Raw genomic sequence first — 72089 nt, 5'->3', positions numbered from 1 at the left:
GTTAATGGACATGTGTTGGAGCATCACCCCGCCGACATGGAGGCAGACCTGTGGCAGTTTCTTACAAAGCAGGAACTCAAAAGTGATATTCTATTTCCTTACCATTTTGGGTGAGTGTTTCTGTCTTGAGCACATTCTCTTTTGTTTACTCCATGCATGGTATGTGGCCGGCTAATCGATGAGTTATGCATGACGTACTGTGCATGTATCGTGTCCGCAGGTTCCACTGGATTCTGCTAGTAATTAAAGTTAACACCTCAGAATGTCTCGTCCACGACTCTCTGAATATGGATCCAAAGCTTTGGGGCGGCATGAGAAGAATGCTGCAGAAGTAATTATTTTCATTCATTTGCGCTCTATATCGATCGGCTTATTTCGTTCATTTCCTAATATCAAGTAACTAATAACTCTCTTGTTCATTTAATTTTCTTTGCCTCGTAGGGTTTGGAGACGGTTCGTAGATACAAAGGTCGGTGAATTCAAAAAAGAGCTAGAATTCAAAAGGTCAAAGCCGAAGAATGCTGGGGATATTCAGCCAGCGGGGACCAATCTATGTGGATACTATGTCTGTGAGATGATCCGGAGATACACCTCTGAGCGGGTTCCGAGTGATACCAATGCTAAAAGGAATAACCTCCGGATGATGCTTAGTCCAGAAGCTCGCTTCCGACCACTTCAAGAGGAACTAGCTGGATGGTTCAGCAGGGAAGTCCTCCATCCTAAAGGAGAACACCATTACGAGGACGTAGAACTTTATATGCATTAAATTATGTATGGAAACTTGTTCAAAATTGTATATGGTCATCCGATGATATTGAATATATATTGTATATTCCTCTTGAATTCTTTTTGGTTCTAATTTCAAATTTGTTTGAAATTGTACATTCATATGCATGTATGTAGTACCGTAGAATATATGAAATTCCTTCAAAATTAAAATAAAGCACAAAAGAAATAAAACAATACAAATTAAACAGAAAACAGGTTTAGGGGGGGGCGCGCGGGCCTTTAGTCGCGGTTGGCCAGAAGAACCGCGACTAAAGGTCCTCCGCCCCGACGGCCGCCTGGCGCCCACGTGGACGGGCCTTTAGTCGCGGTTCTTAAGAAACCGCGACTAAAGGTGGGGGGCTTTAGTCGCGCTTAGTTGGTCGCGGTTGCGCAACCGCGACTAATGGCAGTTGCGAACCGCGACCAAAGGCCTTTTTTCCACCAGTGCCATCATCGACATGTCCCGCGGCCGCGACGAGGTCCGCCAAGCCATCCTCGACTCTGGCAAGGAGTACGGCTTCATCCAGGCTAGTTGCTCGCTCTCGATGGATCCATCTCATCAACAATAAAAAAATCCCACCTTTAAAAAAAAATTAAAATAAAATAACCAATCCACCTGCTTGAATTATCGGAATTGACCGACCAACTGGTAGTATTGCATTGCATGCAGGTGGTCAACCATGGCATCTCCGAGCCGATGCTGCATGAAATGTACGCGGTGTGCCATGAGTTCTTCGATATGCCTGCGGAGGACAAGGCGGAGTTCTTCTCTGAAGACAGAAGCGAACGCAACAAGCTCTTCTGCGGCTCCGCCTTCGAGACCCTAGGCGAGAAGTACTGGATTGACGTCCTCGAACTCCTCTACCCCTTGCCTTCGGGCGACACCAAGGACTGGCCCCACAAGCCACAGATGCTCCGGTAATAATAATTAAGCTGCAACCATTTAGGCCGACGAATCGAATGGCTTGCTTTCATGTCAACTGATCTTTGCGCCTTCGATTCTAATCTGCAGGGAGGTTGTTGGGAACTACACCTCGTTGGCAAGAGGCGTGGCCATGGAGATCCTGCGGCTGCTGTGCGAGGGACTGGGACTCTGGCCAGACTTCTTTGTCGGGGACATCAGCGGAGGCCGCGTGGTCGTCGATATCAACTACTACCCGCCTAGCCCGAACCCGAGCAGGACGTTGGGCCTGCCGCCACACTGTGACCGGGACCTTATGACCGTCCTCCTCCCCGGGGCCGTTCCTGGCCTCGAGATCGCCTACAAGGGCGGCTGGATCAAGGTCCAGCCCGTGCCAAACTCCTTGGTTATCAACTTCGGCCTACAGCTCGAGGTGACTTTTTTGCATCGTCGTTAAGTGTAATTACTAGTACTGAATATCCAGTAATAATATAATTCAGATTGCTCATTTCTTGGTTTTGCACTATATACACACTATATTCATGCATGCAGGTCGTGACCAACGGGTATCTGAAGGCTGTCGAGCACCGCGCGGCCACCAACTTTGCCGAGCCCCGGCTGTCAGTGGCCTCGTTCATTGTGCCGGCGGACGACTGCGTCGTCGGCCCTGCGGAGGAGTTCGTCAGCGAGGACAACCCGCCACGCTACCGCACCCTAACCGTCGGCGAGTTCAAGCGCAAGCACAACGTTGTCAATCTGGATTCCTCAATCAATCAGATCATTAACATCAATAACAACCAGAAGGGAATATGAAGCAGAACCAGGAGAAAGAGGATTTGCATCACTTCCTCGATCGTTCGAGAAAGGCCAAGTGATGCCAAGTTTTATTCTAATGTCTCTCAAGTCGCGACGGGTGTCAGTTACATCTAGCTGATACGAGATATTTAGTCGTGACATGTGATGAGATCGGACGTACCTGTCGTACGTGTTGGTGATACCAAGCAATACAAATGTGACCAATAAGTTGTATGTTTGAACTAAATAACGCAGAAAAGAGCACTATTCACCACATGGTCCAGCTCTAGTTAATCATGCTTAGTCACCAATTTACAATTACTTAGTTGTCGGATTACAAAAAGTTAGTGCTGGCTTTACAAGTACTTTGTTGTCGTATTAACCGTGCTAAATCACCAGATTATGAATACTTAATAGCCAAATATTTAAACATACTTAGTTACCAGATTATAAAAACAATAATTTCTTCGTAAACTAATGTAAGATCATTTGAAATACTATTTAAATAATCTAAACACTTTCATATTAGTTTACAGAGGAAGTGCTAGTTATCAGATTTGGATGTGCTTATTTGCCAGATATTTAGACTACTTAGTTGCCAAAAACAAATAGCATGCTTGCTTGCCGTATTATAGGTACTTGGTTTTCAATTTTGAAATAACTTAGTTGCCTGATTAGACATACTTATTTCTAAATTAAAAAATGTTTTTACTTGCAAGACACTTCTGTGCCAGGGTATTTAGTTGCCAAATTACAGGTACTCGGTTTTCAATTTTAAAACAACTTACTTGCCAGATTAGTTGTACTTATTTATAAACTAAGAATCTTTTACTTGGAAGATACTTTTGTGACAGGGCATTTAATTGCCAGATTATAGGTACTTGATTTACACTTTTAAAATAACTTAGTTACTAGACTAAATATACTTATTTTTAAACTAAAAATGCTTTTACTTGTCACATACTCTCTCTGTAAATTAATATAAGACATTTTAAAACACTACTACTCTTTTATGAGGGCATTTAGTTGCTACTCCCTCTGTAAATTAATATAAGACATTTTAAAACACTAATACTCTTTTGCGAGGGAATTTAGTTGCTACCCCCTATTTTCCTAAATATATAACGTTTTGACAGCTCAATTTAAGTTGGCAGAAAAGTCATATACTCCCTTCGTTCCTAAATATAAGCTTTTTTAAAGGTTTCACTATAAGACTATATAAAGATGTATATATGCATACTTTAGAGTACAAATTTACTCATTTTGCTTCGTATGTAGTCTCTAATAAAATCTATAAATACTTAGGAACGGAGGGAGTATTTAAAAACGGAGGGACTAGATCATAAATACAGTACTTGTTACCAAAATTTGTAAAAAAAAATAGTTTCAAACACTTGCTGTAGGTTTAAACCTTTATGCTTCCTGGATTTAAAACCATTTAGTAGGGTCATGTCTAGCACACTAGCGCACCACTCATAGCTCAGGTTGACTGTACTGCAGCAAAACTTACTATTTGACACACTGTAGCATCACGTCAGCAAGCAGTATGGCATTTGACACAATGTAGCATCACGTCAGCAACGCAATATTGGCATGTCAAGCAAATCGCAGCGCGTCGCCGCACGAAAAGGACAAGCTGCGCACACTTTAACTTAGATTTTTCCACTAAATAATAAGCACGGAATGATCTATACAGATTCTGGTCAATCATGTCGTACATACATTTTCTTTTTGGCATGAGCGTAACAATTATTATTATTATTATTTTTAGAAAAGGAGGATATACCCCCGGCCTCTGCATCTAGACGATGCATACAACCATTTTATTAATTATTCACAGAGACCATACAACGTAATACATCAGTTAGCCTGAAGCCACCATCTAGGCAACACATGTTGCTACTCCTATTCCTTGATGAAGGTGTGCTGAATATCCAGGCCAAATACCAAACAGATATCGCACCAAATCCTAACATATATAGTCTGATGCTCCAGCCCAACCACCACTGAGACTGGATCCCAAACTGGTCCGGCGCAGAGGCCGCCTCCACCATCTACCATCGTACCCTCTCCAGAGCTAGAACAAACGCATCATCCTTGCGAGGTCTGCCGTCGACGCCACCACGGTGCCAGACAGCGTCACCATCCTGCATGTATCCGCCTACACGTGCCTATCGACGAACCACCGCAGCACCATGCCGCCGGGCTACACCGCATGGCTCACGGTAGAACAAACACCGCTCCTCCTCTTGTCCCGTTCACCCAGCACGTACTCCAAAACGATGCCCTCAGGAGGGAATCCACATCGAAGATGTCATCATCGCCCGACCGGTAGATCCAGATCTAAGGTTTCCCTCGGAGCATCACGAGTGTGGTGCCACGACCTGCAACAACGATGCCATGGGCTGGTAACGACGTCCTAGACGCCGCCATCGTCCGCCATGACCGAGGTCGACGCGGTTTTCACCGGAAGTCACGACCCCTCGATCTCGTGGCTGGATGGAACCGAGGGAGTCACGTCATGTAGACGAAGACCGCGTAACAAAGTACAAGTAGGAAAGTTAATATCGTTACAGGCTTCAGGAACTTTTGGGCTACTCACTGTGCAACGTGTTGGATGTGTTTCTGTACACAACGTGTAACAAAACAGGACTTGTAAAGGCCGGAGAGATGAGGAACTTTATTTAGACATTCTTGCAGATTTGTTCAGGGTTGTTGTTGTGAAATATGATGAAGCGTCTCAACCCTCCAGAGGAGAGCCTGCAGGTTTATATTGATAGAACGAGAGAACCTCTCGGTATGATTTCAATGTTCGGATTGAGTAGAAACACAAGAAGATATAGAATCTCAAACTACTTTAAACTACAACAAACTCTATCTATATCTCTAGCTATCCTTGGAACACAAGCTAGGTTAAACAGAGAGAAGAGGAGGAGATCAACCATGACTGCTGTCACATTATGTTACGTTCAATATCCCCCCTTAATCACAACTGCGCCGCAAGTTTAGATTACATTTGAACTCTTCAAAGCCTCTAGCTGGCAATGCTTTTGTAAACCCATCTGCAAGTTGATCCTTGGAGGGGATAAATCTGATTTCTAACTGCTTGTTTGCAACTCGTTCTGTGACGAAGTGAAAATCTATTTCAATATGCTTAGTCCTGGCATGAAACACTGTGTTAGCAGACAAGTGTGTAGCACCTAGATTATCACACCAAAGACAAGGAGGCAAAGCTTGTTGAATTTCAAGTTCCTTCAAAATAGACCGCAACCAAATCACCTCAGTTGTTGCATTTGCTAATGCTTTATATTTTGACTTTGTACTTGACCTTGAGACAATTGCTTTTTTCTTAGCACACCATGAAATTAAGTTTGGCCATAAAAAATTGCAAACCCACCAGTGGATCTTCTATCATAAAGACAACCGACCCAATCCGCATCGGAAAAGGCACTAATACGAGTAGATGAAGATTTTCTGAAAGCTAAACCGAGACTGGTCGTATTCTTCACATACTTGAGAATGGGCTTTGCTGCTGTCCAATGTGCAGTGGTGGGTGCATGCAGAACTGACAAACCTTGTTTACTGCAAATGATATATCAGGCCGAGTCAGAGACAAATACTGAAGGGCACCAACAATACTCCTATAACTGGTATTATCTTCCTGATTCAGGAGTTCTCCTTGAGTTAGAGTCAATGACTCTGAGCTGGACAAAGGTGTAGGTGACGACTTCCAATCCTTCATGCCAACTCTATTTAACAAATCATTTGCATATTTTTCTTGGGAGACATGAATACCATCCTTGATATTCTTTAGCTCAATTCCTAAGAAGAAATGCAAGTCCCCTAGATCCTTTAGAGCAAATTCTGAACTTAAATCCTTAAGCAAACGAGCAATTGCATCCTTAAGCAAACGAGCAATATCATCAACATATATTAGAACAAATATGGATGTCTTGAACTTGTTATAAATAAACAAGGATGTGTCAGATTTTGATGGCACAAACCCAAGCTGCTGCATATTTGCACTGAGGCGAGAGTACCATGCTCTGGGAGCGTGTTTCAGTCCATACAAGGCTTTATCAAGCTTACAGACATGAAATGGTGAATTCTTATACTCAAACCCTCAAACCCAGGAGGTTGCTTCATATACACTTCCTGTTCCAGAACACCATGAAGAAACACATTCTGCACATCTAGCCGTCGAAGACTCCATCCCTTGGAAACAACAAAGGATAAAACTAGACGAATAAAAGTAGCTTTAACAACAGGGCTGAAAGTGTCCTCATAATCAATGCCATAGCATTGCTTAAACCCCTTAGCTACCAGTCTTGCCTTATAACGATCAATGGTGCCATTGTTGGGGAACGTCGTATGGGAAACAAAAAAATTCCTACGCGCACGAAGACCTATCATGGTGATGTCCATCTACGAGGGGGATTTCAGATCTACGTACCCTTGTAGATCGCACATCAGAAGCGTTAATAAACGCGGTTGATGTAGTGGAATGTCCTCACGTCCCTCGATCCGCCCCCCGAACCGTCCCACGAACCGTCCCGCGATCCGTCCCACGATCCGCTTCGATCTAGTGCTGAACGGACGGCACCTCCGCGTTCAGCACACGTACAGCTCGACGATGATCTCGGCCTTCTTGATCTAGCAAGAGAGACGGAGAGGTAGATGAGTTCTCTGGCAGCGTGACGGCGCTCTGGAGGTTGGTGGTGATCTAACCTCAGCAGGGCTCCGCCCGAGCTCCGCAGAAACGCGATCTAGAGGAAAAACCGTGGAGGTATGTGGTCGGGCTGCCATGGCAAAGTTGTCTCAAATCAGCCCTAATACCTCCGTATATATAGGTGGGAGGGGAGGGGCCTTGCCTTGAGTCTCAAGGAGCCCCAAGGGGGTCGGCCGAAGGGGGGAGGAGGATTCCTCCTCCAATCCTGGTCCAACTAGGATTGGAAGGTGGAGTCCTTCCCTTCCTTCCCACTTCCCCTTTTTTTATTTTCTCTTTGGTTTCTTTTTATCCTGCGGAGGGGCCCTCTTGGGCTTGCCCACCAGCCCACTAAGGGCTGGTGCGGCACCCCTAAGGCCTATGGGATTCCCCGGGGTGGGCTGCCCCCACAGTGAACATCCGGAACCCATTCGTCATTCCCGGTACATTCCCGGTTATTCCGAAAACCTTCCGGTAATCAAATGAGGTCATCCTATATATCAATATTCGTATCCAGACCATTTCGGAAACCCTCGTGACGTCCGTGATCTCATCCGAGACTCCGAACAACATTCGGTAACCAACCATATAACTCAAATACGCATAAAAGAACGTCGAACCTTAAGTGTGCAGACCCTGCGGGTTCGAGAACTATGTAGACATGACCCGAGGGACTCCTCGGTCAATATCCAATAGCGGGACCTGGATGCCCATATTGGATCCTACATATACTATGAAGATCTTATTGTTTGAACCTCAGTGCCAAGGATTCATATAATCCCGTATGTCATTCCCTTTGTCCTTCGGTATGTTACTTGCCCGAGATTCGATCGTCAGTATCCGCATACCTATTTCAATCTCGTTTACCGGCAAGTCTCTTTACTCGTTCAGTAATACAAGATCCCGTGACTTACACTAAGTCACATTGCTTGCAAGGCATGTATGTGATGTTGTATTACCGAGTGGGCCCCGAGATACCTCTCCGTCACACCGAGTGACAAATCCCAGTATCTATCCATACTAACTCAACGAACACCTTCGGAGATACCTGTAGAGCATATTTATAGTCACCCAGTTACGCTGTGACGTTTGATAGACACAAAGCATTCCTCCGGTGTCAGTGAGTTATATGATCTCATGGTCATAGGAACAAATACGTGACACGCAGAAAACAGTAGCAACAAAATGACACGATCAACATGCTACGTCTATTAGTTTGGGTCTAATCCATCACATGATTCTCCCAATGATGTGATCCAGTTATCAAGCAACAACACCTTGTACATAATCGGAAGACCCTGACTATCCTAGATCAACTGGCTAGCCAACTAGAGGCTTTGCTAGGGATAGTGTTTTGTCCATGTATCCACACATGTATCTAAGTCTTCATTCAATACAATTATAGAATGGATAATAAACGATTATCTTGATACAAGAATTATAATAATAACTTATTTATCATTGCCTCTAGGGCATAATTCCAACAGTCTCCCACTTGCACTAGAGTGAATAATCTATCCCTCACATCACCATGCGAATTACATTGTAATAAATGTAACACCCATACAGTTCTGGTGTTGATCACGCTTTGCCCATGGAAGAGGTTTAGTCAGGGGGTCTGCCACATTCAGATCCGTGTGCACTTTGCATATATTTACGTCCTCTCCTTCGACGTAGTCGCGCATGAGGTTGAAGCGTCATTTGATGTGTCTGATCTTCTTGTGAAACCGTGGTTCCTTTGCTAAGGAAATGGCACCCGTGTTGTCACAAAACAGGCTTATTGGATTTAGTGCGCTCGGCACAACTCCAAGATCCGTCATGAACTGCTTCATCCAGACACCCTCCTTAGCCGCCTCCGAGGCAGCCATGTACTCCGCTTCACATGTAGAATCAGCTACGACGCTTTGCTTGGAACTGCACGAGCTTACCGCACCCCATTAAAAATAAATACGTATCCGGTCTGTGACTTAGAGTCGTCCAGATCTGTGTCAAAGCTTGCATCGACCTAACCTTTTACGGCGAGCTCTTCGTCACGTCCATACACGAGAAACATCTCCTTAGTCCTTTTCAAGTACTTTAGGATATTCTTGACCGCCGTCCAATGATCCACTCCTGAATTACTCTGGAACCTGCCTGCCATACTTATGGCGAGGCTAACGTCCGGTCTAGTGCACAACATTGCATACATGATAGATCCTATGGCTGAAGCATAGGGGACGGTGCTCATATGCTCTCTATCTTTATCAGTTGCTGGTCACTGAGTCTTACTCAATCTCGTACCTTGTAAAACTGGCAAGAACCCCTTCTTGGACTGTTCCATTTTGAACCTCTTCAAAACTTTATCAAGGTATGTACTTTTGGAAAGTCCTATCAGGCGTTTCGATCTATCCCTATAGATCTTAATGCCTAGAATGTAAACAGCTTCTCCTAGGTCCTTCATAGAGAAACTTTTATTCAAGTAATCCTTTATGCTCTCCAAAAACTCCACGTTATTTCCAATCAGCAATATGTCATCCACATATAATATTAGAAACACCACAGAGCTCCCACTCACTTTCTTTTAAATACAAGATTCTCCAACCACTTGTATAAACCCAAATGCTTTGATCACCTCATCAAAGCGTTTATTCCAACTCCGAGATGCTTGCACCAGTCCATAAATGGATCGCTGGAGCTTGCACACTTTGTTAGCATTTTTAGGATCGACAAAACCTTCGGGTTGCATCATATACAACTCTTCCTTAAGAAAACCGTTAAGGAACTCCGTTTTGACATCCATGTGCCAGATTTCATAATCGAAAAATGCAGCTATTGCTAACATGATTCTAACGGACTTAAGCATCGCTACGGGTGAGAACGTCTCATTGTAGTCAACTCCTTGAACTTGTGAAAAACCCTTTGCCACAAGTCGAGCTTTATAAACGGTCACATTACCATCAGCGTCCGTCTTCTTCTTAAAGATCCATTTGTTCCGAATAGCCTTGCGGCCTTCAGGTAGTACTTCCAAAGTCCACATTTTGTTTTCATACATAGAACCTATCTCGGACTTCGTGGCCTCCAGCCATTTGTTGGAATCCGGGCCCACCATTGCTTCTTCATAATTCGCAGGCTCATTGTTGTCTAATAACATAATTGATAAGACGGGATTACCGTACCACTCTGGAGTAGTACGCGGTCTCGTCGACCTGCGAGGTTCGACGGGAACTTGATCTGGAGTTTCATGATCATCATCATTAACTTCCTCCTCAACCGACATCACAACTACAGGGGTTTCCCCTTGCCTTGCGCCACCATCCAGAGGGATGAGAGGTTCGATAACCTCATCAAGTTCTATCTTCCTCCCACTCAATTATCTCGAGAGAAACTCCTTCTCGAGAAAAGCTCCGTTTTTAGCAACAAACACTTTGCCCTCGGAATTGAGATATAAGGTGTACCCAACTGTCTCTTTTGGGTAACCTATGAAGACGCACTTTTCCGCTTTGGGTTCGAGCTTTTCAGGCTGAAGCATTTTGACATAAGCATCACATCCCCAAACTTTAATAAACGACAACTTTGGTCTTTTGACATACCACAGTTCGTATGGTGTCGTCTCAAAGGATTTTGATGGTGCCCTATTTAAAGTGAATGCAGTTGTTTCTAATGCATAACCCCAAAACGATAACGGCAAATTGGTTAGAGACATCATAGATCGCACCATCTCTAATAAAGTACAATTACGACGTTCGGGCACACCATTACGCTGTGGTGTTCCAGGCGGTGTCAACTGTGAAACAATTCCACATTGTCTTAAGTGAGCACCAAACTCGAAACTCACATAGTCACCCCCACGATCAGACCGTAGGAACTTGATCTTCTTGTTACGATGATTTTCAACTTCACTCTGAAATTGCTTGAACTTTTCAAATGTTTCAGACTTGTGTTTCATCAAGTAGACATAACCATATCTACTCAAATCGTTAGTGAAGGTGAGAAAATAACGATATCCGCCGTGCGCCTCCACACTCATCGGACCACACACATTGGTATGTATGATTTCCAACAAGTCACTTGCACGCTCCATTGTTTCGGGGAACGGAGTTTTAGTCATCTTGCCCATGAGGCATGGTTCGCACGTGTCAAGTGAATCAAAATCAGGTGATTCCAAAAGTTCATCGGCATGGAGTTTCTTCATGCGCTTTACACCAATATGACCTAAACGGCAGTGCCATAAAAACATGGCGCTATCATTGTTAACTCTAATTCTTTTGGTCTCAATGTTATGTATATGTGTATTATCACTATCAAGATTCAATATGAACAATCCTCTCACATTGGGTGCATGACCATAAAAGATATTACTCATAGAAATAGAACAACCATTATTCTCTGACTTAAACGAGTAACCGTCTCGCAATAAACAAGATCCAGATATAATGTTCATGCTTAACGCATGCACTAAATAACAATTATTTAAGTTCATAACTAATCCTGATGGTAACTGAAGTGAAACTGTGCCGACGGCGATTGCATCAACCTTGGAACCATTTTCCACGCGCATCGTCACTTCATCCTTCGTCAGCCTTCGCTTATTCCGCAGTTCCTGTTTCGAGTTGCAAATATGAGCAACAGAACCGGTATCGAATACCCAGGCACTACTACGAGAGCTGGTTAAGTACACATCAATAACATGTATATCAAATATACCTGATTTTTCTTTGACCGCCTTCTTATCAGCTAGATACTTGGGGCAGTTGCGCTTCGAGTGACCCATACCCTTGCAATAATAGCACTCCGTTTCAGGCTTAGGTCCAGCTTTGGGTTTCTTCGTCGGATTGGAAACAGGCTTGCCACTCTTCTTCGAACTACCCTTCTTTCCTTTGCCGTTTCTCTTGAAACTAGTTGTCTTATTCACCATCAACACTTGATGCTCGTTACGGAGTTCTGACTCTGCGACTTTCAGCATCGCGAACAACTCGCCGGGTGACTTGTTCACCCCTTGCATGTTGTAGTTCAACACAAAGCCCTTATAGCTTGGCGGCAGTGATTGAAGAATTCTGTCAGTGATAGCCTCTTGCGGGAGTTCAATCCCCAACTCAGCTAGACGGTTTGAGTATCCAGACATTTTGAGCACATGTTCACTGAAAAACGAATTCTCCTCCATCTTGCAAGCATAGAATTTATCGGAGGTCTCATACCTCTCGATACAGGCGTTCTTATGAAAGATAAACTTCAATTCCTGGAACATCTCGTATGCTCCATGACGCTCAAAGCGATGTTGAAGTCCCGGCTCTAAGCCATATAAGACTGTACATTGAACTACTGAGTAGTCCTCCTTCCGTGTTAACCAAGCGTTCTTAACATCTTGGTCAGCCATAGCGGGTGGTTCATCTCCTAGCGCAGCATTAAGGACATAATCCTTCTTCCCAGCTTGCAGGAGCAACTTAAGATTACGAGCCCAGTCTACAAAGTTGCTTCCATCATCTTTCAACTTAGTTTTCTCTAGGAACGTATTAAAATTCAGGGTGACTGTCGCGTGAGCCATGATCTACAACACAAATATATTCAAAGTGGACTTAGACTATGTTCAAGATAATTAGGGTTTAACTTAATCAAATTGCTTGCTAAACTCCCACTCAAAAAGTACATCTCTCTAGTCATTTGAGTGGTTCATGATCCAATTCCACTAGCTCAAGTCCGATCATCACGTGAGTTGAGGATAGTTTCAGTGGTAAGCATCCCTATGCTAATCATATCAACTACATGATTCATGATTGACCTTTCGGTCTCATGTGTCCCGAGGCCATGTCTGCACATGCTAGGCTCGTCAAGCTTAACCCGAGTGTTCCGCGTGTGCAACTGTTTTGCACCCGTTGTATGTGAACGTTGAGTCTATCACACCCGATCATCACGTGGTGTCTGGAAACGACGAACTGTAGCAACGGCGCACAGTCGGGGAGAACACAACTTCGTCTTCAAATTTTAGTGAGAGATCACCTCATAATGCTACCGTCGTTCTAAGCAAAATAAGGTGCATAAAAGGATTAACATCACATGCAATTCATAAGTGACCTGATATGGCCATCATCACGTGCTTCTTGATCTCCATCACCAAAGCACCGGCACGATCTTCTTCGTCACCAGCGCCACACCATGATCTCCATCAACGTGTCGCCATCGGGGTTGTCGTGCTACTCATGCTATTACTACTAAAGCTACATCCTAGCAATATAGTAAACGCATCTACAAGCACAAACATTAGTTTAAATACAACCCTATGGCTCCTGTCGGTTGCCGTACCATCAACGTGCAAGTAGATATTAACTATTACAACATGATCATCTCATACATCCAATATATCACATGACCGAACATATAGTCCGTATAGCTTATATCGTCACCGAACCTTAAGTGTGTAGACCATGCGGGTTCGAGAACTATGCAAACATGACCGAGACACTATCCGGTTAATAACCAATAGCATGACCTGGATGCCCATATTGGTTCCTACGTATTCTACGAAGATCTTTCATCGGTTGAACCTCAATGTCAAGGATTCAATCAATGACGTATGCTATTCACTTTGTCCATCGATATGTTACTTGTCCCAGATTCGATCGTCGGCATCTCCATACCTAGCTCAATCTCCTTACCGGCAAGTCTCTTTACTCGTTACGTAAAACAAGATCCCGTGACCAACTCCTTAGTCACATTGCTTGCAAGCTCATTGCGGTGTTGTATTACCGAGTGGGCCCAAAGATACCTCTTCGTCATATGGAATGACAAATCCCAGTCTCGATTCACGCCAACCCAACAGACACCCTCGGAGATACTAGTAGAGCATCTGTATAGTCACCCAGTTACGTTGCAACGTTTGATACATACAAGGCATTCTTCCGGTGTTCGGGAGTTGCATGATCTCATGGTCATAGAAAACAGATACTTGACATGCAGAAAACGGTAGAAGTAAGCTGACACGATCATATGCTACGTTTATAGTTTGGGTCTTGTCCATCACACCATTCTCCTAATGATGTGATCTTGTTATCAAATGACAACTCATGTCTATGGTCAGGAAACCTTGACCATGTTTGATCAACGAGCTAGTCCATCAGAGGCTTACTAGGGACAGTGTGTTGTCTATGTATCCACACATGTATTTTAGTTTCTAATCAATACAATTCTAGCATGGATAATTTCTGCCGCAACAAAAGTCCTACCTTGGCGCTAGGAATTCTTCTTGTTACTTCTCTGGTTTGCGTCGGTTTTTCCCTTGAAGAGGAAAGGGTGATGCAGCACATGAGCAGTAAGTATTTCCTCAGTTTGAGAACCAAGGTATCGATCCATAAGGAGGGCCTCGTGAAGTCCAGAGTACATGCGCAAACACAAACAAGCTTGCACCGAACGCTTCAAAGGGGTTGTCAATGCCTTCAAGACTGTTTGCAAAGTGAGACCTCAAGGCGGAAAGTGCAACGAAGTAAAAAGTGTAAGGCTGAAAATATGGTGTGGAGTAGACCCTGGGGCCATAGTGTTCACTAGAGGCTTCTCTCATAATAGCAAATATCACGGTGGGTGAACAAATTACTGTCGAGCAATTGATAGAACCGCGCAAAGTCATGACGATATCTAAGGCAATGATCATACATATATGCATCACGTCCGAGACAAGTAGACCGATACTTTCTGCATCTACTACTATTACTCCACACATCGACCTCTATCCAGCATGCATCTAGTGTATTGAGTTCGTGACGAACAGAGTAACGCCTTAAGCAAGATGATCTCAAACCAATGATGAAAATACCATCTTTTTACCCTTGATGGCAACAACACGATGCGTGCCTCGCTACCCCTTCTGTCACTGGGTGAGGTCACCGCACGGTATGAACCCAAAACCAAGCACTTCTCCCATTTCAAGAATCATAGATCTAGTTGGCCAAGCAAAACCCACAACTCGAAGAGAATTATAAGGATATGAAATCATGCATAAGAGAGATCAGAAGAAACTCAAATAAGATTCATAGATAATCTGATCATAAATCCACAATTCATCGGATCTCGACAACCACACCGCAAAAGAAGATTACATCGGATAGATCTCCATGAAGATCATGGAGAACTTTGTATTGAAGATCCAAGAGAGAGAAGAGGCCATCTAGTTACTAGCTATGGACCCGTAGGTCTACGGTGAACTACTCATGCATCATCGGAGAGGTCATGGTGTTGATGGAGAAGCCCTCCGTGTCCGAATCCTCCCTCCGGCAGGGCACCAGAATGTGCCCCAGATGGGATCTTGCGGAGACAGAAGCTTGCGACGGCGGAAAAGTGATTTCGATGATCTGCTGAATTTTTTGGGATTTTTAGGGAATTTATAGGCGCAACCCCTAGGTCAGGGGGCGCTCAGGGGGCCCACAAGCCTGGATGGCCCTTGCCTTGGCTCCCAAGCTTCCCGATCTTCTTCCGTTTCGGAAAAAACTCTTTTCGGGGATTTTCTTCCGTTTGGACTCCGTTTCAAAATCTCCTCTGAAAGGGGTAAAAAACATGGAAAAACAGGAACTGACACTTGGCACTGAGTTAATAAGTTAGTCTCAAAAAATATATAAAAGGCATGCAAAACATCCAAAGTTTGACAAGATAATAGCATGAAACCATCAAAAATTATAGATACGTTGGAGACGTATCAATAATAAACGATTATATTGAACAAGGATATATAATAATAATTACTTTTATGTATTACGAATCTGGTGTGGGCTGTCCATCAAGCATTGCGAATTGATAGTGGGCTGTGCAAGAAAGAGGGAGAGGAATTATGAGACTTCTCATCCGTCTCCCGTGCTTTCCGAGGCGTGCAGCGAAGGGGCACACATGGTAGGAACGAGCCTAGCTCGCCAAAAGTCACCGATTCGGCTGTTCTTACGGATAGCCCCGGGGTGCTTTAAGTTCCGTATTCACCGAAAAGCAGATGAAGGTTAGGCAACCAAATATGTCAATTTCACCCCCACGTGGGCCTGATTGTGCATAATGCGGGCTACCAAACACACTTATATCTTTTTGTCCTTATCGATCCATTGCGTTGTTCATCTATTATCTCGGTCACACAACATTGCCGTTGCCGCTCTTCTACACATCTACTGTCTGAAATCCTTCACCGAAAGTTCTGAATTGGATTGGCCCGCGGTTTGGTTGCTGAACAACGAGTTTCAATTGTAGTAGAGAATAACAAGGAAAAGAATAACACACTGTAAAAATTAGGGCCGTCTTTAAAAAAATATGCTATTTATGAGACATTGTATGATCAATTTAGCGAGACGATTTTTTACACGCTATAGCGTGCTGTTAGCAGCAATATAGCATCATACTTTTTTAATCAAAAATAGATAGGCTAGAAGATCTGTTGTTAAAAATAGCACTATAGCGTGGATGTTAAGAATAAGGCAAAGAAAAAAGAAGGTTCAAAAGTGAAACGGGAATATAGTACTAGGGAAAAGAAGAATAAGATTTACTACAGTGCACGGAACAACCAACAAACCTTTTTTTCTTTTTAGTTGCGGGAAGAACAAGAAACAAACATATAATCAGAGATTACACGAAATTAGTGTCGATGTAGTTTTGTTAGTATCCCAGGCAATGACGATTTTGCTAGCAGACAACCAAAAAGATATCCAGTTGTAGGTGCTAAATATTACGTCTGCTGATAATTATTTTTACGGTATTTTTTTATGCTCTGCTTGTTCTTGGGAGGAGAAACACAGATGCGGTTGTGAGCCCCTGTTGCTCCCCAGCATTGAACGCAAGCAATAGCACGACGACTATTTATTGCTTTAAGTGAGACATACGGATTTCTCACATCGAGGTCTACGTAACCGGCCGGCCCATCCATATGCGACTGTGAGCATCAGTTGTTCCCCAGTGCTAAAAGCGGGCAATAGCGCGGCGACTATTTCTCGCTTTAAACAAGATGTACGGGATATTTCGCAACAAGGTCTATGCTAACGGGCCGGCCCGTCAGTGTACTTAAATGAAATAAAGGAAAGGAAGTAATGTCGTATGTGGGTTTCGATCCCAACCTCTCTTGGTTGGTTGGTTGTTTCGATCCCAACCTCTCTTGGTTGGTTGGTTGTACTACTACTACTAGATGAAGTAGGAAAGCCGGATATCCACTATCTTTTCAGGTTTATGTGTCTGTTTTTCGGGTTTTTTTCATCGATTTTCTTTGTTTGTTTTTCCATTTCACCATTTTCCCATGCTTTTCATGGTTTTTATTTTTTGTTTTTGATTCTTGACAAGTTTTTTTTTGTTTCTTATTTCTTCTCCATACTTTGTTTGATTTTCTTTTTATTCTTTTTTTGTTTTTATCATTTTCATTTTTTAATCTGAATTTTCATATACATCAAAAACATTCCTTTAGTAAGAGATCAACATTTTTTGTATATACATTCGACAATGTCCAAACGCTTATTGAATTGCTCAATATTTTACTAATTATTCAGCATTTTTTATATACCATTTGTACATTTTGAAATACTCATTCAACATTTTTAATACTTTGCCAACAGTTTTCAAATACTTAATAAACATTTTAAATACTTATTCAACATATTACTTACTTTTTAAATATTTTATAAATTCTTATTCAACATTTTTTATACTTATTCAACTTTGTTAAATAGTTATTCAACATTTTTCAATTTTTTTAATAGTGTTTTCAAAAATACTTGCTTGTTTAATATTCAATAGTAAAAAAGAAAGAAATAATGGAAACAAAAAGGTGAAAAAAATCTATGGCTACTAATAGAGTAAATATGTATTCTTAGTCCGTCATGCTATTTTACATAAGCCACCCGTTATTTTTAACATTAAATCTGCAGTATATATCAAATGTTTTTCTCAAATATTCATATATTCTAAACTGGAACTCAAAATTTAACATGTTATATATATAATTTGATTAGGAAAATATGTAGAATCTGAATATCATGTTATTTTACTTGTTAATCATTTAAATTATTAATAATAAATTGAAATAGGTATTCTTAGTCTGTCATGTTAATTAATAAAAAACCTGATATTTTTACCATTAAACTCATAGTACATATCATTTAAAAAAAATTACTCGTATCTTCTAAACCGCAACTTGAAATTTAACATGTTATATATGAAATTTGATTAGAGAAATATGTGCAATCTAAATATGGTTTTATTTACCTGTTAACCATTTAAAAGAAATACTATCTAGGATGCAATCTTAATCAATAATGCATTATCCTTCTTTCTTTCTTACCAGTACTGATCCGGATTTGGGATAAACACCTCAGCAAAATCAGGATTGGTGACGAAATTGAAGATGACCTGTCTGTTTCTTTGTACTTAATAAATCTTCATGCAAACCGTGTTGAAATAGAAGACCTGTGGAATCATGGACTGCGGTTTTGGAGGCTAAGACCATCTTAGTTTTTCAGGTTTACGTTTTTGTTTTTTCTTGTTTTTTCATAGATTTTCTTTGTTTGTTTCTCCATTTCACCGTTTTTCGCATTGGTTTTCACGGTTTTTTTTCTGTTTTTTATCTTCTTTTGTTTCTTGACAGGGTTTTCTTTTTTCTTCTCCTTTTTTTGGTTTTCATATTTCTTCTCCATTCTTTGTTTGGTTTCCTTTTTTATTCTTATTTTTTGTTTTTTCTTACGTATGTTTTTCTTTTCAATCTGAATTTTCATGTACGTTAAAAACATTTATTTAATAAAAGGTCAACATTTTTTGTATATATATTCAACAATGTCCAAACGCTTATTTAATTGCCCAATATTTTAATACTAATTCAAAAAAATTAAATAATTTTTCTATTTATTTCTAAATACTCATTCAACATTTGTAATACTTAGCCGACATTTTTTAAATACTGGAACTACATTTTTCAAATATTTGATTAACATTTCATAAAATCTTATTCAACATTTGTTAATACTTATTAAGCATTTGTAAATACATATTCAACATTTTTAATGTGTTTTTGAATAGTGTCTTAAAAAATACTTGTTTTGTTTAATATTCAATAGTAAAAAGGAACACAAATAATAAAAAGAAAAACATGAAAAAAGAAATACAATAAAACAGGCTTGTGATTCCCTCCCGCGTGGGACGGCGGTTCCTACGAGGAGGTGTTGGGGCACCCCGGGCAATCGGAGGTATTCTCTCCGTCACGGTTTAAAAGGCATGCTTGGAAATTATCTAGAACCTAGATGGTTATTGATTAGTTATGAGATGGACTAAAAAATAGCAGTCACACTACGCATACATATAAAGTAGTATAACAGAGTACTATAATTAGCTGCTATGAGTAATGAAATGCACCCTAAATAATCTTGTCTATCATGGAAATGCACGTAAATTTAACCGTGTCTTCTAAATAGTGACGGAAGGAGCACCAAATACATTGCAGTGGAGTCTCGGGCCAGTTAACTTTGACCCTCATTGATAAAAATGAATAAATAACTTGGACTATGACTAGCAAAACTAGCCGGACAATTTGACCTAAACAGGCTAGCTAGGACCCAATTACAAAAGCAACATGGACTAACTTGGACTCCACACCTACCCGAAGTAGCACATGGAAAGGATTAACCGACTCATTCTGGACTTTTATAATCTAATAATCAACCGAGAGGCCATGCATCCGTCTAGTATATTACAGTATATATAATAACAATCCATACTAGACGACGAGGACGATTTGAACGGCAAGTTTCACGCTGTCACTCCCACTCTCGCTCTCATTTTATTAATCACTAACAAACGCATGATTTGATCAGACACCCAAAATAGGAATAGGAGATGCTATCATCAAGCATGCTTCTTGCTGCCCAGAGCATCCCACGACTACAAAACACGGCTGGCCGGAGGATTATAACACGATCGAGCGACCAATCCAAGCACCTACGCACTCTTCTTTGCTCTCATCCTCTAGCTAGCTAACTAGCTCTCTTGGATCATCCATGGCGAAGGTGATGAACCTGACCCCGGTGCATGCGTCGTCGATTCCAGACTCCTTCCTATTGCCGGCAGATCGACTCCACCCAGCCACCACCGATGTCTCCCTGCCCACACTGGTGGAAAAACAGGCTTCCGTCCAGCCCCATAAGTCGCGAAGCTGTAGGAACCGCGACTAATGGGACCTTTAGTCGCGGTTCTGGAGGTGAACCGCGACCAAAGGCCTGGGCCCAGGGCGCTCGGTGGTCAGCTGGTGCACGTGAGGGGCTTTAGTCGCGGTTGGCCAGGACAACCGCGACTAAAGGCCTTCGGGCACCTTTAGTCACGGTTTGCCAGGCCAACCGCAACTAAAGCCCCTCCCCTATATATACCCATCCAGCAGCCAACACTTAGCCATTTAGAGCCATTCTCTTCACACTTAGGGTTTAGGTTTGCTTTTGGTTCCTCTTATGCACATAAGGTGTTTGATGAAATGCCCCAAGAGCATGAAACAAACATGACATGAAGTGTTGGAGCCACACTCCTCGATCGCGGTTAGCAACTTGATGAACCTTTGATGTGTCATTGATAAAATATGCATGTGTGTAGTTCATTGTTTAATTTATATTGTTTGTAGCTAGTTAGTTTAACAAATGCATGATGGTTAATTATATATTTTATATTATAATAATGCAGATGAATCGGCAATGGATGTACGTTAACCGACTCTCCGGCGAGTTCACTACGGGTTTGAAAGATTTCCTCGTAGTGGCTAATGCGAACAAGCGGGGGGGTTTTGTTATCTGTCCATGTGTTAACTGTAAGAATCAGAAGGGTTACTCTTCCTCAAGAGATGTTCACATGCATCTGCTTCGGCACGGTTTCATGCCAAGCTATAATTGTTGGACCAAGCATGGAGAAAGAGGGGTTATAATGGAAGAAGATGAAGAAGGGGATGATTTCATCGATGAAAGCTATCTTGCTCATTTCGGTGATACTTTCATGGAGGATGCTGAAGGTGAAGGGGAAGGTGAAGAAGAGGCACGTGATGATCCCGTTGATGATCTTGGTCGGACCATTGCTGATGCACGGAGACGCTGCGAAACTGAAAAGGAGAGGGAGAATTTGGATCGCATGTTAGAGGATCACAGAAAGGCGCTGTACCCCGGATGCGATGATGGTCTGAAAAAGCTGGGCTGCACACTGGATTTGCTGAAATGGAAGGCAGAGGCAGGTGTAGCTGACTCGGCATTTGAAAACTTGCTGAAAATGTTGAACAATATGTTTCCAAAGGATAACGAGTTGCCCACCAGTACGTACAAAGCAAAGAAGGTTGTCTGCCCTCTAGGTTTAGAGGTTCTGAAGATACATGCATGCATCAACGACTGCATCCTCTACCGCGGTGAATACGAGAATTTGAATGAATGCCCGGTATGCACTGCATTGCGTTATAAGATCAGAGGCGATGACCCTGGTGACGATGTTGAGGGCCAGAAACCCAGGAAGAGGGTTCCCGCCAAGGTGATGTGGTATGCTCCTATAATACCACGGTTGAAACGTCTGTTCAGGAACAAAGAGCATGCCAAGTTGTTGCGATGGCACAAAGAGGACCGTAAGTCGGACGGGGAGTTGAGACACACCGCAGATGGAACGCAATGGAGAAAGATCGACAGATGGTTCAAAGATTTTGCAGCTGACGCAAGGAACATAAGATTTGCTCTAAGTACGGATGGCATGAATCCTTTTGGCGAGCAGAGCTCCAGCCATAGCACCTGGCCCGTGACTCTATGCATCTACAACCTTCCTCCTTGGTTGTGCATGAAGCGGAAGTTCATTATGATGCCAGTGCTCATCCAAGGTCCGAAGCAACCCGGCAACGACATCGATGTGTACCTAAGGCCATTAGTTGATGAACTTTTACAGCTGTGGGGTGGTGTCCGTGTGTGGGATGAGCACAAACAAGAGGAATTTGACCTACGAGCGTTGCTTTTCGTAACCATCAACGATTGGCCTGCTCTTAGTAACCTTTCGGGACTGTCAAATAAGGGATACAATGCATGCACGCACTGCTTACATGAGACTGAAAGTGTACATTTGCCAAATTGTAAGAAGAACGTGTACCTTGGGCATCGTCGATTTCTTTCGAAAATTCATCCAGTAAGAAAGAAAGGCAAGCATTACAACGGCAAGGCAGATCACCGGCCGAAGCCTGCGGAACGCACTGGTGCTGAGGTATTTGATATGGTCAAGGATTTGAAAGTCATCTTTGGAAAGGGTCCTGGCGGACAATCAGTTCCGAAGGGAGCTGACGGGCACGCAGCCATGTGGAAGAAGAAATCTATATTCTGGGAGCTAGAATATTGGAAAGTCCTAGATGTCCGCTCTGCAATCGACGTGATGCACGTTACGAAGAATATTTGCGTGAACCTCCTAAGCTTCTTGGGCGTGTATGGGAAGACAAATGATACAAAGGAAGCACGGCAGGACCAGCAACGTTTGAAAGACCCTGATGACCGGCATCCGGAATGGTTTCAAGGTCGTGCCAGCTACGCTCTGACCAAAGAAGAGAAGGTCATCTTTTTTGAATGCCTGAGCAGTATGAAGGTCCCGTCTGGATTCTCGTCCAATATAAAGGGAATAATAAACATGGCGGAGAAAAAGTTCCAAAACCTGAAGTCTCACGACTGCCACGTGATTATGACGCAATTGCTTCCGATTGCTTTGAGGGGGCTCCTGCCGGAAAATGTTCGAGTAGCCATTGTGAAGCTATGTGCATTCCTCAATGCAATCTCTCAGAAGGTAATCAATCCAGAAGTTCTACCACGGTTACAGAACGATGTGATCCAATGTCTTGTCAGTTTCGAGTTGGTGTTCCCGCCATCCTTCTTCAATATTATGACGCACCTCCTGGTTCACCTAGTCGAAGAGATTTTCGTTCTCGGTCCTGTATTTCTACACAATATGTTCCCCTTCGAGAGGTTCATGGGAGTATTAAAGAAATATGTTCGTAACCGTGCTAGGCCAGAAGGAAGCATCGCCAAGGGCTATGGAAATGAGGAGGTAATTGAGTTTTGTGTTGACTTTGTTCCTGACCTTAAGCCGATTGGTCTTCCTCGATCGCGGCACGAGGGGAGACTAAGTGGAAAAGGCACGATCGGAAGGAAATCAACGATATGTATGGACGGCCATTCTCTGACTGAAGCACACCACACTGTACTGACCAATTCCAGCTTGGTGGCTCCGTACTTTGAGAAACACAAGAATATTTTACGCTCTGACAACCCGGGGAAGCCTGAATCCTGGATTAGGAAGGCCCACATGGAGACTTTCGGCAGTTGGTTGAGAAAACATTTAATGAATGACAATGATGTTGTAGATCAGCTGTACATGTTGGCCAAGACACCATCTTCGACTATAACGACTTTCCAAGGGTACGAGATAAATGGGAATACATTTTACACGATCGCCCAAGATAAAAAGAGCACCAACCAAAACAGTGGTGTCCGCTTTGATGCAGCAACCGAGAATGGGCAAGAGGTCACATATTATGGTTACATAGAGGAGATATGGGAACTTGACTATGGACCCTCCTTTAAGGTCCCTTTGTTCCGGTGCAAATGGTTCAAGCTAACAGGAGGTGGGGTAAAGGTGGACCAGCAATACGGAATGACAATGGTGGATTTCAACAATCTTGGTTACCTTGACGAACCATTCGTCCTAGCGAAAGATGTCGCTCAGGTTTTCTATGTGAAGGACATGAGTAGCAAACCGAGGAAACGGAAAGATAAGAAAACGATCAGTACATCATGCGATGATCCAAAGCGCCACATTGTTCTTTCAGGGAAAAGAAACATCGTGGGAGTGGAGGACAAGACAGACATGTCAGAAGATTATAATATGTTTGCTGAAATTCCGCCCTTCAAAGTGAACACCGACCCAAGCATTAAGTTAAATGATGAGGATGCTCCATGGATACGGCACAATCATAAGCAAGCAGGGACACAAGGGAAGAAATGATGTGTAATAATTTATTGTACCAAACTTTGTTGAATGGATCATGTGAATTATATTACCCGTGATGTGTTTGGTGTCCATTTTCGAATGATTCGAGATACCACTGATGATACATGAAATTTGGAGTGATTTAGTCATACTCCTGCCTAGGCGTATAATATGCATACTCGTAGTCTTCATAGCCGCTGTCGTCGTTGTACTGGTAGTCGTCGCCTTCTAAGTTGCCGCCGTCGTCGTCGCTGCTGTCGTCGCTGTCGTCGGGCGGCGCTCGTGGCTCGAACTGAGGGTAGCGCAGGCGGGGGATATCGCCGGCCGTGATGTAGTCCATGACGCTCTGCAGAGTCCGGCCGTACCACCATAGCCGACGGCCGGCCTCGTGGAAGTTCCCAGGAGGCAGACCGTCCTCCTCATACCTGGCGAGCGCCCTCTCACGCCGATTGATGAAGAAGGCGTCCCAAGTATGCTGGTTATCGGGATGCCAGCGGGGATTCATCCGCTGCTCCGGCGTGAGGTCGAGGTAGTAGTGGTTCGTGATGGCCGCCCGGCGCGCAGTACCCTGAGGGACGGGAGGGACCGGCACGCCGCCGGCGCTTAGGCTCCAGCCGGTGGGGACGCGGTAGCCCGGTGGACAAGGGTAGTTCGAGGCGCAAAGCTCCTCCACCTGCTGGTAGGTTAGAGTGGGTGCGGTGGAAGCCATGAGAGAGTGATGAGAGATTGTAGAGATGTGATAATGCTGGCCAAGCCGGGCTACATATATGTAGTGAGAAATGGCGGGAAAAATGGGAGCGGGAAGACAGGAGGCGGGAAGAAAGTGGCGGGAAGAAAGAGGCGGGAAGACAGGGAAGAAATGGCGGGAAGAAGAGGAATCCAGAGCTGGTCATCTAACCTTTAGTCCCGGCTGGTTGGTGCAACCGGGACTAAAGGCCAGACCAACCGCGACTAAAGGTCGTTGCGCGCGGGGAACGCAAAAACGACCTCTCAGCGGGCGGATAGGAGAAGAAAGGGGCGGCGCGCTCACGGCTCGGGCGAGAGGCCTCTCAGCGGGGCATCACAGCCACCGCACCAGGCAGGCGTGAGCAAGATGGGTCGAGGCCGAAGGCCGGCCCAGGCCGGGGGGGAGAGAGGCTGTGGCCAATGTTCCCTTTAAATGGATTCTCTTTTTTCTGTCCCGTTTTAGGCAGATTCAATGTATTGTCTCTATGCATATTTTTCCTACGAAAATATGCTTAGAAAACAGAAAATAAAATGTTTGAAGTTTCTATAAAAGCAATGATGATTTTTCTGAAAAGAAAAAGATAAAAGGTTCTGAAAATAAAAGAAGATTTGGGGGGGGCCTTTAGTCGCGGTTGGTCTGGCCAACCGCGACTAAAGGTTACCCTTTAGTCGCGGTTCGCCTCCCCAACCGCGACTAAAGGGGGGGGGCGCGGGAAGGCAAAAAACCCGCCAAAAACCCTTTAGTCGCGGTTGGGGAGGCGACCCGCGACTAAAGGGTACCTTTAGTCGCGGGTCTCGTCCCCAACCGCGACTAAAGGGGGGGCTATAAATACAGTGCGGGTCGCCTCCCCTGCCGCCGTCTTCTCCATCTCTCTCGTCTTCTCCGATTCCAACCGTCGCGCGCGCGCCGAAGGCCTGCCGCCGCCGTCGCCCTCGCCCTCGTCGACGCCGCCCGCCGTCGCCCTCGCCGTCGTCGTCGCCCTCGCCGTCGTCGCCGCCGTCACCGCCCTCGCCGTCGCGGTTGGTTCCTTTCATCTTTCCCGCGCCGCGCCCGCCTTCCTCGCTTTCTTGGAAGAACGTCTTGGAAGAACGAACGTCTTGGAAGAACGTTTTGGAAGAACGAACGTCTTGGAAGAACGTCTTGGAAGAACGTCTTGGAAGAAAAAGAACGTCTTGGAAGAACGTTTTGGAAGAACGTCTTGGAAGAACGTCTTGGAAGAAAAAGAACGTCTTGGAAGAACGTCTTGGAAGAACGTCTTGGAAGAAAAAGAACGTCTTGGAAGAACGTCTTGGAAGAACGTCTTGGAAGAAAAAGAACGTCTTGGAAGAACGTCTTGGAAGAACGTCTTGGAAGAAAAAGAACGTCTTGGAAGAACGTCTTGGAAGAAAAAGAACGTCTTGGAAGAACGTCTTGGAAGAAAAAGAACGTCTTGGAAGAACGTCTTGGAAGAACGTCTTGGAAGAAAAAGAACGTCTTGGAAGAACGTCTTGGAAGAAAAAGAACGTCTTGGAAGAACGTCTTGGAAGAAAAAGAACGTCTTGGAAGAACGTCTTGGAAGAAAAAGAACGTCTTGGAAGAACGTCTTGGAAGAAAAAGAACAGAGACTATCTATTTAAAAGTTTCATCGAATATAAAAAGTTTCATCGAATATGAAAAAGAACAGAGACTATCAAATATGAAAAAGTTTCATCGAATATAAAAAAGATCATCGAGTTAAAAAATCATCAATTTAAATAATTAATCAATCTAAATTGAAAAAAACTAGCAAATGAACCAGCGAATCGGCGGTCGGCCAGTGCAAAGCTGAAGCAGCAGGTTCACGGTCAAAAACTCTAGTTAAAACTCTCCGTGACGCCGTCGTCTGCCGCCCCGTCTCGCGCTCTACCGCGACACCCTCTCCCACCCCTTCCTCGGCCCCTCCTTTTGCCACCGCCCTTTCGCCACCGCCACCGCCACCGCCCCCCTTCTTCACTTAATTAATTTGTTTTTACTACATGTTTTCAGGACTGACATAATGGCGGACGATAGAGCTGACCCGATTATGGACAACTATGATCCGGACGGTGAAGCACATATGTTCGGCATCATAAACGGCGATATTCTATATGTGCCGACCGGAGAAGAAGAAGATGATATCTCTTCTTATCTGAACCTTGACGGTGAAGATGAAGGGCGCCGTCAGCAAGATGATGCCGAACAAACGTCGATAAACGACGATCTTCAAATGGAAGTAGCAACCACCTCCGGCGCCGAGGTATATATATACATTGAGCCTCTGGTGATACAAACTAACTGATTTGAATAAATATGTGTGTACTAACGCGCGCGACTCTCTTTCTTATTTTAGCCCTCGGCCGGATCGTCGAAACAATCGAGTACGTCGTCAAAGCGTGGCGCAACCAAGACGATGAAACAAGGAGAAACATGCACCATCGAGGTTGTCGACAGTGCAACCGGCAGGCCGCTGGAGCCCCGCAAGAACGCCACCAAGTTTGTCAGCCAATGCGGAGCCGTTGTTAGAGACAACGTCTCGATCACCGTCCAGGAGTGGAATGAGCCAAAGAAGGCACGAATTACTGCAGGTTTCACTTTTGTCGATAAGAGAACAAAAAAAGATTGCTTCAAGAAGCTTATGGAACATTTCGTTCTACCTCCGGAATACAACAAATTCGATGAGGAGGGTAACAAGATTGAGGAAAACAAGGAGAGGAGGAGGCTAGTCAAACAGTTCGCTCTTCATAAGATGGCCGACGCATTCCGGAAATTCAAGCAAAATCTAGCCCATGACTTTGTCAAGCAGAACAAGACTCCGGATTTCAAAGGACAATATGAGAAACTGAAACATGATTGGCCAGAATTTGTGAAGCAAAAGAAATCGGAGCAGTTCATTCAAATATCGAAAAAAATAAGGAAAATGCGGCTAAGAAGGAGTACAATCATATTATGGGGCCAGGAGGGTATCGCATTTTGTTGCCTAGGTTGGAGAAGATGGAGAACGAGCTGAGGGCGCGAGGAATCCGTCCAGGTACGGAGGGATGGGACCCAAGGGCCAAAAGCTGGTGGTACGGGCATGGGGGAACGCTGAACCCGGAGACAGGGGAGTGTGTTTACCGGGGCAAATTAATTAAACCCACCCAAGCCCTTATTGACGCAATGAGGGATGCTCAAGAGGGGAAGATCAAGTTCAACAGAGAGAACGACGCGCTGACAAAAGCCCTCGGGAATCCTGAACACGGAGGACGTGTACGAGGCATGGGGCACATTCCGTGGAAAATAGGGTTCCCCCAGAACGATGACCCGTACGGTTACAGAAGCCGTAAGAGAAAGATGGATCGGGAAGCAGATGTTGTGGCGCGGTTGGCATCGGAAATGGATGTGATGAAGAAAACCATGAGTGTACTAGTAGCCGAAAGAGATGCAGCTCGGGTGCAGCATGAAGATCATCCAGCGGATCTCGGAAGCCAGCAGCGGAGAAGCAGCGTGGCTTCCACGGAGGCCCCACCGGCTGGTGCAGATGCACCGACGATCGAAATTAATGCACCGGAGCCTCTGGTGGTCGAAATTACTGCACCGGAGCCTCTGGTGGTCGAAATTACTGCACCGGAGCCTCCTCGCTACCCCGTGGACGATATAAAGGAGATGAAAGAATGTCATCTGTATTATCCTATCGGGAACATGTCCATGAAGGTAGCCATCGGCAGTGCTTTACCATGTTTACCTGGAGCACTCCACCACAACAACCCCATTCAAGATGGCTATGCTCGTGTCACGGTGGAGGACATAGTCCAAGGGTTTGAGGACCTGGAGATTGACATTGCTACACCTGAAGGGGAGAAAAGACTTGGAGATGTCAAGCGCCATTTCATTCTATGGCAAAAGAAGTTTATCAAGTTTCCAGGCGAGGCGCCAAGGACAACAAGTCCACCCCCCTACGGTGGTGGTGGTGGCGGTGGCGGTGGTGGTGGTGGTGGTGGTGGTGGCGGTTCACCTACACCTCCGTCACGTCAGCCGACGCCCCCCAGTCCACAACGTCCCGCGGGTGATCAGACGCCGCCCCCCAGTCCTCGTCCGGCGGGTGATCAGACGCCGCCCCCCAATCCACCTCCGGCAAAGAAGCAGAAGCAGAAGCAGTCCTGGATTATTAACCCGGACCCTTATGTACCTAAGACCACAAAGGTACCGGAGCCATCACTGAAGCCTCTCCCCACAAGGCCTTGGGAACGTAGTGCCGAGGAAGTCGACACGGCCGCGGCTGCTGATTTGGAGAAATGGAAGGCGGACTGCAAGAAGAAAAGAGAGCCCGAGCCCAAGCCAGTATTTTCTGATGAGCAAAAGAAGTGGGCTAAGTCATTTTTGAGCACACCGTCCCAAGCCGCGAAGAATCTGCCTGACGACTATGCACGTGAACTTCGCAGGCAGGCACTCATGTTCAAGGAGAACAAAGAGCGGGAGAAGGCCGAAAGTAAAAAAAGCGGGAAACAAGTTGCCCAGCTCGGGGAACAAAGTAAACAATCGATTGCCCCGCTTATAGTGGAAGCCGCCGGTCCGGATGCCCCCGAGATCATACAAGCTGCGGCAGCACAGGGATTGACTGCAACGAGTGCCAGAGAACAAGCGGCCAACTTAGGTATTACTCTTCGTGAACTGTTAGGCCTTGATGAGGCGCCAGTGAAGGAGGTAGTAATTACATATGTCAAGAATGGGCCTCTCGTCGAGCCTGCGCAGGAAAAGGATCTACCTCCACAAATGAAAGGTCTGCTGAAATGGTACAAGGGTTACATAAAAAATAAAAGCGCCAAAGATTATATTTATGCGGAAGTTAGACATGAGCATCACTTCAAACATTACTATGTACAAATTGAACTGAGTGAATTGTTCCAGCTTTTCAATCTGCGCGATCTCGACAAATCTATCATCAGTTGCTACGTTCTGTAAGTGATTTATTTCTACCCCATCTCGTTCATATTGCCTGCACTATATATATGTCCTAACTATATTGTTGTGTCCGCTATTATACATGCAGAATGAAGATTAAGGAATGCAGAGTAAGGAACATCCATGATGTTGGGTTCATTGACCCACACATCGTTAATGGACATGTGTTGGAGCATCACCCCGCCGACATGGAGGCAGACCTGTGGCAGTTTCTTACAAAGCAGGAACTCAAAAGTGATATTCTATTTCCTTACCATTTTGGGTGAGTGTTTCTGTCTTGAGCACATTCTCTTTTGTTTACTCCATGCATGGTATGTGGCCGGCTAATCGATGAGTTATGCATGACGTACTGTGCATGTATCGTGTCCGCAGGTTCCACTGGATTCTGCTAGTAATTAAAGTTAACACCTCAGAATGTCTCGTCCACGACTCTCTGAATATGGATCCAAAGCTTTGGGGCGGCATGAGAAGAATGCTGCAGAAGTAATTATTTTCATTCATTTGCGCTCTATATCGATCGGCCTATTTCGTTCATTTCCTAATATCAAGTAACTAATAACTCTCTTGTTCATTTAATTTTCTTTGCCTCGTAGGGTTTGGAGACGGTTCGTAGATACAAAGGTCGGTGAATTCAAAAAAGAGCTAGAATTCAAAAGGTCAAAGCCGAAGAATGCTGGGGATATTCAGCCAGCGGGGACCAATCTATGTGGATACTATGTCTGTGAGATGATCCGGAGATACACCTCTGAGCGGGTTCCGAGTGATACCAATGCTAAAAGGAATAACCTCCGGATGATGCTTAGTCCAGAAGCTCGCTTCCGACCACTTCAAGAGGAACTAGCTGGATGGTTCAGCAGGGAAGTCCTCCATCCTAAAGGAGAACACCATTACGAGGACGTAGAACTTTATATGCATTAAATTATGTATGGAAACTTGTTCAAAATTGTATATGGTCATCCGATGATATTGAATATATATTGTATATTCCTCTTGAATTCTTTTTGGTTCTAATTTCAAATTTGTTTGAAATTGTACATTCATATGCATGTATGTAGTACCGTAGAATATATGAAATTCCTTCAAAATTAAAATAAAGCACAAAAGAAATAAAACAATACAAATTAAACAGAAAACAGGTTTAGGGGGGGGCGCGCGGGCCTTTAGTCGCGGTTGGCCAGAAGAACCGCGACTAAAGGTCCTCCGCCCCGACGGCCGCCTGGCGCCCACGTGGACGGGCCTTTAGTCGCGGTTCTTAAGAAACCGCGACTAAAGGTGGGGGGCTTTAGTCGCGCTTAGTTGGTCGCGGTTGCGCAACCGCGACTAATGGCAGTTGCGAACCGCGACCAAAGGCCTTTTTTCCACCAGTGCCATCATCGACATGTCCCGCGGCCGCGACGAGGTCCGCCAAGCCATCCTCGACTCTGGCAAGGAGTACGGCTTCATCCAGGCTAGTTGCTCGCTCTCGATGGATCCATCTCATCAACAATAAAAAAATCCCACCTTTAAAAAAAAATTAAAATAAAATAACCAATCCACCTGCTTGAATTATCGGAATTGACCGACCAACTGGTAGTATTGCATTGCATGCAGGTGGTCAACCATGGCATCTCCGAGCCGATGCTGCATGAAATGTACGCGGTGTGCCATGAGTTCTTCGATATGCCTGCGGAGGACAAGGCGGAGTTCTTCTCTGAAGACAGAAGCGAACGCAACAAGCTCTTCTGCGGCTCCGCCTTCGAGACCCTAGGCGAGAAGTACTGGATTGACGTCCTCGAACTCCTCTACCCCTTGCCTTCGGGCGACACCAAGGACTGGCCCCACAAGCCACAGATGCTCCGGTAATAATAATTAAGCTGCAACCATTTAGGCCGACGAATCGAATGGCTTGCTTTCATGTCAACTGATCTTTGCGCCTTCGATTCTAATCTGCAGGGAGGTTGTTGGGAACTACACCTCGTTGGCAAGAGGCGTGGCCATGGAGATCCTGCGGCTGCTGTGCGAGGGACTGGGACTCTGGCCAGACTTCTTTGTCGGGGACATCAGCGGAGGCCGCGTGGTCGTCGATATCAACTACTACCCGCCTAGCCCGAACCCGAGCAGGACGTTGGGCCTGCCGCCACACTGTGACCGGGACCTTATGACCGTCCTCCTCCCCGGGGCCGTTCCTGGCCTCGAGATCGCCTACAAGGGCGGCTGGATCAAGGTCCAGCCCGTGCCAAACTCCTTGGTTATCAACTTCGGCCTACAGCTCGAGGTGACTTTTTTGCATCGTCGTTAAGTGTAATTACTAGTACTGAATATCCAGTAATAATATAATTCAGATTGCTCATTTCTTGGTTTTGCACTATATACACACTATATTCATGCATGCAGGTCGTGACCAACGGGTATCTGAAGGCTGTCGAGCACCGCGCGGCCACCAACTTTGCCGAGCCCCGGCTGTCAGTGGCCTCGTTCATTGTGCCGGCGGACGACTGCGTCGTCGGCCCTGCGGAGGAGTTCGTCAGCGAGGACAACCCGCCACGCTACCGCACCCTAACCGTCGGCGAGTTCAAGCGCAAGCACAACGTTGTCAATCTGGATTCCTCAATCAATCAGATCATTAACATCAATAACAACCAGAAGGGAATATGAAGCAGAACCAGGAGAAAGAGGATTTGCATCACTTCCTCGATCGTTCGAGAAAGGCCAAGTGATGCCAAGTTTTATTCTAATGTCTCTCAAGTCGCGACGGGTGTCAGTTACATCTAGCTGATACGAGATATTTAGTCGTGACATGTGATGAGATCGGACGTACCTGTCGTACGTGTTGGTGATACCAAGCAATACAAATGTGACCAATAAGTTGTATGTTTGAACTAAATAACGCAGAAAAGAGCACTATTCACCACATGGTCCAGCTCTAGTTAATCATGCTTAGTCACCAATTTACAATTACTTAGTTGTCGGATTACAAAAAGTTAGTGCTGGCTTTACAAGTACTTTGTTGTCGTATTAACCGTGCTAAATCACCAGATTATGAATACTTAATAGCCAAATATTTAAACATACTTAGTTACCAGATTATAAAAACAATAATTTCTTCGTAAACTAATGTAAGATCATTTGAAATACTATTTAAATAATCTAAACACTTTCATATTAGTTTACAGAGGAAGTGCTAGTTATCAGATTTGGATGTGCTTATTTGCCAGATATTTAGACTACTTAGTTGCCAAAAACAAATAGCATGCTTGCTTGCCGTATTATAGGTACTTGGTTTTCAATTTTGAAATAACTTAGTTGCCTGATTAGACATACTTATTTCTAAATTAAAAAATGTTTTTACTTGCAAGACACTTCTGTGCCAGGGTATTTAGTTGCCAAATTACAGGTACTCGGTTTTCAATTTTAAAACAACTTACTTGCCAGATTAGTTGTACTTATTTATAAACTAAGAATCTTTTACTTGGAAGATACTTTTGTGACAGGGCATTTAATTGCCAGATTATAGGTACTTGATTTACACTTTTAAAATAACTTAGTTACTAGACTAAATATACTTATTTTTAAACTAAAAATGCTTTTACTTGTCACATACTCTCTCTGTAAATTAATATAAGACATTTTAAAACACTACTACTCTTTTATGAGGGCATTTAGTTGCTACTCCCTCTGTAAATTAATATAAGACATTTTAAAACACTAATACTCTTTTGCGAGGGAATTTAGTTGCTACCCCCTATTTTCCTAAATATATAACGTTTTGACAGCTCAATTTAAGTTGGCAGAAAAGTCATATACTCCCTTCGTTCCTAAATATAAGCTTTTTTAAAGGTTTCACTATAAGACTATATAAAGATGTATATATGCATACTTTAGAGTACAAATTTACTCATTTTGCTTCGTATGTAGTCTCTAATAAAATCTATAAATACTTAGGAACGGAGGGAGTATTTAAAAACGGAGGGACTAGATCATAAATACAGTACTTGTTACCAAAATTTGTAAAAAAAAATAGTTTCAAACACTTGCTGTAGGTTTAAACCTTTATGCTTCCTGGATTTAAAACCATTTAGTAGGGTCATGTCTAGCACACTAGCGCACCACTCATAGCTCAGGTTGACTGTACTGCAGCAAAACTTACTATTTGACACACTGTAGCATCACGTCAGCAAGCAGTATGGCATTTGACACAATGTAGCATCACGTCAGCAACGCAATATTGGCATGTCAAGCAAATCGCAGCGCGTCGCCGCACGAAAAGGACAAGCTGCGCACACTTTAACTTAGATTTTTCCACTAAATAATAAGCACGGAATGATCTATACAGATTCTGGTCAATCATGTCGTACATACATTTTCTTTTTGGCATGAGCGTAACAATTATTATTATTATTATTTTTAGAAAAGGAGGATATACCCCCGGCCTCTGCATCTAGACGATGCATACAACCATTTTATTAATTATTCACAGAGACCATACAACGTAATACATCAGTTAGCCTGAAGCCACCATCTAGGCAACACATGTTGCTACTCCTATTCCTTGATGAAGGTGTGCTGAATATCCAGGCCAAATACCAAACAGATATCGCACCAAATCCTAACATATATAGTCTGATGCTCCACCCCAACCACCACTGAGACTGGATCCCAAACTGGTCCGGCGCAGAGGCCGCCTCCACCATCTACCATCGTACCCTCTCCAGAGCTAGAACAAACGCATCATCCTTGCGAGGTCTGCCGTCGACGCCACCACGGTGCCAGACAGCGTCACCATCCTGCATGTATCCGCCTACACGTGCCTATCGACGAACCACCGCAGCACCATGCCGCCGGGCTACACCGCATGGCTCACGGTAGAACAAACACCGCTCCTCCTCTTGTCCCGTTCACCCAGCACGTACTCCAAAACGATGCCCTCAGGAGGGAATCCACATCGAAGATGTCATCATCGCCCGACCGGTAGATCCAGATCTAAGGTTTCCCTCGGAGCATCACGAGTGTGGTGCCACGACCTGCAACAACGATGCCATGGGCTGGTAACGACGTCCTAGACGCCGCCATCGTCCGCCATGACCGAGGTCGACGCGGTTTTCACCGGAAGTCACGACCCCTCGATCTCGTGGCTGGATGGAACCGAGGGAGTCACGTCATGTAGACGAAGACCGCGTAACAAAGTACAAGTAGGAAAGTTAATATCGTTACAGGCTTCAGGAACTTTTGGGCTACTCACTGTGCAACGTGTTGGATGTGTTTCTGTACACAACGTGTAACAAAACAGGACTTGTAAAGGCCGGAGAGATGAGGAACTTTATTTAGACATTCTTGCAGATTTGTTCAGGGTTGTTGTTGTGAAATATGATGAAGCGTCTCAACCCTCCAGAGGAGAGCCTGCAGGTTTATATTGATAGAACGAGAGAACCTCTCGGTATGATTTCAATGTTCGGATTGAGTAGAAACACAAGAAGATATAGAATCTCAAACTACTTTAAACTACAACAAACTCTATCTATATCTCTAGCTATCCTTGGAACACAAGCTAGGTTAAACAGAGAGAAGAGGAGGAGATCAACCATGACTGCTGTCACATTATGTTACGTTCAATATCCCCCCTTAATCACAACTGCGCCGCAAGTTTAGATTACATTTGAACTCTTCAAAGCCTCTAGCTGGCAATGCTTTTGTAAACCCATCTGCAAGTTGATCCTTGGAGGGGATAAATCTGATTTCTAACTGCTTGTTTGCAACTCGTTCTGTGACGAAGTGAAAATCTATTTCAATATGCTTAGTCCTGGCATGAAACACTGTGTTAGCAGACAAGTGTGTAGCACCTAGATTATCACACCAAAGACAAGGAGGCAAAGCTTGTTGAATTTCAAGTTCCTTCAAAATAGACCGCAACCAAATCACCTCAGTTGTTGCATTTGCTAATGCTTTATATTTTGACTTTGTACTTGACCTTGAGACAATTGCTTTTTTCTTAGCACACCATGAAATTAAGTTTGGCCATAAAAAATTGCAAACCCACCAGTGGATCTTCTATCATAAAGACAACCGACCCAATCCGCATCGGAAAAGGCACTAATACGAGTAGATGAAGATTTTCTGAAAGCTAAACCGAGACTGGTCGTATTCTTCACATACTTGAGAATGGGCTTTGCTGCTGTCCAATGTGCAGTGGTGGGTGCATGCAGAACTGACAAACCTTGTTTACTGCAAATGATATATCAGGCCGAGTCAGAGACAAATACTGAAGGGCACCAACAATACTCCTATAACTGGTATTATCTTCCTGATTCAGGAGTTCTCCTTGAGTTAGAGTCAATGACTCTGAGCTGGACAAAGGTGTAGGTGACGACTTCCAATCCTTCATGCCAACTCTATTTAACAAATCATTTGCATATTTTTCTTGGGAGACATGAATACCATCCTTGATATTCTTTAGCTCAATTCCTAAGAAGAAATGCAAGTCCCCTAGATCCTTTAGAGCAAATTCTGAACTTAAATCCTTAAGCAAACGAGCAATTGCATCCTTAAGCAAACGAGCAATATCATCAACATATATTAGAACAAATATGGATGTCTTGAACTTGTTATAAATAAACAAGGATGTGTCAGATTTTGATGGCACAAACCCAAGCTGCTGCATATTTGCACTGAGGCGAGAGTACCATGCTCTGGGAGCGTGTTTCAGTCCATACAAGGCTTTATCAAGCTTACAGACATGAAATGGTGAATTCTTATACTCAAACCCTCAAACCCAGGAGGTTGCTTCATATACACTTCCTGTTCCAGAACACCATGAAGAAACACATTCTGCACATCTAGCCGTCGAAGACTCCATCCCTTGGAAACAACAAAGGATAAAACTAGACGAATAAAAGTAGCTTTAACAACAGGGCTGAAAGTGTCCTCATAATCAATGCCATAGCATTGCTTAAACCCCTTAGCTACCAGTCTTGCCTTATAACGATCAATGGTGCCATTGTTGGGGAACGTCGTATGGGAAACAAAAAAATTCCTACGCGCACGAAGACCTATCATGGTGATGTCCATCTACGAGGGGGATTTCAGATCTACGTACCCTTGTAGATCGCACATCAGAAGCGTTAATAAACGCGGTTGATGTAGTGGAATGTCCTCACGTCCCTCGATCCGCCCCCCGAACCGTCCCACGAACCGTCCCGCGATCCGTCCCACGATCCGCTTCGATCTAGTGCTGAACGGACGGCACCTCCGCGTTCAGCACACGTACAGCTCGACGATGATCTCGGCCTTCTTGATCTAGCAAGAGAGACGGAGAGGTAGATGAGTTCTCTGGCAGCATGACGGCGCTCTGGAGGTTGGTGGTGATCTAACCTCAGCAGGGCTCCGCCCGAGCTCCGCAGAAACGCGATCTAGAGGAAAAACCGTGGAGGTATGTGGTCGGGCTGCCATGGCAAAGTTGTCTCAAATCAGCCCTAATACCTCCGTATATATAGGTGGGAGGGGAGGGGCCTTGCCTTGAGTCTCAAGGAGCCCCAAGGGGGTCGGCCGAAGGGGGGAGGAGGATTCCTCCTCCAATCCTGGTCCAACTAGGATTGGAAGGTGGAGTCCTTCCCTTCCTTCCCACTTCCCCTTTTTTTATTTTCTCTTTGGTTTCTTTTTATCCTGCGGAGGGGCCCTCTTGGGCTTGCCCACCAGCCCACTAAGGGCTGGTGCGGCACCCCTAAGGCCTATGGGATTCCCCGGGGTGGGCTGCCCCCACAGTGAACATCCGGAACCCATTCGTCATTCCCGGTACATTCCCGGTTATTCCGAAAACCTTCCGGTAATCAAATGAGGTCATCCTATATATCAATATTCGTATCCAGACCATTTCGGAAACCCTCGTGACGTCCGTGATCTCATCCGAGACTCCGAACAACATTCGGTAACCAACCATATAACTCAAATACGCATAAAAGAACGTCGAACCTTAAGTGTGCAGACCCTGCGGGTTCGAGAACTATGTAGACATGACCCGAGGGACTCCTCGGTCAATATCCAATAGCGGGACCTGGATGCCCATATTGGATCCTACATATACTATGAAGATCTTATTGTTTGAACCTCAGTGCCAAGGATTCATATAATCCCGTATGTCATTCCCTTTGTCCTTCGGTATGTTACTTGCCCGAGATTCGATCGTCAGTATCCGCATACCTATTTCAATCTCGTTTACCGGCAAGTCTCTTTACTCGTTCAGTAATACAAGATCCCGTGACTTACACTAAGTCACATTGCTTGCAAGGCATGTATGTGATGTTGTATTACCGAGTGGGCCCCGAGATACCTCTCCGTCACACCGAGTGACAAATCCCAGTATCTATCCATACTAACTCAACGAACACCTTCGGAGATACCTGTAGAGCATATTTATAGTCACCCAGTTACGCTGTGACGTTTGATAGACACAAAGCATTCCTCCGGTGTCAGTGAGTTATATGATCTCATGGTCATAGGAACAAATACGTGACACGCAGAAAACAGTAGCAACAAAATGACACGATCAACATGCTACGTCTATTAGTTTGGGTCTAATCCATCACATGATTCTCCCAATGATGTGATCCAGTTATCAAGCAACAACACCTTGTACATAATCGGAAGACCCTGACTATCCTAGATCAACTGGCTAGCCAACTAGAGGCTTTGCTAGGGATAGTGTTTTGTCCATGTATCCACACATGTATCTAAGTCTTCATTCAATACAATTATAGAATGGATAATAAACGATTATCTTGATACAAGAATTATAATAATAACTTATTTATCATTGCCTCTAGGGCATAATTCCAACAGTCTCCCACTTGCACTAGAGTGAATAATCTATCCCTCACATCACCATGCGAATTACATTGTAATAAATGTAACACCCATACAGTTCTGGTGTTGATCACGCTTTGCCCATGGAAGAGGTTTAGTCAGGGGGTCTGCCACATTCAGATCCGTGTGCACTTTGCATATATTTACGTCCTCTCCTTCGACGTAGTCGCGCATGAGGTTGAAGCGTCATTTGATGTGTCTGATCTTCTTGTGAAACCGTGGTTCCTTTGCTAAGGAAATGGCACCCGTGTTGTCACAAAACAGGCTTATTGGATTTAGTGCGCTCGGCACAACTCCAAGATCCGTCATGAACTGCTTCATCCAGACACCCTCCTTAGCCGCCTCCGAGGCAGCCATGTACTCCGCTTCACATGTAGAATCAGCTACGACGCTTTGCTTGGAACTGCACGAGCTTACCGCACCCCATTAAAAATAAATACGTATCCGGTCTGTGACTTAGAGTCGTCCAGATCTGTGTCAAAGCTTGCATCGACCTAACCTTTTACGGCGAGCTCTTCGTCACGTCCATACACGAGAAACATCTCCTTAGTCCTTTTCAAGTACTTTAGGATATTCTTGACCGCCGTCCAATGATCCACTCCTGAATTACTCTGGAACCTGCCTGCCATACTTATGGCGAGGCTAACGTCCGGTCTAGTGCACAACATTGCATACATGATAGATCCTATGGCTGAAGCATAGGGGACGGTGCTCATATGCTCTCTATCTTTATCAGTTGCTGGTCACTGAGTCTTACTCAATCTCGTACCTTGTAAAACTGGCAAGAACCCCTTCTTGGACTGTTCCATTTTGAACCTCTTCAAAACTTTATCAAGGTATGTACTTTTGGAAAGTCCTATCAGGCGTTTCGATCTATCCCTATAGATCTTAATGCCTAGAATGTAAACAGCTTCTCCTAGGTCCTTCATAGAGAAACTTTTATTCAAGTAATCCTTTATGCTCTCCAAAAACTCCACGTTATTTCCAATCAGCAATATGTCATCCACATATAATATTAGAAACACCACAGAGCTCCCACTCACTTTCTTTTAAATACAAGATTCTCCAACCACTTGTATAAACCCAAATGCTTTGATCACCTCATCAAAGCGTTTATTCCAACTCCGAGATGCTTGCACCAGTCCATAAATGGATCGCTGGAGCTTGCACACTTTGTTAGCATTTTTAGGATCGACAAAACCTTCGGGTTGCATCATATACAACTCTTCCTTAAGAAAACCGTTAAGGAACTCCGTTTTGACATCCATGTGCCAGATTTCATAATCGAAAAATGCAGCTATTGCTAACATGATTCTAACGGACTTAAGCATCGCTACGGGTGAGAACGTCTCATTGTAGTCAACTCCTTGAACTTGTGAAAAACCCTTTGCCACAAGTCGAGCTTTATAAACGGTCACATTACCATCAGCGTCCGTCTTCTTCTTAAAGATCCATTTGTTCCGAATAGCCTTGCGGCCTTCAGGTAGTACTTCCAAAGTCCACATTTTGTTTTCATACATAGAACCTATCTCGGACTTCGTGGCCTCCAGCCATTTGTTGGAATCCGGGCCCACCATTGCTTCTTCATAATTCGCAGGCTCATTGTTGTCTAATAACATAATTGATAAGACGGGATTACCGTACCACTCTGGAGTAGTACGCGGTCTCGTCGACCTGCGAGGTTCGACGGGAACTTGATCTGGAGTTTCATGATCATCATCATTAACTTCCTCCTCAACCGACATCACAACTACAGGGGTTTCCCCTTGCCTTGCGCCACCATCCAGAGGGATGAGAGGTTCGATAACCTCATCAAGTTCTATCTTCCTCCCACTCAATTATCTCGAGAGAAACTCCTTCTCGAGAAAAGCTCCGTTTTTAGCAACAAACACTTTGCCCTCGGAATTGAGATATAAGGTGTACCCAACTGTCTCTTTTGGGTAACCTATGAAGACGCACTTTTCCGCTTTGGGTTCGAGCTTTTCAGGCTGAAGCATTTTGACATAAGCATCACATCCCCAAACTTTAATAAACGACAACTTTGGTCTTTTGACATACCACAGTTCGTATGGTGTCGTCTCAAAGGATTTTGATGGTGCCCTATTTAAAGTGAATGCAGTTGTTTCTAATGCATAACCCCAAAACGATAACGGCAAATTGGTTAGAGACATCATAGATCGCACCATCTCTAATAAAGTACAATTACGACGTTCGGGCACACCATTACGCTGTGGTGTTCCAGGCGGTGTCAACTGTGAAACAATTCCACATTGTCTTAAGTGAGCACCAAACTCGAAACTCACATAGTCACCCCCACGATCAGACCGTAGGAACTTGATCTTCTTGTTACGATGATTTTCAACTTCACTCTGAAATTGCTTGAACTTTTCAAATGTTTCAGACTTGTGTTTCATCAAGTAGACATAACCATATCTACTCAAATCGTTAGTGAAGGTGAGAAAATAACGATATCCGCCGTGCGCCTCCACACTCATCGGACCACACACATTGGTATGTATGATTTCCAACAAGTCACTTGCACGCTCCATTGTTTCGGGGAACGGAGTTTTAGTCATCTTGCCCATGAGGCATGGTTCGCACGTGTCAAGTGAATCAAAATCAGGTGATTCCAAAAGTTCATCGGCATGGAGTTTCTTCATGCGCTTTACACCAATATGACCTAAACGGCAGTGCCATAAAAACATGGCGCTATCATTGTTAACTCTAATTCTTTTGGTCTCAATGTTATGTATATGTGTATTATCACTATCAAGATTCAATATGAACAATCCTCTCACATTGGGTGCATGACCATAAAAGATATTACTCATAGAAATAGAACAACCATTATTCTCTGACTTAAACGAGTAACCGTCTCGCAATAAACAAGATCCAGATATAATGTTCATGCTTAACGCATGCACTAAATAACAATTATTTAAGTTCATAACTAATCCTGATGGTAACTGAAGTGAAACTGTGCCGACGGCGATTGCATCAACCTTGGAACCATTTTCCACGCGCATCGTCACTTCATCCTTCGTCAGCCTTCGCTTATTCCGCAGTTCCTGTTTCGAGTTGCAAATATGAGCAACAGAACCGGTATCGAATACCCAGGCACTACTACGAGAGCTGGTTAAGTACACATCAATAACATGTATATCAAATATACCTGATTTTTCTTTGACCGCCTTCTTATCAGCTAGATACTTGGGGCAGTTGCGCTTCGAGTGACCCATACCCTTGCAATAATAGCACTCCGTTTCAGGCTTAGGTCCAGCTTTGGGTTTCTTCGTCGGATTGGAAACAGGCTTGCCACTCTTCTTCGAACTACCCTTCTTTCCTTTGCCGTTTCTCTTGAAACTAGTTGTCTTATTCACCATCAACACTTGATGCTCGTTACGGAGTTCTGACTCTGCGACTTTCAGCATCGCGAACAACTCGCCGGGTGACTTGTTCACCCCTTGCATGTTGTAGTTCAACACAAAGCCCTTATAGCTTGGCGGCAGTGATTGAAGAATTCTGTCAGTGATAGCCTCTTGCGGGAGTTCAATCCCCAACTCAGCTAGACGGTTTGAGTATCCAGACATTTTGAGCACATGTTCACTGAAAAACGAATTCTCCTCCATCTTGCAAGCATAGAATTTATCGGAGGTCTCATACCTCTCGATACAGGCGTTCTTATGAAAGATAAACTTCAATTCCTGGAACATCTCGTATGCTCCATGACGCTCAAAGCGATGTTGAAGTCCCGGCTCTAAGCCATATAAGACTGTACATTGAACTACTGAGTAGTCCTCCTTCCGTGTTAACCAAGCGTTCTTAACATCTTGGTCAGCCATAGCGGGTGGTTCATCTCCTAGCGCAGCATTAAGGACATAATCCTTCTTCCCAGCTTGCAGGAGCAACTTAAGATTACGAGCCCAGTCTACAAAGTTGCTTCCATCATCTTTCAACTTAGTTTTCTCTAGGAACGTATTAAAATTCAGGGTGACTGTCGCGTGAGCCATGATCTACAACACAAATATATTCAAAGTGGACTTAGACTATGTTCAAGATAATTAGGGTTTAACTTAATCAAATTGCTTGCTAAACTCCCACTCAAAAAGTACATCTCTCTAGTCATTTGAGTGGTTCATGATCCAATTCCACTAGCTCAAGTCCGATCATCACGTGAGTTGAGGATAGTTTCAGTGGTAAGCATCCCTATGCTAATCATATCAACTACATGATTCATGATTGACCTTTCGGTCTCATGTGTCCCGAGGCCATGTCTGCACATGCTAGGCTCGTCAAGCTTAACCCGAGTGTTCCGCGTGTGCAACTGTTTTGCACCCGTTGTATGTGAACGTTGAGTCTATCACACCCGATCATCACGTGGTGTCTGGAAACGACGAACTGTAGCAACGGCGCACAGTCGGGGAGAACACAACTTCGTCTTCAAATTTTAGTGAGAGATCACCTCATAATGCTACCGTCGTTCTAAGCAAAATAAGGTGCATAAAAGGATTAACATCACATGCAATTCATAAGTGACCTGATATGGCCATCATCACGTGCTTCTTGATCTCCATCACCAAAGCACCGGCACGATCTTCTTCGTCACCAGCGCCACACCATGATCTCCATCAACGTGTCGCCATCGGGGTTGTCGTGCTACTCATGCTATTACTACTAAAGCTACATCCTAGCAATATAGTAAACGCATCTACAAGCACAAACATTAGTTTAAATACAACCCTATGGCTCCTGTCGGTTGCCGTACCATCAACGTGCAAGTAGATATTAACTATTACAACATGATCATCTCATACATCCAATATATCACATGACCGAACATATAGTCCGTATAGCTTATATCGTCACCGAACCTTAAGTGTGTAGACCATGCGGGTTCGAGAACTATGCAAACATGACCGAGACACTATCCGGTTAATAACCAATAGCATGACCTGGATGCCCATATTGGTTCCTACGTATTCTACGAAGATCTTTCATCGGTTGAACCTCAATGTCAAGGATTCAATCAATGACGTATGCTATTCACTTTGTCCATCGATATGTTACTTGTCCCAGATTCGATCGTCGGCATCTCCATACCTAGCTCAATCTCCTTACCGGCAAGTCTCTTTACTCGTTACGTAAAACAAGATCCCGTGACCAACTCCTTAGTCACATTGCTTGCAAGCTCATTGCGGTGTTGTATTACCGAGTGGGCCCAAAGATACCTCTTCGTCATATGGAATGACAAATCCCAGTCTCGATTCACGCCAACCCAACAGACACCCTCGGAGATACTAGTAGAGCATCTGTATAGTCACCCAGTTACGTTGCAACGTTTGATACATACAAGGCATTCTTCCGGTGTTCGGGAGTTGCATGATCTCATGGTCATAGAAAACAGATACTTGACATGCAGAAAACGGTAGAAGTAAGCTGACACGATCATATGCTACGTTTATAGTTTGGGTCTTGTCCATCACACCATTCTCCTAATGATGTGATCTTGTTATCAAATGACAACTCATGTCTATGGTCAGGAAACCTTGACCATGTTTGATCAACGAGCTAGTCCATCAGAGGCTTACTAGGGACAGTGTGTTGTCTATGTATCCACACATGTATTTTAGTTTCTAATCAATACAATTCTAGCATGGATAATTTCTGCCGCAACAAAAGTCCTACCTTGGCGCTAGGAATTCTTCTTGTTACTTCTCTGGTTTGCGTCGGTTTTTCCCTTGAAGAGGAAAGGGTGATGCAGCACATGAGCAGTAAGTATTTCCTCAGTTTGAGAACCAAGGTATCGATCCATAAGGAGGGCCTCGTGAAGTCCAGAGTACATGCGCAAACACAAACAAGCTTGCACCGAACGCTTCAAAGGGGTTGTCAATGCCTTCAAGACTGTTTGCAAAGTGAGACCTCAAGGCGGAAAGTGCAACGAAGTAAAAAGTGTAAGGCTGAAAATATGGTGTGGAGTAGACCCTGGGGCCATAGTGTTCACTAGAGGCTTCTCTCATAATAGCAAATATCACGGTGGGTGAACAAATTACTGTCGAGCAATTGATAGAACCGCGCAAAGTCATGACGATATCTAAGGCAATGATCATACATATATGCATCACGTCCGAGACAAGTAGACCGATACTTTCTGCATCTACTACTATTACTCCACACATCGACCTCTATCCAGCATGCATCTAGTGTATTGAGTTCGTGACGAACAGAGTAACGCCTTAAGCAAGATGATCTCAAACCAATGATGAAAATACCATCTTTTTACCCTTGATGGCAACAACACGATGCGTGCCTCGCTACCCCTTCTGTCACTGGGTGAGGTCACCGCACGGTATGAACCCAAAACCAAGCACTTCTCCCATTTCAAGAATCATAGATCTAGTTGGCCAAGCAAAACCCACAACTCGAAGAGAATTATAAGGATATGAAATCATGCATAAGAGAGATCAGAAGAAACTCAAATAAGATTCATAGATAATCTGATCATAAATCCACAATTCATCGGATCTCGACAACCACACCGCAAAAGAAGATTACATCGGATAGATCTCCATGAAGATCATGGAGAACTTTGTATTGAAGATCCAAGAGAGAGAAGAGGCCATCTAGTTACTAGCTATGGACCCGTAGGTCTACGGTGAACTACTCATGCATCATCGGAGAGGTCATGGTGTTGATGGAGAAGCCCTCCGTGTCCGAATCCTCCCTCCGGCAGGGCACCAGAATGTGCCCCAGATGGGATCTTGCGGAGACAGAAGCTTGCGACGGCGGAAAAGTGATTTCGATGATCTGCTGAATTTTTTGGGATTTTTAGGGAATTTATAGGCGCAACCCCTAGGTCAGGGGGCGCTCAGGGGGCCCACAAGCCTGGATGGCCCTTGCCTTGGCTCCCAAGCTTCCCGATCTTCTTCCGTTTCGGAAAAAACTCTTTTCGGGGATTTTCTTCCGTTTGGACTCCGTTTCAAAATCTCCTCTGAAAGGGGTAAAAAACATGGAAAAACAGGAACTGACACTTGGCACTGAGTTAATAAGTTAGTCTCAAAAAATATATAAAAGGCATGCAAAACATCCAAAGTTTGACAAGATAATAGCATGAAACCATCAAAAATTATAGATACGTTGGAGACGTATCAATAATAAACGATTATATTGAACAAGGATATATAATAATAATTACTTTTATGTATTACGAATCTGGTGTGGGCTGTCCATCAAGCATTGCGAATTGATAGTGGGCTGTGCAAGAAAGAGGGAGAGGAATTATGAGACTTCTCATCCGTCTCCCGTGCTTTCCGAGGCGTGCAGCGAAGGGGCACACATGGTAGGAACGAGCCTAGCTCGCCAAAAGTCACCGATTCGGCTGTTCTTACGGATAGCCCCGGGGTGCTTTAAGTTCCGTATTCACCGAAAAGCAGATGAAGGTTAGGCAACCAAATATGTCAATTTCACCCCCACGTGGGCCTGATTGTGCATAATGCGGGCTACCAAACACACTTATATCTTTTTGTCCTTATCGATCCATTGCGTTGTTCATCTATTATCTCGGTCACACAACATTGCCGTTGCCGCTCTTCTACACATCTACTGTCTGAAATCCTTCACCGAAAGTTCTGAATTGGATTGGCCCGCGGTTTGGTTGCTGAACAACGAGTTTCAATTGTAGTAGAGAATAACAAGGAAAAGAATAACACACTGTAAAAATTAGGGCCGTCTTTAAAAAAATATGCTATTTATGAGACATTGTATGATCAATTTAGCGAGACGATTTTTTACACGCTATAGCGTGCTGTTAGCAGCAATATAGCATCATACTTTTTTAATCAAAAATAGATAGGCTAGAAGATCTGTTGTTAAAAATAGCACTATAGCGTGGATGTTAAGAATAAGGCAAAGAAAAAAGAAGGTTCAAAAGTGAAACGGGAATATAGTACTAGGGAAAAGAAGAATAAGATTTACTACAGTGCACGGAACAACCAACAAACCTTTTTTTCTTTTTAGTTGCGGGAAGAACAAGAAACAAACATATAATCAGAGATTACACGAAATTAGTGTCGATGTAGTTTTGTTAGTATCCCAGGCAATGACGATTTTGCTAGCAGACAACCAAAAAGATATCCAGTTGTAGGTGCTAAATATTACGTCTGCTGATAATTATTTTTACGGTATTTTTTTATGCTCTGCTTGTTCTTGGGAGGAGAAACACAGATGCGGTTGTGAGCCCCTGTTGCTCCCCAGCATTGAACGCAAGCAATAGCACGACGACTATTTATTGCTTTAAGTGAGACATACGGATTTCTCACATCGAGGTCTACGTAACCGGCCGGCCCATCCATATGCGACTGTGAGCATCAGTTGTTCCCCAGTGCTAAAAGCGGGCAATAGCGCGGCGACTATTTCTCGCTTTAAACAAGATGTACGGGATATTTCGCAACAAGGTCTATGCTAACGGGCCGGCCCGTCAGTGTACTTAAATGAAATAAAGGAAAGGAAGTAATGTCGTATGTGGGTTTCGATCCCAACCTCTCTTGGTTGGTTGGTTGTTTCGATCCCAACCTCTCTTGGTTGGTTGGTTGTACTACTACTACTAGATGAAGTAGGAAAGCCGGATATCCACTATCTTTTCAGGTTTATGTGTCTGTTTTTCGGGTTTTTTTCATCGATTTTCTTTGTTTGTTTTTCCATTTCACCATTTTCCCATGCTTTTCATGGTTTTTATTTTTTGTTTTTGATTCTTGACAAGTTTTTTTTTGTTTCTTATTTCTTCTCCATACTTTGTTTGATTTTCTTTTTATTCTTTTTTTGTTTTTATCATTTTCATTTTTTAATCTGAATTTTCATATACATCAAAAACATTCCTTTAGTAAGAGATCAACATTTTTTGTATATACATTCGACAATGTCCAAACGCTTATTGAATTGCTCAATATTTTACTAATTATTCAGCATTTTTTATATACCATTTGTACATTTTGAAATACTCATTCAACATTTTTAATACTTTGCCAACAGTTTTCAAATACTTAATAAACATTTTAAATACTTATTCAACATATTACTTACTTTTTAAATATTTTATAAATTCTTATTCAACATTTTTTATACTTATTCAACTTTGTTAAATAGTTATTCAACATTTTTCAATTTTTTTAATAGTGTTTTCAAAAATACTTGCTTGTTTAATATTCAATAGTAAAAAAGAAAGAAATAATGGAAACAAAAAGGTGAAAAAAATCTATGGCTACTAATAGAGTAAATATGTATTCTTAGTCCGTCATGCTATTTTACATAAGCCACCCGTTATTTTTAACATTAAATCTGCAGTATATATCAAATGTTTTTCTCAAATATTCATATATTCTAAACTGGAACTCAAAATTTAACATGTTATATATATAATTTGATTAGGAAAATATGTAGAATCTGAATATCATGTTATTTTACTTGTTAATCATTTAAATTATTAATAATAAATTGAAATAGGTATTCTTAGTCTGTCATGTTAATTAATAAAAAACCTGATATTTTTACCATTAAACTCATAGTACATATCATTTAAAAAAAATTACTCGTATCTTCTAAACCGCAACTTGAAATTTAACATGTTATATATGAAATTTGATTAGAGAAATATGTGCAATCTAAATATGGTTTTATTTACCTGTTAACCATTTAAAAGAAATACTATCTAGGATGCAATCTTAATCAATAATGCATTATCCTTCTTTCTTTCTTACCAGTACTGATCCGGATTTGGGATAAACACCTCAGCAAAATCAGGATTGGTGACGAAATTGAAGATGACCTGTCTGTTTCTTTGTACTTAATAAATCTTCATGCAAACCGTGTTGAAATAGAAGACCTGTGGAATCATGGACTGCGGTTTTGGAGGCTAAGACCATCTTAGTTTTTCAGGTTTACGTTTTTGTTTTTTCTTGTTTTTTCATAGATTTTCTTTGTTTGTTTCTCCATTTCACCGTTTTTCGCATTGGTTTTCACGGTTTTTTTTCTGTTTTTTATCTTCTTTTGTTTCTTGACAGGGTTTTCTTTTTTCTTCTCCTTTTTTTGGTTTTCATATTTCTTCTCCATTCTTTGTTTGGTTTCCTTTTTTATTCTTATTTTTTGTTTTTTCTTACGTATGTTTTTCTTTTCAATCTGAATTTTCATGTACGTTAAAAACATTTATTTAATAAAAGGTCAACATTTTTTGTATATATATTCAACAATGTCCAAACGCTTATTTAATTGCCCAATATTTTAATACTAATTCAAAAAAATTAAATAATTTTTCTATTTATTTCTAAATACTCATTCAACATTTGTAATACTTAGCCGACATTTTTTAAATACTGGAACTACATTTTTCAAATATTTGATTAACATTTCATAAAATCTTATTCAACATTTGTTAATACTTATTAAGCATTTGTAAATACATATTCAACATTTTTAATGTGTTTTTGAATAGTGTCTTAAAAAATACTTGTTTTGTTTAATATTCAATAGTAAAAAGGAACACAAATAATAAAAAGAAAAACATGAAAAAAGAAATACAATAAAACAGGCTTGTGATTCCCTCCCGCGTGGGACGGCGGTTCCTACGAGGAGGTGTTGGGGCACCCCGGGCAATCGGAGGTATTCTCTCCGTCACGGTTTAAAAGGCATGCTTGGAAATTATCTAGAACCTAGATGGTTATTGATTAGTTATGAGATGGACTAAAAAATAGCAGTCACACTACGCATACATATAAAGTAGTATAACAGAGTACTATAATTAGCTGCTATGAGTAATGAAATGCACCCTAAATAATCTTGTCTATCATGGAAATGCACGTAAATTTAACCGTGTCTTCTAAATAGTGACGGAAGGAGCACCAAATACATTGCAGTGGAGTCTCGGGCCAGTTAACTTTGACCCTCATTGATAAAAATGAATAAATAACTTGGACTATGACTAGCAAAACTAGCCGGACAATTTGACCTAAACAGGCTAGCTAGGACCCAATTACAAAAGCAACATGGACTAACTTGGACTCCACACCTACCCGAAGTAGCACATGGAAAGGATTAACCGACTCATTCTGGACTTTTATAATCTAATAATCAACCGAGAGGCCATGCATCCGTCTAGTATATTACAGTATATATAATAACAATCCATACTAGACGACGAGGACGATTTGAACGGCAAGTTTCACGCTGTCACTCCCACTCTCGCTCTCATTTTATTAATCACTAACAAACGCATGATTTGATCAGACACCCAAAATAGGAATAGGAGATGCTATCATCAAGCATGCTTCTTGCTGCCCAGAGCATCCCACGACTAGAAAACACGGCTGGCCGGAGGATTATAACACGATCGAGCGACCAATCCAAGCACCTACGCACTCTTCTTTGCTCTCATCCTCTAGCTAGCTAACTAGCTCTCTTGGATCATCCATGGCGAAGGTGATGAACCTGACCCCGGTGCACGCGTCGTCGATTCCAGACTCCTTCCTATTGCCGGCAGATCGACTCCACCCAGCCACCACCGATGTCTCCCTGCCCATCATCGACATGTCCCGCGGCCGCGACGAGGTCCGCCAAGCCATCCTCGACTCTGGCAAGGAGTACGGCTTCATCCAGGCTAGTTGCTCGCTCTCGATGGATCCATCTCATCAACAATAACAAAATCCCACCTTTAAAAAAAAATTAAAATAAAATAACCAATCCACCTGCTTGAATTATCGGAATTGACCGACCAACTGGTAGTATTGCATTGCATGCAGGTGGTCAACCATGGCATCTCCGAGCCGATGCTGCATGAAATGTACGCGGTGTGCCATGAGTTCTTCGATATGCCTGCGGAGGACAAGGCGGAGTTCTTCTCTGAAGACAGAAGCGAACGCAACAAGCTCTTCTGCGGCTCCGCCTTCGAGACCCTAGGCGAGAAGTACTGGATTGACGTCCTCGAACTCCTCTACCCCTTGCCTTCGGGCGACACCAAGGACTGGCCCCACAAGCCACAGATGCTCCGGTAATAATAATTAAGCTGCAACCATTTAGGCCGACGAATCGAATGGCTTGCTTTCATGTCAACTGATCTTTGCGCCTTCGATTCTAATCTGCAGGGAGGTTGTTGGGAACTACACCTCGTTGGCAAGAGGCGTGGCCATGGAGATCCTGCGGCTGCTGTGCGAGGGACTGGGACTCCGGCCAGACTTCTTTGTCGGGGACATCAGCGGAGGCCGCGTGGTCGTCGATATCAACTACTACCCGCCTAGCCCGAACCCGAGCAGGACGTTGGGCCTGCCGCCACACTGTGACCGGGACCTTATGACCGTCCTCCTCCCCGGGGCCGTTCCTGGCCTCGAGATCGCCTACAAGGGCGGCTGGATCAAGGTCCAGCCCGTGCCAAACTCCTTGGTTATCAACTTCGGCCTACAGCTCGAGGTGACTTTTTTGCATCGTCGTTAAGTGTAATTACTAGTACTGAATATCCAGTAATAATATAATTTAGATTGCTCATTTCTTGGTTTTGCACGTATATACACACTATATTCATGCATGCAGGTCGTGACCAACGGGTATCTGAAGGCTGTCGAGCACCGCGCGGCCACCAACTTTGCCGAGCCCCGGCTGTCAGTGGCCTCGTTCATTGTGCCGGCGGACGACTGCGTCGTCGGCCCTGCGGAGGAGTTCGTCAGCGAGGACAACCCGCCACGCTACCGCACCCTAACCGTCGGCGAGTTCAAGCGCAAGCACAACGTTGTCAATCTGGATTCCTCAATCAATCAGATCATTAACATCAATAACAACCAGAAGGGAATATGAAGCAGAAACAGGAGAAAGAGGATTTGCATCACTTCCTCGATCGTTCGAGAAAGGCCAAGTGATGCCAAGTTTTATTCCAATGTCTCTCAAGTCGCGACGGGTGTCAGTTACATCTAGCTGATACGAGATATTTAGTCGTGACATGTGATGAGATCGTACGTACCTGTCGTACGTGTTGGTGATACCAAGCAATACAAATGTGACCAATAAGTTGTATGTTTGAACTAAATAAGGACCTAACTACATAGGGACGCCGCACCCGTGCGCTCCGGTGCGGCGGCTCCTAACAATCCATGCTTGCTATACGTAGCGGCAGTACATATGCGTTACTTGCACCATGCTGGGCCCTCTTAAACCAACTAAGAGACGACCCATTCGCGGCGCTGGCACAATGCTGGGCCCTCTAAACCAACTAAGACTGCTCCTGGTAGTGGTAGTAGCTGGCAGTGCATGCATGCCTACATGAATTAATCGAATACTACAGTAGAAGGATAGACAACATATGCATCCAAAGCATGGGAATACAGTGCATGCGCTACAAAGGAAAAGCAAAAGCCAGAAAAGAGCACTATTCACCACATGGTCCAGCTCTAGTTAACCATGCTTAGTCACCAATTTACAATTACTTAGTTGTCGGATTACAAAAAGTTAGTGCTGGCTTTACAAGTACTTTGTTGTCGTATTAACCGTGCTAAATCACCAGATTATGAATACTTAATAGCCAAATATTTAAACATACTTAGTTACCAGATTATAAAAACAATAATTTCTTCGTAAACTAATGTAAGATCATTTGAAATACTATTTTAATAATCTAAACACTTTCATATTAGTTTACAGAGGAAGTGCTAGTTATCAGATTTGGATGTGCTTATTTGCCAGATATTTAGACTACTTAGTTGCCAAAAACAAATAGCATGCTTGCTTGCCATATTATAGGTACTTGGTTTTCAATTCTGAAATAACTTAGTTGCCTGATTAGACATACTTATTTCTAAATTAAAAAATGTTTTTACTTGCAAGACACTTCTGTGCCAGGGTATTTAGTTGCCAAATTACAGGTACTCGGTTTTCAATTTTAAAACAACTTAGTTGCCAGATTAGTTGTACTTATTTATAAACTAAGAATCTTTTACTTGGAAGATACTTTTGTGACAGGGCATTTAATTGCCAGATTATAGGTACTTGATTTACACTTTTAAAATAACTTAGTTACTAGACTAAATATACTTATTTTTAAACTAAAAATGCTTTTACTTGTCACATACTCTCTCTGTAAATTAATATAAGACATTTTAAAACACTACTACTCTTTTATGAGGGCATTTAGTTGCTACTCCCTCTGTAAATTAATATAAGACATTTTAAAACACTAATACTCTTTTGCGAGGGAATTTAGTTGCTACCCCCTATTTTCCTAAATATATAACGTTTTGACAGCTCAATTTAAGTTGGCAGAAAAGTCATATACTCCCTTCGTTCCTAAATATAAGCTTTTTTAAAGGTTTCACTATAAGACTATATAAAGATGTATATATGCATACTTTAGAGTACAAATTTACTCATTTTGCTTCGTATGTAGTCTCTAATAAAATCTATAAATACTTAGGAACGGAGGGAGTATTTAAAAACGGAGGGACTAGATCATAAATACAGTACTTGTTACCAAAATTTGTAAAAAAAAATAGTTTCAAACACTTGCTGTAGGTTTAAACCTTTATGCTTCCTGGATTTAAAACCATTTAGTAGGGTCATGTCTAGCACACTAGCGCACCACTCATAGCTCAGGTTGACTGTACTGCAGCAAAACTTACTATTTGACACACTGTAGCATCACGTCAGCAAGCAGTATGGCATTTGACACAATGTAGCATCACGTCAGCAACGCAATATTGGCATGTCAAGCAAATCGCAGCGCGTCGCCGCACGAAAAGGACAAGCTGCGCACACTTTAACTTAGATTTTTCCACTAAATAATAAGCACGGAATGATCTATACAGATTCTGGTCAATCATGTCGTACATACATTTTCTTTTTGGCATGAGCGTAACAAAGTACAAGTAGAAAAGTTAATATCGTTACAGACTTCAGGAACTTTTGGGCTACTCACTGTGTAACGTGTTGGATGTGTTTCTGTATACAACGTGTAACAAACCAGGACTTGTAAATGCCGGAGAGATGACGAACTTTATTTAGACATTCTTGCAGATTTGTTCGGGTTGTTGTTGTAGAGAGAGATGTTTGACAATGCAACATACAATGAATTAATTGGATGCGTGTGCATATATATAGAGTACAAGATGTGCTTCAACCTCAACTATACAAAGGCTAAGAGATGGGCCGTGCTATACACATATACATGCAAACTATACATTCAACAGCTCCCACAGTCGAAACGGCGTCGGAGACGCAGAGACTGGACCTGAACTCCTCAAAGACAGAGGTCGGTAATCCCTTTGTCATAACATCGGCGAACTGCTGCGTCGTCGGAACATGACGAACTCAAATGCGCCTAAGAGCCACTTGTTCGCGAAAAAAGTGGATGTCAAGCTCAATATGCTTTGTACGACGGTGATGGACCGGGTTGGCGGAGAGGTAGACTTGCACTGACATTGTCGCAATAGACAAGTGTGGCCTTGTGAACATCACAAAGCAGCTCCTGAAGAAGTTGGCGTAGCCGGGAGCACTTGGCAACGACATTGGCCACTTCCCGATACTCAGCCTCAGCGCTCGAGCAGGAGACGTGGGCTGTCGCTTGGAAGACCAAGAGATAAGCAAGGGCCCAAGGTAGACACAGTTGCCGGACGTGGAGCCCCGCGTGTCAGGGCAGCCTGCCCAGTCCACATCCGAGTTGGAGACGATGTCGGTGGATGCGGAGGCCGTCAGTGTGAGACCCAAGGACATGGTGCCTAGGGCCGTTCCTGGAGTTTCAGAGGCCCTGGGGCGAACTCCATTAACGGGCCCAGTGGTCGTGGTGTCTTTTTAGATTCCATGCATTGATCTCAAAAATCTTGTAAAGCCGTAATAAACAATGATTAAAAAATTCAGGTAGATAATATTTGATGACAATGTTATACCTTATGTTGTAGATCAAATGTGATATAAGTTATAGAGCACAACAAAAACGAATGCCTTGAATAATAATCATGAGAAACGGCTTGGTGCATTTTTTGATGCAATAATCATGAATAATAGTGTCAAGAATAATGAGAGTGAGTTGATCTGCTTGATTACTATCTGTTCTTCACCCAACTAGACATGTGTTTTCAGGAAACATGTTTGCAAAAAAGAGGTGCAAGGGCGACTCGTGAATGCTGGAGAACGGAGTAAATTAGCAGCAACAATCTCCAGGTATATATATATATATATGCAAATCAAGACAAGAAAAATGTGGCTTTGACAGGACGAATAAAAATTACTCCAGATTGAGATTGAGGGATAAAATAATCAGACAAAACATACCTCGGTTGTTCTGCCGTTGCTTGCCCTAGCCGCTACTGCTAGCCGGCAGCCAGTGCAATTAATGGAGTCAAGTGATGCCAAGTTTTATTCCAATGTCTCTCAAGTCGCGACGGCCTAGCTGATACGAGATTTCAATAAAATAAGAAAGAATGACAATAGAACATAGCAGCCGGGGATGGCGACCGTTCGTTCCTAGCTCGCCGCGCCGAATGTGTCCGCATACGGAGATGAGGAGGAAGACGACGGGGGATGGGACTTGTCTGGACTCGCTGCAAATGGCTGGCCGGAAGGTCGCATCCGGGACCGGGAGACGAGATCATCTGTACACGGCCGGACAGTCTTGCCAACGAGGAAGAGGAACGACGAGGACAGGCAGTACAAGAAGGCGCGCTGACATGCTGGAGCAGGCAAGAAGGGGGAAGACGGCACGGCGGTGCAGCGACCTATCCCGAAGGTTAGTCTTCAAGCCTTGACGATATCTGACTGCATCCATCCCGATTCCTGGACTACCGTTCGAGCCAAGAAGATGAAGAAAAAAGCACCCGGTGGCTGTAGCGACAATCTCGATCGCCGGCGATCGAGATCCGATCCCGGCGTCTCAATTTTCTACTGGGCTGCTTCAAAACGATATCTCACTGGGCCGCGCGGACGATGGGTATGAGGCCCATCATGCGACCTAGCGGGAGTCGGGGTCGTGCGATCCTTCTCATCGAAAGAAATACGGCTGGCCGCACGAGAAACATACCATGGCTGGCGGAGGGAATGCTCCGCCGCCTCCAATGGCACCGGCAGGAACGGGTTCTTCAGGTGGACGCGGGGGAGTCCAGCAGCCAGCTCCTCCGGCAGAGGCTGGTCCTACAGGAGGCAGGTAGAGCTACCAGGGGTCACTGGACATCGGATAAAAAAATATGTATTTGGTATACTTCATGTATGTGTAGTGTGTGACACCCCCAAATTAAAGCAAATGATGTGTATTATTTATGTGAGGACACCGGCTCAATTTCTTTCTAAGTCAGAAGGACAGGGACATGGGGGAGTTCCTCATCCACCGCGTGGTCGCGGGGACTTCCAGCACCCGCCCCGTGGCCGCTAGAATCATGATGGAGGCCGGGGCTATCAACAGAGTGATGGCCGTCACTGTCCGGGGAACCGGTGGGGTGATGATGGCTACAATGCCTACGGTCATGGAGTGCACCGTGGATCATCATCTACCGGTGGAGGCCGTGGTGATGGCACTACATGGGGATTCAATGGTCCGCCGGGGCCCTTTGTAGAGGGGGCTACTGGACCATTGAATAGGCACAGACTGTCATCCCGACACATGGGAGAACGTGTCGGTGGACGAGGCAATCTCCCACCTCGTGGTGATCCGCCTGCAAATGCATCGGACGGTCTTCAACTACAGCAGGTGACTACGGCTAACGAAGGGTTGCCCAAAGCAGCGCTTCAAGCCGTAACAGCTATCGCGGCGGAGGAGATGCCTACTGTGCTGCGACAGTTACTTCTGGAGTTGTTTTCGATAAAAACAGCAACAAGTCAGAGGGGGAGAGGACGTCCAAATGGGCACGCAAGAAGGAAAAGATGACATGCTACCGGTGTGGAGAACAGGGACATTTTCTGGCTGAATGTTCCGTTGAGCCCTGTGACTTATGTCGTAAGCCTAAGCACGACGCATGGGAGTGTCCTCTGTTACTTAAGCCCAAGCCAGTGGTGACAATCTATTGGGTGTGCTGCTCTGAGCTTATGTTTTTGAGTCACCAAGGGCGGCAGCGCAAGCTCCGGAGAGTACCAGGACAGGAGTTGTCAAGGGTGGGAGCAAATCAAGTTCAACTACAAGCAAGAAAAAATCAGACGTTCCTCAGCTTGGACAACAGGCCAAACAGTCGATCCCACCCCTCAAGGTGTTAACCGAGAATGTTCCCCCTCCGGTGCAGGGGAAAGATTTGGAATTAGCAAAAAAGTGGGCGGCTAAATGGGGTATATCGGTTGAAGACATTCTGGATTTCCAAGACGACAGGTTACCCAAGGCTGTGGTAGCCCCTAAGCCACAGTTTGTCATGGGAGAGCCTTTGGTCAGCAAATATGCGTTACTTGCATACATGGTACTTAAGTGAATCAAAGAATGGGAGAACGATGATCGTGGTGAGTGTCCCACGGGAGTACTACGGCCGCCCCGAAAAAATCCATATCGACTTTGATGAACTCTTCCAGATGTACAATGGCGACGCCCTCGACAAAATCGCTTATGAGTTGCTATTGTCTGTAAGTTTTTCAATTTGTTGTCTACATATAACTTGTTTAGTTATTTCAATTCATTGTCTATATATAACTTGTACTCTATTATGCAGAATGAAGATTCTGGATTGTAAAAGTAAGAACATCATAAATATTGGGTTTATTGACCCAGATAAAATACATATAGCGACGCTAACTGATAAACCCAAGGAGACAGAGGAAAACCTTCTAAGGTTTCTAACAGATCAAAATTTCTGTGACCACATACTGTTTTCATACAACTTCAGGTGAGGGTCTTTACTTTGTTGTGTCCATTCATTTATAAGTGTAATTGATAAGTTAGTGACATACATATGCAGTTTTCATTGGATTCTGTTGGACATTCAAATTGATAAGGGAAGAGTTGATGCCTTCGACCCATTATCAAGACCCTTGGAACAGTTCCAATGCCTGCAGGACATGCTCCAAGGGTAATTTCAATCATTCTTGCGCTCTATCGGTCTCTTTCGATGACTTTCTGATATATCAATTAATGAAAACCTTAGCAAATCATTATCCTTGTCGGACAGGGTTTGGAAGCGGTTCAAGTGCGTGACTCCCGGTATCGAGCCTGAGAAGCTGACCTTTAGAGCGACTCAGGTAAGTAGTACTCCCTCCGTCCCAAAATAAGTGTCTCAAGCTTGAAACACTTATTTTGGGACGGAGGGAATAGTATGATATACTTCTATTCTCAATACATTTATGATGCTAGATTATTATTTTGATTATATATATTCTATTCTCGTAAAGTGCGACCAGCAGCCACGGGGAACGCATCTATGCGGATACTATTTTTGCGAGACCATTCGCACGTTTACCTCTGAGCACAAGGATCACAGATTCGACGTAAGCAATGAACATTCACACCTCTATTTTTAACCGTCATTCTTTGTTATCATGATTGATATTCATATTCATCTCCTCTTCTTATATAGTACACGGCCATGAGGATGAAGGTCCTACCAGAGCAACGTGCGATTGCTGTTGCAGAGGAGTTTGCGACCTTTCTGAGGACGGAAGCTATAGATGACAAAGGACAATTTAGTGTACCTAGGGGCCATTACTGATGTTCGTGCATATAATCGAATAGACGGGCTCTAGTCCTGATAATTCAGATCTCCATATAATTATATATATATATATATATATATATATATATATATGCATAATTATTTCTATTTAAATTATATGAAAACTAATTGCCGAACACCAAACGAGGCATCACGTTAATCTCCCGAACACCTAAACCCTAAAACCCTAAAATAATTTCATTAAAAAAACCCAAAAATAAACATAATCTGAAACTCTTTAGTCCCGGTACGTGTAACGAAACGGGACTAAAGGGCCTGCCCCTGGGGCGCTACGAGGCGTCCACGTGGAACACCTTTAGTCCCGGCTTGGAACAGGGCCGGGACTAAAGGTTAGGTCTTTAGTCCCGCCCCTTTAGTCCCGGTTGGTGAATCGGGACTAAAGCCCTTACGGGCTGGGGCTAAAGGCCCGGTCCCCACTAGTGATTCCTACTCTTCTTTATTCGTTGATTATTTTGTCAGATTTCTTTGATCATCTTCAACAATGTGTTCCTTGATTATATGATCCATTACGGCTGCATATGGCCATCTGGCATGGTGATTTGCTCGGCGGCGGTGACAACAATGACGAACCGCTGTATACGGCCATACGTGTGACTGCTTCAGCACGGTGTTGGAATGCGACGATGACGACGAACTGCTGAATGTAGCTATACGCGTGCCTGCTTCGTCGTGATGATGGCCGTGACAACGGATGTTCCAGGCGATCCAACGACGTCGAACTCCTAGACAAGGCTGCTGCAACATCGTAGGCAGCAACCGTGACGACGAACCGCTGCTTATTCCAACGCATGGACTGACGACTATACATCCGCTCCCAAATTGCCGTGGCATGGCGAGTTAGACATCCGACATTGCCGACGATTATACTCCTTGTCAATGGGCACTCCTTGTGTATATACTCCATAGTAGATAGTACTACCTATTCCATACTCCATACTCCTCATATATACATACTCCATACTCCATACTATTCGTATATAAATACGCACGTACATAAGTCTGCAGCATAACGAGGCAAAAGAGGCTATGCGTTGAACCAGATTCTTCTGGTTAGAGCATCTCCAACAGCAGCGCAAAATAAGCGCCGCGCCCAAAAATATCCTTTTCTAGCGTGCGCGCGACACGGCGGGATGCTCCAGCGGACGCGCAAAAATCGCGCGCGCGCTAAAACAAGTTGGACGCGCTGTCCATAGCCTCATCCCGCGCTGGTAATTTGAAGCGCACACTTCCGCGCGCGACAGAATCGAGCGCGCGCGAACTTTCTCTCTTTCTTCCTCCTTCGCACCGCGCGCGCTGGCGCCAGCGCCCCTGCCACCATGGACGCGCAGACCGGCACCCCGCTCACCCCACTGTACAGCCGCGAGCCGCCGCCGCCGCCGCCGAAAACCCTAGCGCGGCGAGCGTTGGCGCCGCGACCGCCGGAGCTCCGCCGACCGTCTACGGAGGCGGAAGAATCGTCTTCGGAAGATGAGGACGAAGACGAGGAAGATGATGAATGATGTGTCTTTCATTTATATGTCTTGAACTTGTTTGCATTTTGAACTTGGTTGGATGAACTTGTGGGCATGAACTTTTATGCATCTCAACTTGTTTGTGTCAAATTCACATGTTTTCATTTTTGCGCGCGCTGCATTTTTGCGCGCTGTTGGAGCTGCGCGCGCTGTATTTTAGCGCTGCTGCTGGAGCCAGCGCTGCGTGACGCGTCAAACCAGCCGAAACGCGTGCGGCAAATAAATTTTTTGGGCGCGGCGCGAAGCGCGGCTGTTGGAGATGCTCTAGTAGTCACTTTTTGCTTGAAATTGCAATAGATGCACATATTTTTCAGTTCGCTTCAAAGTTTAGTACGGCATAGACACTTCATTCGGTCCGAGATGTATGTCTTTTTGTGACCAATCAGTCTCATCATATATTGTACTTGTACATATGCAGAGGAAACATTATGAATATTACTTCTTCCAGTATTTCTAAATATCTACAAGTATTGTTTTTGGAGATATACTCCTTATATTTGGAGTATATACTCGTTCACTTTTTTATAGACATACTACATACTTTCTTTAAAACATGCTCTCACGCGATAATCCATTCTTTATGAAAATACTAGATACTCCATACTACTTGATTTTTATACTACATGCTCGTTGTCTTATGAATGTACACTTTCTGAATATATTAAATGGCACGTCTAAATTATATATTAAAAGACACACGTACTGAATTTAAAACATATGTCATGCACAAAAAAGTACATGATTCACACTCTTAATGAAAAATATACATGGACTACATGCTAAAAAGTGGGTACGTGCTATTTTATAAAACTTCTAAGAAAATTTATAATTTCAGACTATACTCCATATATAGTTCATACCACCTATTTAGCTATTTGAAAGGAAAAGTAGGTACGTATTCACTAGGAAATTTTCTTCCACCTAACAAGAGTAAGCATACGAGTATTTATTTGGCTATTTATAATGAAAAGTAGCTACGTACCTAACAAGAGATCAATTAGCATCGGGGCGTGCTTATCCGATGGTAGTATGTTCAACATACGTAGGCAGGAATAAAGGAGGTAGTTGAACGAAGGCATGTCTTGACGGATTATTTTATTCCTTACTACGGTTTGGATTTCACAGCACCCGTTAAGCCAACCTCTCTACCCGATTGATTTAGTGCAACGGTGGTAGACACGTGGAGAACAAACAACTAGGTGGTAACTACCTCCCATGGTAGATAAAATTTGTATATATATGTGTTAGGCCCTGTTTGGAACCATAATAGATTATGATAATCTGGATTATGAATATAGATTACATAATCTGGTTTATAAAAATAATCCAGATGGGCATGTTTGGAGGCCAGATTATATAAACTGTAAACCAGTTTTTAAATTGTACAATGACATGTTTGCCCTATGTTTACAAGAAAAAATAGAAAAGTGGCCATGGCACTGCGTAATTCTCTTAAAGTTTACAAGGGTAACACGTCATTTGTAATCCATAATCTCATTTTAGTTGGGGTAGAGCAGATTATGAGATTATAATAATCTGGTCATCTAGTTTATAAAATCTACAATATAAACTGTCCTGTTTGGAAATACAATAGATTATAAAAAGCAGATTATATAATCTGGGTGGTTCCAAACAGGGCCTTAGTAACTTATCAATTACACTTATAAGTGAATGGACACAACAGAGTAAAGACCCTCATCTAAAGTTGTATGAAAACAGTATGTGGTCACAGAAATTTTGATCTGTTAGAAACCTTAGAAGGTTTTCCTCCGTCTCCTTGGGTTTATCAGTTAGCGTCGCTATATGTATTTTATCTGGGTCAATAAACCCAATATTTAGGATGTTCTTATTTTTACAATTCAGAATCTTCATTCTGCATAATAGAGTACAAGTTATATGTAGACGATGAATTGAAATAACTAAACAAGTTATATGTAGACAACAAATTGAAAAACTTACAGACAATAGCAACTCATAAGCGATTTGTCGAGGGCGTCGGCATTGTACATCTGGAAGAGTTCATCAAAGTCGATATGGATTTCTTCAGGGCGGCCGTAGTACTCCCGTGTGACACTCACCACGATCATCGTTCTCCCATTCTTTGATTCACTTAAGTACCATGTATGCAAGTAACGCATATTTGTTGGGAGATCATCTTTGCTGACCAAAGGCGCTCCCATGATAAACTGTGGCTTAGGGGCTACCACAGCCTTGGGTAACCTGTCGTCTTGGGAAGCCAGAACGTCTTCAACCGGGATACCTCATTCATCGGCCCACTTCTTTGCTAATTCCAAATCTTGCCCCTGCACCAGAGGGGGGACATTCTCGGGTAACACCCTGAGGGATGGATCGACTGTTTGGCCTGTTGTCCAAGCTGAGGAATGTCTGATCTTTTTTTGATTGTAGTTGAACTTGATTTGCTCTCACTTGCACTTCCACATGATCTGCTCTTTTTCACTTCTGTCTGCAATGTGTGTGTATAGTCATCAGGCTTATGGCGTAAGTCATACCGTGATGGAAGGTTCGTGAAGTATTTTGCATATGCTATTTGCCTCTCGGTGTATTCCGGGCGGGGCTCGGGTTCCTTCTTTTTCATCTGGGCATCATGATGTTCCTTTGCTATCCTGGCGTTTCCTCAGCGGTACGATCATAAGGTCTGATAGGAATATTAGCATGAGGTACCTTTGGGAGGGGCGACAATTTGCGCTTTGGGGAGCTCCGTCTCTTAGAAATCATCGATGGTGCGTTCTTGCTAGCACGCTTCCGCTTAGTATCTGGAGCGGGCGGCGGCAGAGACGGACGACCCAAGTCCGGCGGCAGTGATCGGGATGGACTCGTGTTGTGCTGGCCGTCGTCATGTGGAGGGTTTGGAGGTGATGGAGGTGTAGGTGACATGCGACGACTCGGAGGCGGTGTCGTCCTTGGGGCCGAGCCTGGAAGCTTGATGTAGTTCTTGTCCCATAGGATGACTCCACCCAGTACTTCTCCGAGTGTCCTCTCATCTTCGAGTCCAGCTATGTCGAGCTCCATATCATGAAACCCCGCCATGATTTCATCCACCCCGACTTTAGCAAAGCCAGCTGGAATCTCACGGCCATGCCAGCGTGCATCAGGGCCAGAAGGTAAAGCTTGTCCGACGGCCACCTTCATGGATATGTTCTTGAATTTCTGATGGAGTTCACATGATGTTGACTCCTTGATTCCATCCATGGGGTAGCCGGGACCGCCCTCTATCATTCTTCGTGCATCGTCGGGTGGGGCCTCAGATTCAGCCACGCTGCTTTTCCGCTTAGATGGGGCGCCGGTAATATCGAGTGCAGGATCTTCCTCGCGCGTTACTCCTCTAAGCTCATCAATCTGCTTCTGTTGCTCGTTAATCCTAGCAAGCAACTGGTTGAACTTTTCATTCTCCTCATCCTGTTGTCGCTTCTTTGCTCTCGCTCGGCTTCTGTAAGTGTCTTGGTCTCTGGCAAACCCAAGCCACCACGGGTAAGAAGGACCGAAGCCTCGCGTTCGTCCTCTATGTTCGTCATTGCCGAGGACGAGTGTGAGCAAATCTTTCTCTTTATCTGCAGTGAACTGTCTTTTTCCCACCTTAATTTCTTTCACTATCATTTTCCAATTCTCCCTGGGTATCCTAAGACCGTCACTGCAGATGAGGTCCCCTGCTTCTTTGTCGTACGAACCACCATGCGCAAGGAACCAATTTATTGCTCTCAATTCCCACTCATCACAGAGTGGTTCAGGTATGATGCCTTTAGCTAGCAGATCTTGCTCTTTCTTATCCCACTTTGGGATGGCAGTCTCATAGCCCCCTTGCCCCAGCTTGTGATGATATTTCTTCTTGTCGGCATTTTTCTTGTTCTTTTCTGATAATGCCTGGGCATCTTCTGACTCCTTGTACTCTTGAAATGCCTTCCAGTGATTCGCCTGCTTGGCTAGATACCCTCGAATACTGGCACTTTCTTTGTCTTCAGATAGTTTTTCCATAGCTTCTTCTTCCACCTACGGAACAGTTCGGCCATCTTCTTTAGAGTCCACTGCTTGACTTTGGCCCTCAGTTTTTTTGCGGCGTCTTCATTCTCACATTCTGGCAGGTTGAAATGTGACATGAGATCATCCCAAAGATTATCTTTGTACCTTTCGGCGACATAGTCACTATCGGCTGCCCCTTTGCGCTTGTTCCACTCCCGAACGCTGATCGGGACGTGATCCCTAACGAGAACTGCGCATTGCTTCTTGAATGTGTCAGCGGCATTCTTAGAAAGCTTGGGTTCGCCCGTAGGCAATATCACCTCAAAGGTGTAATGCGTCCGTGCATCCAACTTTCTAGTCGGGCCTCGTTTCGTAGCTTTGCTTGATGTGGAGGCCTAAGAGGGAGAAACATTCGTCAAATGAATGTATATGTATACAATATAGAGCTATCTCCAATATTTTTCACATATTACAAGTGATTGTCGAACTTCATATGTATACCTCGCCGGACTTTATTATTTCTCCACCGGCTTCTCCACCGGCTTCTCCATAAGTGGAGCTATCACCTTCTCCGTCATTGGACCTATCTCCTGCCCCATCGGCTTCATCTTCGTGTCGGTCGACCTCCATTCCATATCCGGAGAGGTTTAGATACGACGACGGAGATTCAGCTGCTTCAACGTCGGGGCCGTCTTTGATTATATCTTCGAGAAGTTCTTCCTCTTCGAGGTTCGTGATATGTGGATCCATAGTTTTGCAAAAAACGGACATTTGATTAACTAATAAACTAACAAACTATATAAGAGGGGTTGGAAACTTCGAAGTGTCGTTTTATATAGGAGGACCTTTAGTCCCGGGTCTTGGCTAGAACCTAAACTCTAAAATATGTCTAACGGATTCTCTTAACCTTTAAGGATTTAACAAAATGGCGACATTCTAGATGTGTAGAAAAGGATCCTATTTTTCCTGATCTCATCTACCCTTCTATATGTCACATTGTCTAGTATCAAAGGACTTTGTTGAACTTTGTACCAAAAAAGAATTATTTTATCAGGAACTCCGTTCCAAAACAACTTTAGTCCTGGGTCGTGGCTCCACCGGGGACTCCTAGATTTCTGCATAGTATTCAAAGTAGGAGTACTTTTCCAATTTAAGCATTGAATAAGCAAAACCAAATCGTAAAATAAAGTAGTATTCAAATTAGCATGCATTCAATTATAAGCAAAACTACATCATCTCTTTTGTCTCTACATCGTCGAATATTATCACTAATACTCCTCGAATACTATCATACATATAGCATCACTGATACAGCTAGAATCGTAGCGCCCGACGGGTATCGTCGCGGGCGGTGGACACCCAAAGAGAAGGAACCATCACAGGATCATAGCTCCAGTGAGATCCCTGAAGAACCTGCCAGGTATGCTCGAACCTGCCCTCCAACGCAACCATGTAGCGACGGACGTGCTCATCCTCCTCGCTGACACGGTGACGTACCACCTCCGTGGTGTCCGGAAGCCTCGGCACCGTCACTGGCCCACGCGACCGCCACCAAACAAGGATCAGGTCAACAACGGGCTGGCTCCTCACCAACCTACGCCCCCCGGAAGGTAGCACCTCACAATACCAGCCGGGCGGAGCCCAGTCCCGGACATGGCCCCTCTGATCAAGCAGGTGTCCTCCGCCGAGTCGACGACGAGGATGCGAGATAGGCATCGTAAAATGAACTAAAAAAATAAACTAGTTCTATTAATTTTCTTGCTAAAAATAAACTAGTTCTATTAATTTTCTTGCTAAAAATAAACTAATTGTATATATAGTAAAATAAACTATTAACACTTAAGCATATACAATAGAAAAATTAAGCAATAATCTAAGAAACACTAATTAAGCATCTGTATACGTAGAAATGTCTTCTTCTTCTTCTTCTTCTTCTTCTTTCTTATTTTCTTCTCCGCTTCTTCTTCAACTTCTCTTCTTCTACTTCTCTTCTTCTACTTCTCCTCTTCTTCTATTTTTCCTCTTCTTCTCCTCTCCTCCTCTTCTTATTCTCCTTTTCTTCTTTTCTTCTCCTCCTCTTCTTATTTTCCTTTTTCCTAATCTTATTTTCTTATTTTTGTTCATCTTTCTTCTTCTTGTAACCCTAACCTAATTCTAAATATTACTAACCCTAATAATATAGCACAAACCTAATAACAATAGGAATTAAATGACAAAAAAAATCTTTTCTTTTTTTCTTCTCCTTTTTCTTCCTTTCTTCCCTTTTTCTTCCTTTCTTCCCTTTTCTTCTTTTCTTCTCCTTTTTCTTCTTTTCTTCTCCTTTTTCTTCTTTTCTTCCCTTTTCCTTCTTTTCTTCTCCTTTTTCTTCTTTTCTTCTCCTTTTTCTTCTTTTCTTCTCCTCCTCACTGGCCGGCACGACGGCGGCGGTCGCGTCCCCGCCGGCGGGCGCCGGCGGCTCGTCCTTAGTACGTGGGGAGGAGGAGGGGCGGGGGGCTTACCGGAGTTGGCAGGGCGACGACGCCGGCGAGGAGGACGGCGAGGAAGCACGGCAGGGCGACGAGGAGGCCGGCGAGGAGGACAGTAGGGCGACGGCGACGGCGGGCAGCCTGGCGGCGTCGATGCGGGCAGTCCGTTGCCGCGCCGGGCAGGAGATGCGAGCGAGAGGAAGAAGAGAACGAAATGGATTTTAGTCCGCGCCGTATATATAGTAGGATCTTTAGTCCCGGTTCGGGGCTCGAACCGGGACTAAAGACACCCTTTAGTCCCGGGTGGAGCCACGACCCGGGACTAAAGGCCCTTTTTCGGTAGACCAAAAGGCGGGAAGCAGGGGCCTTTAGTCCCGGGTCGGGGCTCGAGCCGGACTAAAGACACCCTTTAGTCCCGGGTGGAGCCACGACCCGGGACTAAAGGCCCGTGCTCGAGCCACGACCCGGGACTAAAGCCCCTCCGCTGGCTGCACGATAAGTTTAGTCCCACCTCGCCGAGCGAGGTGGACTAGCACAAGTTTATAAGCCTCGTAACAGCATCTCCATCGAGCTCCTCTCTAAAGCAGGCTTACGGGCCTAAACTGACTGTAAATTTAAAAATTAAAACTATATTTGAAATTATGGCGAAAATTAAACCTGAAGTGAAAGTGAGGTCAATTTGAATTTAGGTTTAATTTTCTCTATAAATTCTCATATAGTTTCAATTTTTTTCTATTTTCAATAAAAAACTATGTTTATTAAAATTCTTTTTGCATATTTGAGAATTTGACAAAACTATGATAATGAAAAGTGTTTGAAATTGAATAAATAATTCAAAACTATTTTCTATTTTCAAAATTCATTATTTTGACTATCCAAACTATTAACTATTTTGTTATTTTCAATTAAAAACTATGTTTATTAAAATTCTTTTTGCATATTTGTGAATTTGACAAAACTATGATAATGAAAAGTGTTTGAAATTGAATAAATAATTCAAAACTATTTTCTATTTTCAAAATTAATTATTTTGACTATCCAAACTATTAACTATTTTGTTATTTTCAAATAAAAATTATGTTTATTAAAATTATTTTTGCATATTTGAGAATTTGACAAAACTATGATAATGAAAAGTGTTTGAAGTTGAATAAATAATTCAAAACTATTTTCTATTTTCAAAATTAATTATTTTAACTATCCAAACTATTAACTATTTTGTTATTTTCAATTAAAAACTATGTTTATTAAAATTCTTTTTGCATATTTGAGAATTTGACAAAACTATGATAATGAACTCCATACTTTTTGTGTGTTCAAAATGCACCATTCAAAGACACATCACAAAATTTCAACAATTTCTGACTTCATTTGGTTTTCTTCGTGCATTAATTTTTTTTGAGCTAGTTGACCCTGAAATTGAAAAGCACTACAAATGAAATCTGAAAATGTTGAAAGTTGGCATGCTATCATCATTTCACCCACATAGCATGTGTTAAAAAGTTGAGAGGGCTACGACAAAAACTGGATGCACTTCATGTACAAAACGGACGATCTCTCTCGAAGTATCAGGGTTTCGAACGAGAACTCATCTCTTACAAAGGGATTTCATTTTTTTGAACTTATTTGAACTCCATACTTTTTGTGTGTTCAAAATGCACCATTCAAAGGCACATCACAAAATTTCAACAATTTCAGACTTCATTTAGTATATTTCGTGCATTTACTTATTTTTTTTGAGCTAGTTGACCCTGAAATTGAAAAGCACTACAAATGAACTCTTAAAAATGTTGAATGTTGGCATGCTATCATCATTTCACCCACATAGCATGTGTTAAAAAGTTGAGAGGGCTACGACAAAAACTAGATGCACTTCGTGTACAAAACGGACAATCCCTCTCGAAGTATCACAGTTTCGAACGAGAACTCATCTCTTACAAAGGGGTTTCATTTTTTTGAACTTATTTGAACTCCATACTTTTGTGTGTTCAAAATGCACCATTCAAAGGCACATCACAAAATTTCAACAATTTCTGACTTCATTTGGTATTCTTCGTGTATTTACTTTTTTTTTGAGCTAGTTGACCCTGAAATTGAAAAGCACTACAAATGAACTCTGAAAATGTTTAAAGTTGGCATGCTATCATCATTTCACCCACATAGCATGTGTTAAAAAGTTGAGAGGGCTACGACAAAAACTGGATGCACTTCGTGTACAAAACGGACAATCTCTCTCGAAGTATCAGCGTTTCGAACGAGAACTCATCTCTTACAAAGGGGTTCATTTTTTTGAACTTATTTGAACTCCATACTTTTTGTGTGTTCAAAATGCATCATTCAAAGGCACATCACAAAATTTCAACAATTTCTGACTTCATTTGGTATATTTCGTGCATTTACTTATTATTTTTGAGCTAGTTGACCCTGAAATTGAAAAGCACTACAAATGAACTCTGAAAATGTTGAAAGTTTCCATGCTATCATCATTTCACCCACATAGCATGTGTTAAAAAGTTGAGAGGGCTACGACAAAATATGGATGCACTTCGTGTACAAAACGGACAATCTCTCTCGAAGTATCACAGTTTCGAACGAGAACTCATCTCTTACAAAGGGGTTTCATTTTTTTGAACTTATTTGAACTCCATACTTTTTGTGTGTTCAAAATGCATCATTCAAAGGCACATCATAAAATTTCAACAATTTCTGACTTCATTTGGTATATTTCGTGCATTTACTTATTATTTTTGAGCTAGTTGACCCTGAAATTGAAAAGCACTACAAATGAACTCTGAAAATGTTGAAAGTTTCCATGCTATCATTATTTCACCCACATAGCATGTGTTAAAAAGTTGAGAGGGCTACAACAAAATATGGATGCACTTCATGTACAAAACGGACAATCTCTCTCGAAGTATCAGCGCTTCGAACGAGAACTCATCTCTTACAAAGTGATTTCATTTTTTTGAACTTATTTGAACTTCATACTTTTTGTGTGTTCAAAATGCACCATTGAAAGGCACATCACAAAATTTCAATAATTTCTGACTTCATTTGGTATTCTTCGTGCATTTACTTATTTTTTTTTTGAGCTAGTTGACCCTGAAATTGAAAAGCACTACAAATGAACTCTGAAAATGTTGAAAGTTGGCATGCTATCATCATTTCACCCACATAGCATGTGTTAAAAAGTTGAGAGGGCTACGACAAAAACTGGATGCACTTCGTGTACAAAACGGACAATCTCTCTCGAAGTATCAGCGTTTCGAATGAGAACTCATCTCTTACAAAGGGATTTCATTTTTTTGAACTTATTTGAACTCCATACTTTTTGTGTGTTCAAAATGCATCATTTAAAGGCACATCATAAAATTTCAATAATTTCTGACTTCATTTGGTATTCTTCGTGCATTTACTTTTTTTTTTTGAGCTAGTTAGCCCTGAAATTGAAAAGCACTACAAATGAACTCTGAAAATGTTAAAAGTTGGCATGCTATCATCATTTCACCCACATAGCATGTGTTAAAAAGTTGAGAGGGCTACGACAAAAACTGGATGCACTTCGTGTATAAAAACTGGATGCACTTCGTGTACAAAAATCTCTCTCGAAGTATGAGCGTTTCGAACGAGAACTCATCTCTTACGAAGGTTTATTAAAATTCTTTTTGCATATTTGAGAATTTGACAAAACTATGAAAATGAAAAGTGTTTGAAATTGAATAAATAATTCAAAACTAAAAGGTTTAGTACATTCCATACATGCATTACATAAAAGGTTTAATACATTATTACATTATTGCACCAATATTCCTATGTATTATTTCTGTTTTCTTCTGGGTCGTAGCCATGGAGAATCTTCATCATTCAGTAGGATGCTTGGGTCAGTTTTCATTTTGAAGGGCGGAATTTCATGAAAATTATTATAATCTACTGACATGTCTGTCTTGTCATCTACTCCCACGATGTTTCTTTTCCCTGAAAGAACTATGTGGCGTTTTGGCTCATCGGACGATATCTTCTTTTGCTGATTTCGTTTTCTCATTTTTGTAGACATGTACTTCACATAGAAAACCTGAGCTACATCATTGGCTAGGACAAATGGTTCGTCCATGTACGCAAGATTGTTGAGATCCACTGTTGTCATGCTCTACTTTTGGTCTACAACTACCCCGCCTCCTGTCAGCTTCACCCATTTGCACTGAAACAAAGGGATCTTAAAAGTAGGTCCATAGTCAAGTTCCCATATCTCCTCTATGTACCCGTAATATGTTTCCAAACAGTGCCCATTCTCATCTGTTGCATCAAAGCGGACACCACTATTTTGGTTGGTGCTCTTTTTATCTTGGGCAACCGTGTAAAATGTATTCCCATTTATCTGATACCCTTGGAAAGTACATATAGTCGAAGATGGTGGCCTGGCCAAACAGTACAGCTGATCTCCAACGGTGTCGTCATTCATGAGATGTGTCTGCAACCAACTGCTGAAAGTCTTCTCGTGTTCCCCTTTAATCCAAGAGTCAGCCTTCCCCGGGTTTTCAGAGCGTAGAATATTCTTGTGTCTCACGATATACGGAGCCACCACGGTGGAATTGTGTAGAACTGTGTAGTGTGCTTGAGAGAAAGAATGCCCGTCCATACATACTTTTGCTTTCCTTCCTAGTGTGCCTTTTCCTGTCAGCCTACCCTCATACCGAGATTCAGGAACACCAATCGGCTTAAGGTCAGGAAGAAAGTCCACACAAAACTCAATGACCTCCTCTGTTCCATAGCCTGGGAGATGCTTCCTTCTGGCCTAGCACGGTTACGAACATATTTCTTTAAGACTCCCATGAACCTCTCGAAGGGGAACATATTGCGTAGAAACACAGGACCGAGAATTCTAAGCTCTTCGACTAGGTGAACTAGGAGGTGTGTCATTATATTGAAGAAGGATGGCGGGAACAACAACTCAAAGCTGACCAGACATTGGACCACATCAATCTGTAACCCTGATAGACTTTCTCGATCGATTACCTTATGAGAAATTGCATTGAGGAATGCACATACCTTCACAATTGTCAGGCGAACATTTTCTGATAGAATTCCCCTCAATGCAACCGGAAGCAATTGCGTCATAAGCACGTGGCAGTCATGAGACTTTAGGTTTTGGAATTTTTCGTCTTTCATATTTACGATTTCCTTTATATTCGACGAGAAGCCAGTCGGGACCTTGATACTGAAAATGACTTCAAAGAAGATTTCCTTCTCTTCCTTAGTAAGAGCGTAGCTGGCACGCCCTTGAAACTATCCTAGATGCATGCCATCTCTTCCTTTATGACGTTCCTGGTCCTCCCGTGCTTCCGGTGTATCTTTTGACTTCCCATACAAGCCCAGGAAGCCTAGAATATTCACGCAGAGATTCTTCGTCAGGTGCATCACGTCGATTGCCGAGCGGACCTCATGGACTTCCCAGTAGGGTAGCTCCCAAAATATAGATTTCTTCTTCCACATGGGTACGCGCTTATCAGGGCCGTTAGGAAAAGGTTGGCTGCCAGGACCCTTTCCAAAGATTACCTTTAAATCTTTGACCATATCAAATACCTCAGCACCAGTACGGATGATAGGCTTCCCCCGGGGTTCTGCCTTGCCATTGAAATGCTTGCCTTTTTTCTTTAAGGGATGGTTGGGCGAAAGAAAACGACGATTCTACGGGTACACATTCTTCCTACATTTGTCCAGATATATACTTTCTGTCTGATCCAAACAGTGCGTGCATGCATTGAATCCCTTGTTTGACTGTCCTGAAATGTTACTAAGAGCAGGCCAATCATTGATGGTAACGAAAAGCAACGCTCGAAGGTCAAATTCCTCTTGTTTGTGCTCGTCCCACACACGTACAC

General features: G+C 43.3%; 3 protein-coding genes across 3 annotated transcripts; all 3 read left to right on the top strand.

The window, feature by feature from the left end:
- The first annotated feature begins 1221 nt into the window (after positions 1 to 1221).
- Positions 1222 to 2576, top strand: LOC123410928 (mugineic-acid 3-dioxygenase-like). The gene is made up of 4 exons (XM_045103853.1): positions 1222 to 1295; positions 1439 to 1686; positions 1781 to 2102; positions 2222 to 2576. Exons 1-4 carry the CDS (start codon positions 1227 to 1229, stop codon positions 2480 to 2482), a joined length of 900 nt encoding a protein of 299 aa, XP_044959788.1. The 5' UTR covers positions 1222 to 1226; the 3' UTR covers positions 2483 to 2576.
- A 28569-nt stretch (positions 2577 to 31145) lies between these two features.
- On the top strand, positions 31146 to 32500 carry LOC123410966 (mugineic-acid 3-dioxygenase-like). The gene is made up of 4 exons (XM_045103884.1): positions 31146 to 31219; positions 31363 to 31610; positions 31705 to 32026; positions 32146 to 32500. Exons 1-4 carry the CDS (start codon positions 31151 to 31153, stop codon positions 32404 to 32406), a joined length of 900 nt encoding a protein of 299 aa, XP_044959819.1. The 5' UTR covers positions 31146 to 31150; the 3' UTR covers positions 32407 to 32500.
- A 17458-nt stretch (positions 32501 to 49958) lies between these two features.
- LOC123410421 (mugineic-acid 3-dioxygenase) lies at positions 49959 to 51656 on the top strand. The gene is made up of 4 exons (XM_045103361.1): positions 49959 to 50244; positions 50388 to 50635; positions 50730 to 51051; positions 51172 to 51656. Exons 1-4 carry the CDS (start codon positions 50059 to 50061, stop codon positions 51430 to 51432), a joined length of 1017 nt encoding a protein of 338 aa, XP_044959296.1. The 5' UTR covers positions 49959 to 50058; the 3' UTR covers positions 51433 to 51656.
- The last annotated feature ends 20433 nt before the right edge of the window (positions 51657 to 72089 follow it).

Source organism: Hordeum vulgare, chromosome 7H, assembly GCF_904849725.1.
Source record: "Hordeum vulgare subsp. vulgare chromosome 7H, MorexV3_pseudomolecules_assembly, whole genome shotgun sequence".
NCBI lineage: Eukaryota > Viridiplantae > Streptophyta > Magnoliopsida > Poales > Poaceae > Hordeum > Hordeum vulgare.
Note: the sequence above shows the minus strand (reverse complement) of the source record. Positions and strands in the feature narration are given on the sequence as shown.

Coding starts and splice junctions, on each gene's coding strand:
- LOC123410421 (XM_045103361.1), top strand. CDS start 50,059: ATGGCGAAGGTGATGAACCTGACCCCGGTGCACGCGTCGTCGATTCCA. Junction 50,636..50,729: donor CACAAGCCACAGATGCTCCG/GTAATAATAATT, acceptor TCTAATCTGCAG/GGAGGTTGTTGGGAACTACA. Junction 51,052..51,171: donor ACTTCGGCCTACAGCTCGAG/GTGACTTTTTTG, acceptor TCATGCATGCAG/GTCGTGACCAACGGGTATCT.
- LOC123410928 (XM_045103853.1), top strand. CDS start 1,227: ATGTCCCGCGGCCGCGACGAGGTCCGCCAAGCCATCCTCGACTCTGGC. Junction 1,296..1,438: donor AGGAGTACGGCTTCATCCAG/GCTAGTTGCTCG, acceptor CATTGCATGCAG/GTGGTCAACCATGGCATCTC. Junction 1,687..1,780: donor CACAAGCCACAGATGCTCCG/GTAATAATAATT, acceptor TCTAATCTGCAG/GGAGGTTGTTGGGAACTACA.
- LOC123410966 (XM_045103884.1), top strand. CDS start 31,151: ATGTCCCGCGGCCGCGACGAGGTCCGCCAAGCCATCCTCGACTCTGGC. Junction 31,611..31,704: donor CACAAGCCACAGATGCTCCG/GTAATAATAATT, acceptor TCTAATCTGCAG/GGAGGTTGTTGGGAACTACA. Junction 32,027..32,145: donor ACTTCGGCCTACAGCTCGAG/GTGACTTTTTTG, acceptor TCATGCATGCAG/GTCGTGACCAACGGGTATCT.